Below are 72,089 nucleotides of genomic sequence, written 5' to 3'. Positions count from 1 at the left end.
GGCCCCAGAGGGAGCCCATTTATGGGAGAATGCCCCAGAGGGAGCCCCGACGATCGTATTTCTATTCGATAATGCTTGGCCAGGGCCCAGTTGACCGGTGAGAGTGTTCTGGTGTCCCCCGCCGCCCAGTACTGTGGTTACATGTAGATGGATCCATCGACTTTTGAGGATTGAGGAAAGTCACAATTAACGATCTGAATTCAACAAAGGAAAAAGGAAATGATCATGATTTTGTTTAAGGTTTTATGTCATGTTATGTTTAGGAAAGAGGAAATTCATGTTTGCATGTCATGAAAATGTTTATGTTTAAAGTTTTATGCATCATGAAAATATTTATGAAAATGTTTATGGTTAAAATTATGAATCTCCATGAAAATGATATTTTAAGTACAAGTATTTTTCACCGTTATATGTTGACTGTATTACGTATTACTCGTTATAAAGATTATGGTGTGTTGAGTCTTTAGACTCACTAGGTGTGATGGATGCAGGTGGTATTGTGGGAGGACTTGATGAGTGATGTGACTGGACTGATAGCGCACACAACCCGAGGACCAGCGCTACATTTTCCGCATTAAGCTTTATGTTTTAAGTTAAAGATTTTTAAGATTATTTATTTATGCTTTTGAGAGATTTTTGAGAGGTTTAGTATGGGCTTTACTTTCGAAATTATTGCTTTTTAGGTTTGGTAAAACAGTAGACGATTTTTACTTACGACTATTTCACCCGAATGTTTAAATACTAGTTGAATGAGGTTTTATTTTAAAAAGGGCAAGATATTTTAATGGGTGACTGGAGATGGCCGAATTATTTAGGAAAAAAAATATCTAGTACTTTTAAAGCAATAAAAAGATCAGGACGTTTCAGTTGGTATCAGAGCAGTGGTTCTGTAAAAGGTTGTGCCACCATCAGCGCCGGGAAGATCAGTCGTCAAGCCTCGAGTTGTAAGTTTACATGCTTTATATGATTTTATGATTTAACCTGCATGAAGTTATGGATATTATGTTTATGATGCATGTTTATTTGCTTTTTGAGTATTTATGCTTTGCATGCTTAAATTGCTAATCAAGTTAGGAATTGTCGCATGATTAGAGAACTTAGATTTAATGCATGTTGGTTACGTTAGAATTTGGAAAACATTCAGATATAATGCCTCCTAGACGTGCACCCGTTCATGAGAATCAAGCCGAGAATAGTGTTAACTGACGAGGGAACAGTCAAGGAAATGCACCACCACCACCCCCACCTGGGGATCCTGCTACTCTTGCATTAGAGGGCATGGCTCGTCTTTTCGAGCAACAGTTACAGCAACAGCAGTTACAGCAGATGCAGCAGCAGCCGCCACCTAGGCCACAGCAGGATATATATGAGCAGTTCCGGAAGCTAGGGCCGAAGGAATTTTCTGGCACCACCGATCCATTTGCTGCTGAGAGTTGGATCCGTTCGCTTGAGGTGCATTTTCGCTATCTAGACATGGGAGACGCCGACAGGGTGAGGTGTACTACTTATCTGCTTAGAGACGACGCTTCTTTATGGTGGGAAGGAGCCGAGCATGGTGTTGACCTTGCTACACTCACGTGGGCACAGTTCAAGACGAAATTCTATGAGAAATACTTTACTGCTGACGTCCGAAGCCGGATAAAGAGGGAATTCATGACTCTCCATCAGGAAGACGTATCTGTTGCTGAATTTGTGAAGAAGTTTGATAGGGGTTGCCACTTTGTGCCCCTTATTGCTGGAGATGCGGAGGAAAAGCTTAGGCATTTCATGGATGGCTTACGACCTACCGTTCGGGATAAGGTTATGATGATGCGTCCGGGGAATTATGCTATGGCAGTTACTTATGCATATCAGGCTGAGCAGTCCTTGAGGGACATTGACTTTGAGCTACAACATAAGAGGCAACAACATCAGAATAATAATCAGCCTAACAAGAAGCCATACACGGGACCTCCTAGACCTCAAGGGCCTCAAAAGCTCCAAGGTCAAGTCAAGAAGCCAGTGCCACCAAAGCCACAGAATCCGGGAGCACCAAAGCCTGCTGAGAGGCAACCTTGCAAACAGTGCAACCGTTTTCATCTTGGCAAATGTGAATGGGGATCATATAAATGCTTCTACTGCAAGGAGGATGGACACAAAGCCAATGATTGTCCAAATAGGAAAGCTGCTGTCACGGCCCGAGCTTATATTATGAATGCCGAGGAAGCTGAGCAAGAGGTAGAATTACACTCATCACGGGAAGGATTATCATTCTAGGTGTAGCTACCTATGCTCTGCTAGATTCTGGAGCTACACATTCTTTCATATCAGAAACCTTCATCAAAAGACTGAATATTACTCCTCAAGATATGGGTTTGGGTTTCAAAGTTTCGATTCCATCCGGTGATCAGATGCTCACATCTAAGATTGTTAAGAATCTGGAGCTTCGTTTAATCAGAGATGTTGTTCGGGCAGATCTTATTGTGCTTCCTATGCCCGAATTCGATATTATACTTGGGATGGATTGGCTATCAGCGAATGGAGCTTCGATTGATTTTCTTCAGCGATCAGTATCTATCAGGCCACCCAGTGGTAAATCTTTTGTTTTCGAGGCGGCGAGAAACAAGCAAATGCCGCACATTATCTCTTGTCTATGTGCGAGGAAGCTTACTAAGCATGGATGCCAGGCGTATCTAGCATGTGTCACTACTACACATGAATCCATCAGCCAGAAGTTAGAGGATGTTGATGTTATGAGAGATTTTCCTAGCGTTTTTCTCGAAGACGTTTCTGGCATTCCACCCGATCGTGAAGTGGAATTCTCTATTGATCTCATGCCGGACACTGTTCCTATATCTAAAGCACCTTATCGTCTAGCACCCGCTGAAATGAAAGAATTGAAAGATCAAATTCAAGAACTGCTAGACAAGGGTTTCATTCGCCCTAGTTTCTCTCCATGGGGCGCTCCGGTACTATTTGTGAAAAAGAAAGATGGTAGCATGCGTCTTTGCATCGATTATCGGGAGCTCAATAGGGTCACTATCAAAAATAAGTATCCACTGCCAAGAATTGAGGATTTATTTGACCAGTTGCAAGGAGCTTCGATATTTTCTAAAATTGATCTGCGATCGGGATACCATCAATTGAAACTTAAGGAGTCTGATGTTCACAAGACATCATTTCGCACAAGATATGGGCACTATGAGTTTATGATCATGGCATTCGGGTTGACCAATGCGCCAGCGATCTTCATGGATCTCATGAATCGCGTATTCCAGCCGTATCTGGATCAGTTTATTATTGTCTTCATTGATGACATTTTGATCTATTCCAAGAGCAGAGAGGAGCATAGCCGTCATTTGAATACCGCACTGCAAGTACTGCAAGACAGAAAGCTTTATGCAAAATTCATTAAGTGCGAGTTTTGGCTTGATAGAGTGGCGTTTTTAGGCCACATCATTTCCAGTAGTGGAGTGGAGGTCAACCCAAGTAAAGTGGAAGCAGTGAAAGAGTGGCCAGTACCAAAGAGCGTCACCGAGATTCGCAGTTTCTTGGGACTAGCTGGCTACTATCGCAAGTTTATTCAGGGGTTCTCATCTATAGTGGTACCCATGACCGCCTTGACAAAGAAAAATGCAAAATTTATTTGGGGACCCGAGTGCCAAGACAGTTTTGACAAGTTGAAGCGAGCCTTGCTACCAGCGCCAGTGCTATCTATGCCATCCGGGCAAGGGGATTATGTTCTTTATACCGACGCTTCTAAGCTTGGTTTGGGTGCAGTTCTTATGCAAAACGACCGAGTTATCGCCTATGCGTCAAGGCAGTTGAAAATTCATGAAAAGAACTACCACACTCATGATCTTGAGCTTGCAGCAGTAGTCTTCGCACTGAAAATTTGGAGACACTACCTTTATGGGGAGAAGTGCAAAATATTCACCGATCATAAAAGCTTGAAATACTTCTTCACCCAAAAGGAGTTGAATATGAGACATCACAGATGGCTCGAATTGGTAAAAGACTATGATTGTGATATTAGTTACCATCCGGGGAAAGCTAATGTAGAAAGGCAGCAGTTATCACTCAATTATCACTCCAAAGACCGTTGCAGTCCGAGATACAGCGGTTTAAGCTTTCAGTGTATGCTAGGGGCGAGGCCCCTAATCTTGCCATACTATCAGTCCAGTCGATATTGAGAGATAAAATCCGTGATGGGCAGTCCACCGATGAGCAGTTGCAAAAGTGGAGAGCTAGAGATGAAGCCAAGGGCCGAAATTTGTATTCAGTGGTGGATGGGTTAGTCCGTTATCGAGACCGTCTATGGGTTCCTAGTGATGATTCTTTGAGACATCTCATTATGAAGGAAGCCCATGACACACCCTATTCCATTCATCCAGGTAGTACAAAGATGTATAGGGACTTGCAGTTGTTGTATTGGTGGTCAGGCAGGAAGAAAGACATCTTGAGGTATGTATCCGAGTGTTTGACTTGTCAGCAAGTCAAAGCAGAGCATCAGAGACCGGCGGGAAAATTGAAGCCACTCCCTATTCCCGAATGGAAATGGGAAAATATCACCATGGACTTTGTGGTGGGATTGCATAAGACTGTTAAGGGAATAGATCGTCTTACAAAATCAGCGCATTTTCTACCTATTAAGACGACATTCACCATGGTTCAGTATGCCGACTTTTACATTCGAAAGATAGTTCGGCTGCATGGGATCCCTGTATCCATTGTCTCTGACAGAGATCCGAGATTCACGTCATCTTTTTGGAAAAGTCTGCATGCAGCGATGGGGACCAAGTTATTGTTCAGTACCGCGTTCCACCCTCAGATTGATGGTCAGTCAGAAAGGGTTATACAGACTTTAGAGGATCTACTGCGAGCATGTGTTATTGATTTCCAAGGCAGTTGGGAACCAAAGCTACCTCTAGTGGAGTTCACCTACAATAACAGTTTCCAATCATCAATCGAGATGGCTCCTTTTGAGGCACTCTATGGAAGAAAATGTAGATCTCCTATTCATTGGGACGAGGTTGGGGAAAGAAGATATATTGGTCCAGATGTGATTGAAGAGACGGCTGAGCTTGTAGTCAAAATTGGTGATAGAATGAAGACCGCACAAAGCCGACAAAAGAGTTATGCGGACAAAAGGCGAAGGGACTTAGAGTTTGCAGTGGCGACCACGTATTTGTGAAAATAGCACCCAAGAAGGGTGTTATGCGCTTTGGCAAGAAAGCAAGTTTAGTCCGAGATTTATTGGTCTGTTCGAGATTTTGGCAGAGGATTGGGACACTAGCTTATAGAGTGGCATTGCCACCTGCACTTTCTGGAGTTCACAATGTGTTCCACATTTCAATGCTGCGGAAGTACATGTCGAATCCGTCACATGTGCTTAATTATGAACCTCTTCAACTAACTTCAAATATGACTTATGAGGAAAGACCTGTCCAGATTCTGGCTAGACAAGAAAGACGATTGCGAAACAAAGTCATTCCAATGGTCAAGGTCAAGTGGCTGAATCACTCGGAAGAGGAAGATACTTGGGAAGCCGAGAGGGACTTGAAGAGTCGCTATCCTGATTTGTTCGGTAAGTTCTAATTTCGAGGACGAAATTTTATTTAAGGGGGGGAGGAATTGTAAGGTCCAAAATTAAGACGACGTAATCCAACTGCATGCAAATCTAGGAAATACGAAAAATGAGAAGTTAATTCATTTTAATTACTAATTAATTATGTGACGTACTTGTTTATATGCTAAATGAGGTTTAATTGTCATCATGCATAAAAACGTATTTTTAGGAATATTCAAGCGACGATCGAGGAACGGGGACCGAGGGCTGAAGAAAATGTAAAATATTTTTATTAAATAATTATTTTTAATTATTTAAAAGATGGTCGATGCTTTTTAGTATTTTTGAAAATAAAGGGTTTTGAAGTGATTTTATACGCCGGGACGTAAATTTTATCGGTGTTGGTTTTTCAACTAAAATACGAACTTTTTGGCAACCCGGCTAATAAATTCACACATTTAATTAAAAAAAACTTTGGTATTATTTTATTTAAATCCTAATTTAACTAATGGGCTTAATATTATGGCTTAATAGGCCTAAAGCCTCCTTAAGGATTTAATTAGTATATAAAGTGTAATTGATCACCTTAAACCCTACAATAATCGGCCACCTAGAGTTGTTATTTCTGAAAATTTCCCCACCCCTCTCCCTTACACTCACGGCAGCACACACACAACAACTTTGAAGGAGATTTTCGAAAAAGAGTTCAAGGGAAGCAAGCCTCGATTCGTTCCGTTCTTCGTCGTCAACGTATATTCGAGCGTATATTACGCAAAGGCACGCCATACATCTCATTTTCTCATCTATCACATCGTATTATCGTTTAAATATCGTGTGATTGAAAAGCATGAAGTTTTTGTGATTATTTTCGGATTATTGTGCATACATGTATTGAAATCATGAATTTTGATCCAAAAATCACGTTCTAAGTCGTTCAAGGGGCTGCCATGATGTCTAGGTTTGTTTAAGCAAAGTTTATGCATGTCTTGGAGTCCCACACACCACACACCACACACAACCGGCCGAAACGTAGCAGGAAAACGGAAACAAGAACAAGCAGTAGGCGCGAACTTGCTGTCATGGGTTGGGTGATCGGGATTCCTTGTCCAGGGGTTGGCTGGGCTTTGGCTTGAGCCAGGGTATCGGCCAGGGGCTTGGTTGAGTCTAGGGTTGAGTCCTAGCCAGGCTAGGACTCGAGATTGAGGGCGGGGAGGAGTCCTGAAACTAGAGGACTCCCACCCGAGAAGATCGCACCATGCGGTGCAGACTTCACGTGGCTTCAGAGGGTCAAGGGCTCGATGCGTGGGGCACGGGATGGGTTAAGAGGAGTCCAGAGGGTCCTAAGCAAGTGTTCATGGATTGGGTTCGGGTGGTAGGGTGTTGGCTGGGGTCACACGATCACACGTATGGGTTTCGTGCATGCCTCAACTCTCGACCAGCATGGGGTCTCTTAGGAGGGGCTCGTTTTTGGGTTTTGGGGTGGTTTCTTGGTAAAGTTAGGGTCCAGTAAGTTAATTTAACATGTTGGGCACCTTTTGGCTCGACATGGTTCAAGGGTAACTCGTGAAAATCGAGAGTTGGCTCGGGGGTGAAAATTAGGTGTCAAATAGGGTTTTAAAATAAAGAAAATTTGGAAAACGGCTCACGGGGGTCGAGTCGTGGTCCATAAGGGCTAAAATAATATAAAAAGACTAAATTTTGAATTTAGAAATTTTATATTAAAGTTTGGTATTTTTCGTGATTAAAACACCGTGAAAACAATTAAGAAAAGATAATTGAAAAACTCTAACATTTAAGCCAAATAAAATTATGGAAAAAATTCACGTAAGTTTAAATAATTATTTGGGACATGTTAGAGTCATAAAATCAAGAAAAAAGTTGAAAACGTAAAATGTCGAGTCCAGGGGTAAAACGGTCTTTTTACATCGGGAAATTAGTAAAGGTCCTGGCAGTGACCGAAATGCTATTTTATGATATTATGATTGTGTTTAAAATGTTTATGAAATGTTCACGATTAAATTATGATTTTTAAATGTCTATTTGATATTTATGACTGAGGGAAGACATTTAAAATACATGTTGCATGCTTGGTTTCAAAATGAAAAATGTTATGTTATGCATGATTTTTATAAAGTGATGTGAATGAAATACATTGAAGGAAGTGAAGCGATTGTGACTAGTTCGTTAATAATGGCGATGTCGTGAGGGTGATGGTCCCAGTGGGAGCCCGACGATCGTGTTTCCATTATTACGAACATGAGGTTATGAGGATATGAGGTTTGAGGTAAGAATGGGAATATCGTGAGGGGAGAAGGCCTCAGAGGGAGCCCATTTATGGGAGAAGACCCCAGAGGGAGTCCCGACTGATCGTATTTCTATTCGATAATGCTTGGCCAGGGCCCAGTTGACCGGTGAGAGTGTTGCTGGTGTCTCCCGCCGCCCAGTACTGTGGTTACATGTAGATGGATCCATCAACTTTTGAGGATTGAGGAAAGTCACAATTAACGATCTGAATTCAACAAAGGAAAAAGGAAATGATCATGATTTTGTTTAAGGTTTTATGTCATGTTATGTTTAGGAAAGAGGAAATTCATGTTTGCATGTCATGAAAATGTTTATGTTTAAAGTTTTATGCATCATGAAAATATTTATGAAAATGTTTATGATTAAACTTATGCATCTCCATGAAAACGATATTTTAAGTACAAGTATTTTTCACCGTTATATGTTGACTCTATTACGTATTACTCGTTATAAAGATTATGGTGTGTTGAGTCTTTAGACTCACTAGGGGTGATGGATGCAGGTTGTATTGAGGGAGGACTTGATGAGTGATTTGACTGGACTGATGGCGCACACAACCCGAGGACCAGCGCTACATTTTCCGCATTAAGCTTTATGTTTTAAGTTAAAGATTTTTAAGATTATTTATTATGCTTTTGAGAGATTTTTGAGAGGTTTAGTATGGGCTTTACTTTCGAAATTATTGCTTTTTCGGTTTGGTAAAACAGTAGACGATTTTTACTTACGACTATTTCACCCGAATGTTTAAATACTAGTTGAATGAGGTTTTATTTTAAAAGGGCAAGATATTTTAATGGGTGACTGGAGATGGCCGAATTATTTAGGAAAAAAAAATTTCTAGTACTTTTAAAGCAATAAAAAGATCAGGACGTTTCACGCGACGTGAACGGCGCATATGCGCGAGCAGGGCAGAGAGTTCGGCGCACATGCGTGGCGGAAGGCACGCATATGCGCCAGTAAGTGTGTTGGAAACTAGATTCTGGAGTTTGAAAACATGAATCAATCAACTGATATGCGCAAACTGGAGTTTGACAACTTGAATCAATCAACTGATATGCGCAAGCAAATTCGGCAACTGAACTCATCGACTGAAATCAACTGACACAATGATACAAAGTAAACTGATCAGTTGGAACTGATCAGTTAAAACATTCAGCCGAATGTTTTAAAGACTCTCAACTGAATACTTCTCGGGAAACAACAACCGACAAAAAGACATCAGACAGCAACCGAATATGGAAAGTCGCACCTCAATCATTACAGCATAAAACAACGTATTTCGGCTACTGCAATGAAGACGCCGTATTACAATAAATGAAGCAGACAATATCGAAGGAATAATCAAGTGGAAACCAACAGATACAAAGATTCAAATTTATCTCAAGATTACCGTTGGAAATGAAGAGTATAAATATGGCAGAAGAAAAAGAAGAAAGAAGGGACACGATCAAAAAACTTGCTATTACTCTGTCAAAATCTCAGCTCACTCTCACTTGATTTATTCGTAGCAATCAAGGCTACAAATTGAGCACACTAGCACTCTGCAATATTTTTTAATTCAATAGTGCTAAGATTAGTTACGCAAAGAGATCATTTTGTAATACTAAGAGTTTTAGTTTAGGCAGTGGGTAAGTCCTAACTGAAGTGGGTCTGTACAAGTTTTGTATTGGATCAAAGTCTTTTAGTGAATATCCTATCCTTGGGATAGAAGTGGTGACGTAGGAGTAATTGAATTCTCCGAACATCCAGAAACAACTCTTGCATATTTCTTTCAGTTTCGTATTCTATTTTTCAGTCAGTTAATTTCCGCAACTACTCTAGTTTAACTGATTGTTATTGACCAACAAGATTCCGAGATTCACTTTGTCACCAAACTGAACTCAAATTTTCGAAAAGACCAATTTTAATTGTGAGTGTTTATTCAACCCCCCCTTCTAAACACTCTTGTTACGACAACCGATCCTATCAAGTCGTATCAGAGCGGTTGAATTTTGTTCTTGAATACTTCTGATCTATAAATCTGCTAGCATGACTTCATTCAGTAAAATTCCTATGTTCTCCAGAGAAGATTTCGATGACTGGAAAATCAGAATGCAGGCTCACTTAGCTGCACAGGATGATGACATGTGGTACGTCATAACAGACGGACCCATGAAGATTCTAAAAGCAAACACATCAATTGCCATAACTGAAGGGGCACCATAGAGAATTCAAAAGCCCAGAGAAAAGTGGACAACTGAAGACAAAAGGAAAGCTAATCTTGACAATGTGGCCAAAGATACTCTATACAAAACACTGGACAAAGCAACCTTCAACAAAATAAAGATGTGCAAAACAGCAAAAGAAATTTGGGAGAAGCTGATTCAGTTATATGAATGAAATGACCAAACAAAAGAAAATAAACTCTCAGTTGCTGTCCAAAAATTTGACAATATCAAAATGAAGGTTGGAGAATCAATGAATGAGTATGATGAAAGGGTGAGCAGTATTGTAAATTAATTAAATGCACTCGGAAAGGTGCATACTAACAAAGAAGTTGCTCTGAAAGTGATGAGAGGTCTTCCAAAGGAATGGGATGTCAAAACTATGGCTATGAGAGAATCTAAAGACTTGAACCAGATTGAACTTCATGAACTATTTGCTGACTTAAAGGCTTATGAATTTGAATTGCAGAACAGAGAAGGGGAACCATCTACTCCTACAACTACAACTGCTTTAGCAGCTGTCAGAACTGAGCCAACTAGTTCAGCTGAGAAATCTGCTGATCAGCTAAGCAATGACGCCATGTCGTTATTCATCAAAAAGTTTGGGAGATTCATGAGAAAGAACCAAGGAAACTTTCAGAAGCAATTCCCGAGAAATAATTCCAAAGAAGAAACAAATTATTGCTACAATTGTGGCAAAACAGGTCATTACATTGCTGACTGTCCTAAACCTAAAAAGGACAGTCAAGGATCAACTGACAGAAGAAAGAAATCACATGAGCATAAGAGAAGACCCAGAGATGATAATAAAACCTACAGAAAGAAACATGAGGTTTTATTAGCTGAAGAGAACAAATCCAAATGGGCAGAAACTGATAGTGACGAATCAGAACCAGAAAGCTCATATAGCTCAAGCGATGAAGAGGAAGTCAAATGTCTAATGGCAAATGATACAGTAGCTGAATCTACAAGCCAACAGGTATTTGATTTCAGTTCAATTGATTTTACAAGAGAAGAACACATTCTAACATTGCATGAAATGGTAAATGAATATCAGAAACTTGCATCACTATTTGAAGAAATAAAGTCAAAGCAAAATGATCCCATGGACAATAAAACCAAAACTGATGAATAGTTAATGGGTTGAGTCTAAAAAGGGAAATTGCTGAGTTAAAAGCAGAGAGAAAGAAAGATCAGTCACTGATCCAGAAACTGATCCTTGAAAATTCAAAACAGACTGAACTCATTCAATCTTGGAATAAGTCGTCTACAGCATTGAATGAAATGCAAAATTCACAAAAATCAGTTTCTGATAAAACTGGTTTAGGGTTCAGTAATCAAGGAGAAACGCTTTCAAATGATACTCAACCAAAGCTGACAATGAACAAAGGGAAGTACATTCACTTTATCAAATCAGCAGTGGTACAAGAACAAATTGAGCCAAGTAAACTGATTGAACAACCTACTGAGAAGTTGAACAAAGCTAGAAGATATGGGATTGGCTATAGCCAAAAGCCTTCAACTGATTCACAAAGTGGGCCATCAAAAAGATTTTTCAAAAACTATTCGAATGGCTATGTCAATTACTATAACTGCAAGCCAGTTCAAAAGAGATACATATTGAACAATCAGTTAAATAAGACTAAAACACATACTGTATCATCTGTACATTACTCACCAAATACACAGAAGCCGAGAAAAATCATTTGGAATACAGCTACTGGAAAGTCAGTTAGACTAATCCAAGTATGGGTTCCAAAGGGACTAATAAGCTTTGTACCCAAATAGATATGGGTACCAAATCATATTATGTGTGTGATTTCAGGTAGCAGGTACCGATAAAAATTCAATATGGTATTTGGACAGCGGTTGCTCACGACATATGACAGGAGATGCAAGTATGCTATCTCAACTGATCAAATATAGTGGTTCAAACATTAGTTTCGGAGATAATTCCAAAGATATCAGTTTGGAGGACGATGACAAAGATGAAAGTCATAACAATCAAGATATCCTTCAAACACCAGAACCAGAGATATTAGATCAACTAAATGAGCAGGAAGTCAATGCTGACAATCAGTTATTAAGGCAAACTGATAATATTCAAATACCAACTGACGAGGCATCAACTAAAGCTGAAAATTGAACTCAGATTCCAACTTAAGAAGTTGCTGATGCAACAAATACAGAGTATAGATGAAGAAAATCACATCCACCTCATCTAGTAATAGGAAATCCATATGATTCGGTAAGAACTCACAATCAAATGTTAAATTTATTTATTCATTCAGCCTTTGTCTCACAACTGGAACCAAAGAAAACTGATGAAGCTCTTGCTGATCCTAATTGGGTAAATGCTATGCAAGAAGAGCTAAATCAGTTCACTCACAATAACGTCTGGAACTTAGTTCCAAGACCAACTTCAAAAACCATTATAGGTACAAAATGGGTGTACAGGAATAAACTAAACGAGGATGGTTCAGTTATACGCAACAAAGCAAGACTAGTAGCACAAGGATATAAGCAAGAAGAAGGAATTGACTACGATGAGACATATGCTCCAGTTGCAAGATTGGAAGCAATCAGAATATTTCTTGCTTACGCATCTCACAAAAACTTCAAAGTTTACCAGATGGATGTGAAGAGTGCATTCCTAAACGGTCAGTTACAAGAAGAAGTATATGTTGAACAACCTCCAAGTTTTGTAAATCATAAACTTCCTGATCATGTATACTATTTGAACAAAGCACTATATGGTCTTAAACAAGCTACCAGGGCTTGGTACGAAACTCTTTCAAAATTCCTAACTGATCATGACTTTTCAGTCGGATCAATTGATAAGACCTTGTTCAAATTCACTAAAAATAATCATATTCTATTAGTTCAAATTTATGTATGATGATATAATTTTTGGGTCAACTAACCCCAAATTGTGCGAAAAGTTTGCTAAGTTAATGCAGGATAAGTTTGAAATGAGCATGATGGATGAACTGACATTCTTTCTTGGACTGTAAGTGAAGCAACTGGAAACTGGTATATTCATTAGTCAAACAAAATATACAAAGGAGCTGCTAAAGAAATTTGGTATGGAATCATGTTCAGCCGCAACAACTCCCATGAGCTCATCAGTTAAACAAGACACTGACGAAGGGGGAATATCAGTAGAAGCGACATTATACAGAGGGTTGATAGGTTCATTGTTATACCTAACAGCCAGTCGCCCTGATATTGTTTTTGCTGTCTGTATGTGTGCCAGATTTCAAGCAAACCCTAAGCAATCACATTTCTCAGCTGCTAAAAGAATTCTGAGATATTTTATGGACACACAAAATGTTGGGCTATGGTATTCCAAAGAATCCACCTTCAATTTAGTTGGATACTCAGATGCAGATTATGCAGGATGTAAGCTTGATCACAAAAGTACAAGTGGATCTTGTCAGTTCTTAGGAGATAGACTGATCTCTTGGTTCAGCAAGAAGCAGACATCCATAGCTACCTCAACAACAGAATCAGAATATTTTGCTGCTGGTAGCTGTTGTGCACAACTGATCTGGATTCAGCAACAACTGAAGGATTATGGAGTAACATCAACTGAATCACCCATATTTTGTGATAATACCAGCACAATTGCCATCACCTACAATCCAGTTCTTCACTCAAGGACCAAACATATAGATGTCAGGCATCACTTCATCAGAGATCATGCGTCAAAGAAGAATATTCGACTAGAATATATATCAACTGAACAGCAAGCAGCTGACATCTTCACAAAACCATTACCTGAGGCTAAGTTTTCTTATTTTCGAAATATTCTTGGTTTAATCGATTTATCTTAGAAATTATTAGTAATATTGCTTCACTAACAGAATTATCTGAAGAAAATAAGAACACAACAAATTAAAAACAACATTTCATTAAGAATACAAACGTTCCCAGTTTACAGAAGATATCATGGAACCAACTGAATCTAGCCAAGCCCTAACCCAATCATTTAACTCATAAATTCGAACTCTAGCAAATGCCCTAAATTTTGAAATCTTATCAACAACATGCCACTCCTTCCATAGCATTGCCTCTAAAAGACATTTATCTTCAACCAAATCCCTAACATGCCTAACCTCAAAACGTTCAAGGTATTTCAGTGCTCTTGCCTCCTGATCACGAGTAGGAATAGCACCACTATCACTCACCCTCTTCAATTCATGAATCTTTTCCCATGTTGAAATCACCTTCCGAAAAACATATTTCTCCATCCTTCTCTTGATTTCTTTTAAACGAGGGGTTGACTGCTCAGTAACATGAACATGAGTGCTGCTGCATGCATCGGAATCAGACATGTTGAAATATTTTTGAACTGATATCATATCACATTGTTGTCACTATTTATAGGAAAATGACTGTTGGAGAAACTGAAGAGTCTCAATTCATTTAATGCGTCTTTCACACTTACCAAGGACTTTAAGTTATCAGTTGATCATTGTCAACTGACACCAGTTTGAATTATATTAATAGTTGTCTAAATAAGTTCCAATTCATGATCAACTTATGACAATTAGTTTCTCATCAGTTCATTTGTTTACTTATCACAACTGATGTCTGTTAGCGTTTCATTAGTTCACGTGTTTGAATCTCATACAGATCATTGTGTGCAGAAACAAAGAAAAACGACGCATAATCAAAATAAAGATTTTATTTATCCATAAATGTTGGAGAGAACTACATTTTCATAAGTTTCTTCTACACTAGCTATCTACATCCTCATCCAAACACCTAGAGCTGAGGAAGAAGTCTTGCAGAAGCTGTGCGAAGAAGCGATGCTATTAAGAGTCTCCAGCTCCTTGCGAAGCATCAGCTCATAGAGATGGCCCTCCTTGAAAGCATCCACCTCTGCAGAAATGTTTAAGTGCCTTCGCACGTCTCTCAGCTGGGCCATCCGCCTGAAGGTGGTAACCCTCCCAGAGTTGTATAGGAGCTCCAGCCCCTGTAACTCTTCCCAGTAGGGAAGACTGGCATAGAAGACCTTGTCCTCTATAGCAGCTTTTTGGGCTTCAGGCGAAAGTGGAGAGACGTTTCAACTACTTGCTCCTTCCATTTTTTTTATTGTCTGCTGATACTTGTGACTAACTCCTCCACTCTTATTTATAGGCCAAGTCGAGGAAAATGAAAGGACACTTCCTTAAGTGACGATTACTCTACTAAGCCTCAGGATTTTCTTAATTAATCTGGCTTATTTTATTGTCATTTTTTTTAACGCATCTATTTATGGGGAATGGTGGTTTAAGAGGTTAACCGAGAAGACCATTGTTAGTGTATTCTCAACTGAAAGGACTCAGCTTTACTAATTGATCGTTCAGTTGAATATTCCATTAATCTTCTCATATAAGTTAACTAATTAAACCTATTATATTCCAAATCAAATGACGTGACTGTCTGCCAACTCATGATGAATTTCAGTTTATAACGTGGACACATTTTTAACCGCTAAAAATTGTACACACGCTTATAGCACACGAACCCACTTTTCTTTTTTTCAAAATTTCTACGGACTGACACGTGCCCAGAATTTGAATAGTCACGCACATATGTACCGTTACCCGCTTCATTTCAGTTTTACTTTACGTTTATCCACAATCTTCTGAAAGCAAGAGAAAATTTCATACTCTAATTTCTCCTTCAGGAAATCATCCAGTACGAAATGGCAACTCAAATTCCCGCTTACATGCTTAATGCTATGGCTATCAACTTTGGATCCATCTTATCCTTCGGCGATGATGAAGTCAAAAAGGTATTTCAGAAACTTGAAACTGCAGGACTGAAAACATTTTTGGGACAATCTTCACAGGACAGCTATCCCAAAGAACTTCAGGATTTTTACTCCACCGGCATGGTTGATTCTGAGGGTAACAATAATTCTACTATCAATGGTCAGTTGCTGGCCATCTCTGAAGACTCTCTTGGGACATTATTTTCTTTACCCTCTGATGGTTTGACACAACTTTTGGATGTTAAAAGATCTGATATTGAAGGGATGCAAACCCTTCTCTCTGCTGATGGACGAAAGATTAAGGTTTCCGATCCTAAGAAGGAACTGAAGCATGAAGTTCAGTTGCTTGCTGATGTAGTTGCTAAAGGGCTTTTGGCAAAAGCTGGATCATTTGCTGCCCTCACCTTGGAGAAGTTTCAAGCCATTTCTGCTATTATGGCTGATCGCAAACTCAACTGGAAGCACCTTATATTTAACACTCTGAAGAATATGTTTCTGTCTTCAAAACAGTCCAAGGGTTTTGCTGTACAAATCAGCTATCTGTTGAAAGTGAAAGGATTAGTGGCTGATGATTCTGAAAGGTCATCGAAATTTAAGGTGTTCAATGCAAAAAACACGATACCACCAAAAACCAAACTGGACATCTCTCCTGCTAAATTTATGAAGATTAAACAGGAGATTGGAACTGATCAAGCGGCCACAAAATCAGTAAAGAAGGCCAAAACTCTAGCTCAACGGAAGGTAGCCAAGAGGAAATTAATTCTGAGTACAACTGATTCAGAGAAAACTCCATCACCTCCAATTGCCAAGAGACCAAGAACCCAAAGAGTTAAATCAACTACTGATGTAACCATTCCTACTGATCAGTTAATGTCTACAGAAGCTCAGCAACCAATAGAAGCAGTTCCTTTGAAAATAATTCCACCTGAAGATTCAGTTAGTACCAAGAAGAAATCAGTTAGGACCAAAGCTCCTCTGATTCAGATCAATCGCCCTGTTGGTGTGGCACCTGCCCGACCAAAAGGCATAAAATTTATAGAAGTGGTGGATTCCACTCGAACTGGGTTAGAAATTCCACACCTCATGAGTTCTGATAAAGGAAAGGGCAAGTTGATTGAAACACCCCGACCAACCAATCCAATTCAAACTCATATTGACCTTGTTTGGGCAAAAGTCAATAATTTTGCAGCTTCAAAGATTCAGGCCTATGATGCTTGGACAGCCTACCGCACTGAGATTTTCGCTAAGCAACTAAAGAACAAATCCCAGCTGAACAAATTTATTAAATTGGAAGATTATGTTCTGAGAACAGTAAAAGCAGCCACCATTGCTCAGGCTATGGAAAGGAAGTCTTACTTATTTGATCAAGTAAGAGCCAAGAAGATGGCTCATAATATTGGCAAATTGAAGGCCAACTATATTCCCACAAACCCAACTGCATATGCTGATCAAGCAGTGATCACTCAGCTAGACTCTGATTTGATTGGGTTGCTATCTCAGATCAAAATTTGAGAAATGGATCAGGAATTAGTTATTCATCAAGGAAATTCAGATGCTGATGAGGAAGAAGAAGATGAATAATCGTTATCTGAACAGCAGAAACCATCCTCTGAACAGGCTCTTGTTACAACTGACGAACCAGTTCAAGATATGCTTCAGTCACCTCCTGCAGAACAACAACTGTACACGGAAGCCGAGCTTTCTTTCGCTCACATCGATGAGATCATTCAAGCAGTCGTAAAGGAATCTCACTTGAGCGAATCCACTCCTGACAAAGTTGATCATCCAATTGATCAAATCAATCCAGAGGCTCTTATTTCTGCATAAGAACGAGTTCAGCAAGTTTCATCTGCTGACCAGATCATTTCAACTGACGTTCCTAGTAATTGTCAAGATCCTCCGTTACAGGCACCGGTGTTCTGTTCTTCACCACCAGTTATTCATCAGGCCTATCCTTCTGCTGAACAGAATCCATCTTCACCACCTCCAGTTCAAGGAGAAATAAATGAAACTGAAATCTCAGTTCAAAATGTTATTAACTCAGTCTCAACTGACCAAGCTTTGGTCATCTCTGAGCACATCTCTAAAGAACCAGGATCATCTTATCAGTCTCCTCCTCCATCATCTTCAGCTGTTGATCTTATTTTGGAAGAAGTTCAGCACTTACAGGATAATATGGAGAAAATGATCTCTGCCATCTCCAAAATTCAGAACACGCAACTATCTCACACTCTGAAATTGGACCATTCACATCCGTCCAACTTAGAGAAACTGAACGCAATACAAGCTACAATTACTTCTCTTTCATCTGCAGTTCAAGAGTTACAGAGAGGACTATTCTCAAGTCTCACCACCACTCAAGACTCTATTAACAAGCGAGTTGACAGTGTAGAGTCTCTTGTTTTTACAAAGATAGACTCGCTTCACATCGCAATGACTACTGCTATGAGCAACATTTCCGACTCTGTCCACCTCATGTCTATTGATATTCGTAAGTTATCTACGAAGGTGGAGCAGTTTGACAAAAAGGGGTAAGAGAAAGAGTCTTGAAAATCAGAATTCTTGTATTTGTGAAGAAAATGAGTTGTTATCCAGTTATTTCATGATTCAGTTGCATATTCAATTATCTACAAATCACCTGGTTTTGTCAAACACCATAAAGGGGGAAATTGTTGGAAACTAGATTCTGGAGTTTGACAACATGAATCAATCAACTGATATGCACAAACTGGAGTTTGACAACTTGAATCAATCAACTGATATGCGCAAGCAAATTCGGCAACTGAACTCATCGACTGAAATCAACTGACACAATGATACAAAGTAAACTGATCAGTTGGAACTGATCAGTTAAAACATTCAGCCGAATGTTTTAAAGACTCTCAACTGAATACTTCTCGGGAAACAACAACCGAAAAAAAGACATCAGACAGCAACCGAATATGGAAAGTCGAACCTCAATCATTACAACATAAAACAACATATTTCGGCTACTGCAATGAAGACGCCGTATTACAATAAATGAAGCAGACAATATCGAAGGAATAATCAAGTGGAAACCAACAGATACAAAGATTCAAATTTATCTCAAGATTACCGTTGGAAATGAAGAGTATAAATATGGCAGAAGAAAAAGAAGAAAGAAGGGACACGATCAAAAAACTTGCTATTACTCTGTCAAAATCTCAGCTCACTCTCACTTAATTTATTCGTAGCAATCAAGGCTACAAATTGAGCACACTAGCACTCTGCAATATTTGTTAATTCAATAGTGCTAAGATTAGTTACGCACAAAGATCATTTTGTAATACTAAGAGTTTCAGTTTAGGCAGTGGGTAAGTCCTTACCGAAGTGGGTCTGTACAAGTTTTGTATTGGATCAAAGTCTTTTAGTGAATATCCTATCCTTGGGATAGAAGGGGTGACGTACGAGTAATTTAATTCTCCGAACATCCAGAAACAACTCTTGTATATTTCTTTCAGTTTCGTATTCTATCTTTCAGTCAGTTAATTTCCGCAACTACTCTAGTTTAACTGATTGTTATTGACCAACAAGATTCCGAGATTCAGTTTGTCACCAAACTGAACTCAAATATTCGAAAAGACCAATTTTAATTGTGAGTGTTTATTCAACCCCCTTTTCTAAACACTCTTGTTACGACAACCGATCCTATCAAAGTGGATGCACGAGACAGTAGATCTCGCGCATATGCACGACGATGGGCGCACATATGCGCGAGCGCTTGAGGCACAAGCGCCGAGATAATAAAATCTCGCGCATATGCGCGCCCGCGCATATGCGCGAGTCATGCAGAACAGAAAGATGCCACTTGCCTTTGCATGCGACGTGTGTGTATATATATATATATATATACATATCAATCTTTAAAAACGTAAAAAGAAGAAGAGAAACGAGTTGCTGAAGAAAAACTCAAGCTCTGATTTACGATCCAGTCATCTGATTTGTAATCGGAGCATAGTACCGTGTTTCTAGCGACGACAGCTACAACTGGACGTAAGTTTTGTTACGTTTAGACATGATTTGAAATTATGATATTGTCAGAATTGAATAGGAATCACATATGGTGTTTGTGGTACAGTAGACATCGTATATTTGAAGTCAGAATGAAGAACAGACTGTTTCTGTTATTGTTATGATTTTCGAAATCGATTTGACTGAGATGCGATATCGGATTTGTATTATCGTTCAAATTATGAGTTATATCGATAGTGATTATGAGTTCTGGTATTATATCTGTGATGTTCGGATTGATGGGTTTATCAAGACTATATTGTTATGCCGTCGAACATCCGTAAATTGATATTGATCAGATTATTTTTTGATTTGAATATTGATCAGAACATGTTCTGAATTGAGTTATATATTGATATTGTGTCTGTTCGGTATTGTTATTACCCGATTGAGAATGGACAGAGTTGAATCCAGGACTTCGACTTCGTCAGAGCGAGAAGATAAAGGTATAAATTAATGTTGAGTTGGGATTGCACAACTCGAGTGAGGTTTGACTCGAGTTTCCCTAAATCACATACTTTATTTTATTGCATTGTTATTTTTAATTGAATACGATTGATATTTTTAGTCTATGGATTTATAGACAATGTATGTCTTGAGTCATAGGCGGATATGCTTAGTCGTAGATATTTGATCTTGTGACAGAAAGGTCGGATAGTGAGGACTTGTCACTGGCCCATTGCACTTTGTCACAAGACAGGATATTGGCGATAGGACCACAGTCCATGACGGTTAGGTCAGGACACTGGATGTTTGGTTATATCGACGTGGATAGAACTGGAGTCTTTTCTATTACTGTTGGTCGATATAGGAATACGACATCTGGAAACCGGGATCCCTAGACTAGGATTGAGTCTAGTCTGAGTCGTGGAATCACGAGTACAATTGAGCGTTTATATGGAATCATGTTGATTTATGTTCCTGATGATGGTACATGTTTAGAATAAGATCTATTCTTGATATGGATTTATAATCTGATTTGGATACATGTTATGAATGTCTGTTATATGCGTTTATATTGATAATATTATTGCATGTATACATGATTTATACTGAGAATGTAATTCTAACCGGAGTTATCCGGCTGTTGTCTTGTTTGTATGTGTGCATGGCAACAGGTGGGATAGGATCAGGGTCAATAAGAGAACGAGGCTGGACTAGATAGCGTGGAGATCCGGGCTTCAAAGCAACGTAGGATTCAACACTGATATATAGCTGAACCTAGTGAACTTTTGTAGATAATACAAGATTTGTATGTTTATGTTTAATATGTAATTTGAAGTAAATTACATTACCTTTCCGCTTTGTATTTTTTTTAAAAAAATTATACTCTGTTTTATATTAATTAATTGGTCCCAATGATGATTAAGAACTTGATTAGCGTCCGGGTCCCCACAACAGGTGGTATCAGAGCATTAGGTTCCTGAACAGTAGGTTCTAGAACTGTAGGTTCTTGGACTGAGATAAAAGCTAGTGAGCGGGGTAGAAGGAGTTTCTTTCCTTGTATGTGATTGCTAGCATGTGATTTATTATAATGTTGAATTACATTGTGTATGCTAGCATGATGTTATGTTTTACTGCCAGAAGTTACATGGCATATGCTGGAATATAATGTTGAAATTACATTGTATATGCTACTGTTTAGAAAGTTGCATGTTACCTGAATATCTGAGTTGATTTGGTAATATGTATTATTTGAAACGGGATCAGAACTAATTCTTGATCAGAGGTAAGCTGATCAGGATTGAGATTGAGACGGATTTGTCTCCTATTACTACTAATGCTTGTGATTATCAGATATTCCTCCTAGAAGAATCCCAGAACGAGGTAGTACTTCGACTGATCCGATGGATGTGTCAGAAACTTTGATGGAAACACAGTTGATGAGATTTCATTCATTTAAACCGCCGATTTTGAGGGGTATTGAGGCGCCAGTCGATTGTGAGAATTGGCTGGAGGATATAGAAATGTTATTTGAATTCCTTGGTTTTACAGATGATTGTTGAGTTAAACTGGTTGGAAATCAATTACGGGAGGTCGCTAGGAGTTGGTGGCTGGTAGCCAGGGAAGCCATAGTACAACGTGGTTCAACGATCACGTGGAAAATTTTAAAGTTGAATTTTATCAAAGATTTGTACCTCTATCATACCGACAGGATAAAAGTGCAGAGTTTGCAAATCTAAGACAGGGTCAGTTGAATGTCGATGAGTATTTGGCCCATTTTTCACCTTGCTACATTTCTCCCCTCAAGTGGCTAGAAATGATACAGCTGTATCTGATCAGTTTATCCAAGGATTTAATCCTGAGATACGCACATTGGTGAATGTGAAACAACCGAGTAACTTTGATGATACTCTGAATCGAGCCAGAAGAGCAGAAACCGTTCTGAGGAGGCAAAAGGAATTTTCATATGTTCTTCCAACACCGATACCACAACAACTGCCTTCCAGAATGGAGATTGGCAGCAGCAGTGGTGGAAAGAAAGAGCAGTTGAAAGTTCAAAAGAAGCAGTTCAAGAAGTTTGGGAGCGGTTCATCTAGCTCTAGCGGTTCTAGCCCGAGTTATACGGGAATTTATTGCAGAACTTGCGGAGGGAGACATCTCACAGAGCAATGTCATGGAGTGACTAGTAGATGCAATTTCTGTAAACAGCAAGGACATTTTGCTAGAGTTTGTCCACAGAAAGGCTCCCGAAAATCTCATGGAGCTGAATCATCGGGGTCTAAGGACCAAGAGACAGACCCAGGATGTAATTGATGAAATTGTAACATGTAACTGTTCTTTTATGCTTATTTTGAATATGTATTGTGAAGTACTCATACATCCTATACATGATTTTGTATGAATGGCATTGACATATATTGTACCTCTTGGGTCTGTGTGTACTGTAGTATTGAGTCCTTTATCTTTTGGAGGAAAAGATTGTTATCAGTGAATTTTGTAAATATCATATACTGCAGTAAAATGAGAATAAGATTGAGTTATATTAGGTGGTACTTGTGTTGTCCGATTCTGACCACATTACTGATATTGATGTGTTAGCAAGTACAGAAGTTTTGTAGATTCTTGCCAGGAGATTGTAAGATTCGGACCTGAAATGGCCGAATAATAAATAATATGCGATAAGGATCTTGATTTAAAACTCCTTTGATATCCATATTATTTATGATTTGAGGATTATCGAAAGGAATGGAGTAATTCCTTATGTATTCAGTTAATTACTGAAGTTGAGCCTATCAGGGACTGATTTATCAGTAGCAGGAGAGTTGCTATAGCTTTTCAGATGAGATTTCAGGTTTGTTTTATATCAGGAAGATTGATTTCAGCTTGGATTCGATATCAGGTACTGTTCTTATTTTTAGAACTCTATACAGACTGATACAGATGGAGTTGAAATATCATATAGAAGATGTATTAGTCGATGAATTACATCGGATTGATTGTTCCTCTTTGGGATGTATCAGTGATGGTTATGAATTGATAAATTCTGTGTTCAGGAGTGTGCTGATGATTTTATGCTCGTTTTATCTATGATATTTTGATATATTTGCAGCGTATGATTGAATTGAATCGAACAGTTGAAATTTGTATTGAATATTCTGGGAACTGAGATTATTGTATACAGAATGGTTCGGATATGATTCTTGATTGCAACAGATTGTATTCAGAGTCTGTGATATCTGAAGATAGTATACTGATTTATTATAGGACAGTTGAGATCGTGAACAGTGGCTGAAAACGATATTGAAAATGGCAGAACTTCAGAAATGTCAGAAATTACGTTTTATGAGTTTATTAGATCAGTATAAATGATTGGTATTTTGAATCCGATCCGATATTGCTGTTATTCTGAATCCGTATTTGATACCGATTGTTATGAACCGTTGAGATTATATACAGTTCAAGCCGACTCAGAGCTGATTTTGAAAATTACAGCAGTTCAGAAGTTTGATCAGACTGTTCAGAACTTTATTTCGATAGTCAGAACAGTGTGTCAATCAGAATACCAGGTCTGTAATGTTTTATTTTATATAATTATCATATTTGTTTGTGCCAGATATTTCAAATTTGAAATGACAGGTATTGTCAGATGCACACAGTAGTAGATTTAGTATTATTCTGGTAACAAGAAATGTGTGATAAGTCGAACGAACAGTTTTGATGTAAACAAATGAAATCAGTTACGCTAGAATTTGTATTGAAGTGTCTAAATTGCTGACAGATGAAGACAGGAAGATAGAAACCAAGAGGTTGGTTATATAGATTACCGATTCTTGAATAGAAATGGGAGTAAATTTCTATGGATTGTGTGACGACACTACTGAAATCTGGATAAGATTGTACTTTGATGTAATTATGAATGACAGATTGCTTGAATCTGCTTATATGATGTTGTACAGGATGACACGCAGATATGACTAGACGACTGAGAGGTATGTCAGAAAAGGGGTCAGATTGGATTGAATGCCGGAGTTGATTATATCATATCGTGATTTCTAGTTGATTTTTGTACTTTTGGCATAATATATAGCATGATTTTTATCTATGATTATAGATCGATGGATAGTCGGAGCGCACTATCCGGATACTGGAGGATATCCAGGAATTGTGGTGCTGGATTTTAGCACTAGTTGACACGATTTATTGTCAATTGTAATTAATGTACAATAATAGCTATCAGATGAGTATCGAGATAGCTCTAGTCGAGGTATTTTACAGTGAAAACTGAGGATTTCCTTCATATGGGGATGATATTATGATGATGACTGAGATTTGATTTTATAGGATCAGAGATCTGATAAAGAAAATGAAACTAATTCCTAAGAAAATGAAGATAACTCGGAAATTGAGATGAAAAATGCCAACGTTGGACGATGATTGTTGGTATTGGAAGACGAGATTCAGTTGTTAAGAGCTATTAATTGGTATATACAGATGTGGTATAGCCAATATTTGCGATTGATTTTATCAGGATGATTTTAAATAATATGAGGATATTATACTTCTTGAATTCTTCAGATTGAAATCAAAGATAATACCTGAAAAACAGAAATTGATATGAGTTTATTGTAGTTATGTACATCTCCTTCTTGTATCCGATATGGAATCTGATATGATTATATGTATTCCACGAATGGATTGCTTATGATTTCGGGGACGAAATTATATCTTAGGGGGGGAGAAATGTAATGCCCGAGAATTTGATTACCATAACTTGAATTGATATGGGTATATTTACCGTAATCTGATATTAATCTGGGATGATTTCTTGATTAATTGAAATGATTATAGACAGAAGGGAGTGGACCGGAAAAGACGAGAACAGACGCGAAATATGTGCGAAGGAAATGCCATGTGCGCACATGCGCGAGTTGGTGCGCACACATGCGCGGTTTTGACAGAAGACTCTGCGCATATGCGCGGCGTGAGGGCGCGCATATGCGCGAGGTGTCCAGTATCCTATGGGAGTGCTCGGCGCATATGCGCGACGTGAACGTACACATATACGTGAGCAGGGCAGAGTGTTCGGCGCATATGCGCGGCGCAAGGCGCGCATATGCGTGAGTAAGTGGATGCACGAGACAGTAGGTCTCGCGCATATGCGCGACGATGGGCGCGCATATGCGCGAGCGGTTGAGGAACAAGCGTCGAGATAATAAATCTCGCGCATATGCGCGGGGCTTGGGCGCGCATATCCGCGAGTCATGCAGAACGGAAAGATGCCACTTGCCTTTGCATGCGACGTGTGTGTATATATACATATATATATATATATATATATATATATATATATAATATATAATATACATATCAATATTTAAAAACGTAAAAAAAAGAAGAGAAACGAGTTGCTGAAGAAAAACTCAAGCTCTGATTTACGATCCAGTCATTTGATTTGTAATCGGAGCATAGCACCGTGTTTCTAGCGACGACAGCTACAACTGGACGTAAGTTTTGTTACGTTTAGACATGATTTGAAATTATGATATTGTCAGAATTGAATATGAATCACATATGGTGTTTCTGATACAGTATACATCGTATATTTGAAGTCAGATTGAAGAACAGACTGTTTCTGTTATTGTTATGATTTTTGAAATCGATTTGACTGAGATGCGATATCAGATTTGTATTATCGTTGAAATTATGAGCTATATCGATAGTGATTATGAGTTCTGGTATTATATCTGTGATGTTCGGATTGATGGGGTTATCGAGACTATATTGTTATGCCGTCGAAACATCCGTAAATTGATATTGATCAGATTATGTTTTGATTTGAATATTGATCAGAACAGGTTCTGAATTGAGTTATATATTGATATTGTGTCTGTTCGGTATTGTTATTACCAGATTGAGAATGGACAGAGTTGAATCTAGGACTTCGTCTTCGTCAGAGCGAGAAGATAAAGGTATAAATTAATGTTGAGTTGGGATTGCACAACTCGAGTGAGGTTTGACTCGAGTTTCCCTAAATCACATACTTTATTTTATTGCATTGTTATTTGCAATTGATTACGATTGATATTTTTAGTCTATGGATTTATAGACAATGTATGTCTTGAGTCATAGGCGGATATGCTTAGTCGTAGACATTTGATCTTTTGACAGAAGGGTCGGATAGTGAGGACTGTCACTAGCCCATTGCACTTTGTCACAAGACAGGATATTGGCGATAGGACCACAGTCCATGACGGTTAGGTCAGGACACTGGATGTTTGGTTATATCGACGTGGATAGAACTGTAGTCTTTTCTATTACTGTTGGTCGATATAGGAATACCACATCTGGAAACCGGGATCCCTAGACTAGGATTGAGTCTAGTCTGAGTCGTGGAGTCACAATTACAATTGAGCGTTTATATTGAATCTTGTTGATTTTTGTTCCTGATGATGGTGCATGTTTAGAATAGGATTTATTCTTGATATGGATTTATAATCTGATTTGGATACATGTTATGAATGTCTGTTATATGCGTTTATATTGATAATATTATTGCATGTATACATGATTTATACTTAGAATATAATTCTCACCGGAGTTATCCGGCTGTTGTCTTGTTTGTATGTGTGCATGGAAACAAGTGGGATAGGATCAGGGTCAAGAAGAGAACGAGGCTGGACTAGATAGCGTGGAGATCCGGGCTTCAAAGCAACGTAGGATTCAGCACTGATATATAGCTGAACCTAGTGAACTTTTGTAGATAATACAAGATTTGTATGTTTATGTTTAATATGTAATTTGAAGTAAATTACATTACGTTTCCGCTTTGTATTTTAAAAAAAAAAATTAGACCCTGTTTTATATTAATTAATTGGTCCCAATGATTATTAAGAACTTGATTAGCGTCCGGGTCCCCACAACCACAAATTGCAGAAAGTTACTTGCAGAGATTAAATTTCTTTAAGGCCGTGGTTCCTCCAGTTTCTGATGCATACAAACCTTTAAGTGGTCTATATACAAAGCATACTTTTGCAAAGAACTCCACAAATCTTAAAGAAGTAGGTGGTTTAAGCAGCCATAGATATTAAACATATACATATATATCTAAGAATTCCAAAATTTAAAACAAGATTTCATTACTAACCTTTGGAATCAAATAACTTTACATAAATGGAATTTACAAAACAAAAAGGGTTTCGGATTTCTGGGTAATGGTTAAAGGGATTTGGATCTGGGAATGAGTGGTCAGAGAGAGAGAGAGAGAGAGAGAGAGAGAGAGAGTCGGAGAGAGACAGAGAGATATGGGTAGAGGGTGTTAAAATTTTTGGTGGTTCTATAATGAGGTTTTATCCCCTTTTATATACTTTTTTGGGCGTATTTTCGGATTTTTTTTAACATATGAAAATGTAAATAACAATATAAATACGAATACAATGCCATACAATCTAATACAAACATTTATACACCACTGTTTCCAAATATTGGTCCTTGGTCCTCTAGTTCAAGGAGGTCATCTTCTTTCAGGTTAAGCGAGTCATCCGAGGATTCTGACTTTCTTGAAGGTCCTAGTGAGAATTTCATTAGTATAGCTTGCAATTTTTCAGGAATTTTTGGCAGCTGCAAGCATTGCCGTCATTTGGGATTTTTGTGCCAGGAATTATGTATGTTGTCGTGGTGGAATCCTATAAAGCGGTTTTTGAGTTGGGACTCTTGTATTTTTATTATTGGTCACCCAAGCTTGGACATTGGTGGCTCTAAGGCTTGGAGGAATTGTAAATTTGTCCCACCATTTGACCTTAAATCTTCTCTTAATTTGTAAAATTTCTGAAAATTCAACAGTCAACAGTCCAGGAAAGGACCCAAGGAAGATAAAATTTCATGAAAAAAAGGCAAGAGGATGGAATTGTTTTTCTTCTGCAGTTGAGGCATATTGGGCTCTAAAAAGATTAAAAGAATTTTGGACAGGGTGTTTGAGGATCTCATAGGTGGAGCCAAAATATTCCCACCATGTGAACCACCAGGTTGGGAATTTTTTGGGATTGCAAATCTTGGTATCAAAATAGAATAACCAGGTGTGCTTGTGTTTCTGGTTTTGAATTAAGAAGGAATTGTACTAGGCCTGTTGATAGTCCTCGTAATTAAAAGATATTTCAAAAAATGATGCTTCTTTATATTTTTCTTGAAATAGAATAAGTTTTGAAAAATCATAGCCCCAGTCAATTAGAGCAATGACTTTTAGGATTTTGCAGGTGGAATAAGCAGGATCATCATGGCTTTGGTCCAAGAAGAAGTTTTTAAACAATGTGGAGTCAGTAGTTCCCAGAATTGCTTGGTAGAAATAAGGGGTCTTATTTTCGTTCCAAGGTTTATAATACCGTCCTTTTCCAAAGTATTTTTGAAGTTGTTTCAAAGGGATATTTTTCATGGAATCCTAGTTCAACATGTATTATATTTTGCCAACTATTTTCCTCAAAGTAATCAGAAGGAGGGTTTAATGGTGGTTGTGTGAGAACAAGCTGGGAATTTGTAGTGTGATAAGAGGTTTTTGAGGAATTGTCGGAAAACGGAACAGTTTGGAAGGAATCTTTGGTACAAGTTTCTTTAGAGGGTTTCTTGTTGGAGCTTTCACTTGCCTGGGTTTTTGCAAAGATATTTTTATTTTCAGGTGTTCGGAGAAAGGATTCAAGGAATTTGATTCTTTTCTCTAAATCATCACTTACCTGAGCTTTTGATTGTGCAGTATCTTTAAGTTCCTCTTCTTCTTCCTTTGTAACGATGTCATACCAGGTTTAGGTTTTTGCTGGTTCGGTAGGAGTTTGAACATGCTTTTTATCCTTTTTGTGTGGCATTTCTGTTTTGGAGAACTTCTCTTGTGACGAAATCAAGTAAAGAATTAGTATCTATTTTTATGAATTCGAATTCAAAATCAAATATACTAAGAATAGCTTGCCATCTTGCAAAAATTTGTTTTGAGGCAAGATTTTGGATATCTTTTTGTAAAATATCTTTTGCACTCTTACAATCTATTCTTAATAAAAAAATTGGTCCAGAAGTTCACTCTGGAATTTTTGGACGCATAAAACAATACTCAAAATGTAATGCCCGGTTACTCGTACAATTGATAATAATGCGTTTATGTCGTTTATTATGTAGTTATTTAGCTCATTAGATCTCACATGATGAATGAGGTATTAATATTGAGATTGAACATGATTTTTATATTGTTCATAGTGTATTGAGAATGAATATATGTCTAAATAGTGATAGTAAGATGTGTAGGTAGAAATATGTAATGAAGTTGGTAGGAAATGAGATGAAAATATGGCGGTTTCTACGGGTTTAGCATAATGATTTTCATATGGATCCAAATTTCGTAAGGCCATAACCATTAGAAAGCTAAGATATAATGTTACAACTTTCATGTTTTGGGTTCTGTCCAAATCATCGTGGAAGACAAGCCAAAAGCGCCCCGAAGTGTGTCGTGTATACCGTCATTCCTTCACTGACACATGTTGGGAGAATAAGCATAACTATTTACTTAGACCTCCAAATGACATGAATTTAGTTGGAGATTTAAGCCACGACATAGGGCTACAAATTTCATGTTTACCACTTTTTCAAATTTTGAAGGGAAGAGCTATTTCTGGAGCGCTCTTTGATGAAGCAGTGCGCAGAGGCAGAACAGGTGGCGCCCGAGCGGTACAAAATGACCGCCCGAGCGCCGGTTCACGAAATTTTCATCTTTTGGGCAGAATGTTTGGCGCCCGAGCGGTAATATATTACCACCCGAGTGCCGCTGAGTATAAGAAAGGATAAGCTTCGACTTTCTAAGCCATTTCATCACTTCTTCACCTCCTTTATCAGCAAAGACTCGAAAAGAATACCTAGACCCATCCTTCAAAAGCTCTCTTCTTCATTCCTTTCATCATTTTGAAGTTAGAACTTAGTTCTCCATCTCAAGAACTTCCTAAGTGTGTAAGTTTTCTTCTCTTTTAGTTGTTCTACATGTAAAGGAGTAGCTTTCAACTACTATAGACATAATGACTTAACTATTGGTTTATTGACAGCATAGGACTGATAAACACCGTCTCAAACCAGTGTTCTTACGCTTGGACTGTAAGTTGGCATGTTCTTGAAGTAATACATGAGTAATATTATGATTTCAAATGCCTTCCATTGATTATTGCTATATGTACATTGTTAATATGCTTATTGATGAAAACATAGCACCATATTCCATTGTTACGTATTAAATTATGAAAGGAACTCATGAATATTGAAGATGGGTACTATATCATGAACATGAACATGAAAGGAAAATGACTGATTTTACATGATATAGAGCTTGTTGACATCATGGATGGTTTTAAGTCCACCAAACTTATTGGCCAATATATGTTCATGGGGCGTGGGGTTGCCAAAGGTTGCTCCCTGACGTCCAACACAGTAGTAGCTATATAATAAAGCAAGCACAGTAGTATAGGTCAGCTAATGAGGCTCAATTACAAAAATGAACATGAATATATGCTATGATTTGACATGGTTTAAAGATTCATTGTTGTCACGACTTGATATGTATGTTCTTTCGACGCATATGGATACGTACAAGTGCCAACTTATTGAGTTTTATAAACTCACGTAGCTCATGTATTATAGGATCAGGTAGTGAAGATGCATAGGATGCCGGTTCGCCAATGGATGTTTGTGACGTGCCTCGTCTCGACAAGAACCAGGACTTGTTATTGTATAGCTTCCGCATATGTATTGTACTAAAATATGTCAAGGTTTGAACAATTTTTACGATATTTATGATGATACACAGTATGCTTGTATATGAGAATATGTATTTGCATAACATTATGGTGCATGGTTGTGTATGAAAATATAGTTGATGTTGTTGTATATATGCATTGCTTGATATTTTGGTTTAAACAAAATGTAGGCACATCATGTCAAAAATTTTATAAACCATCAAAGTGATGCCCCTTGTTTGATTTGCTTCATACTATAGTTATATCATTCAAATCATATTTTGATTATGGTAATTATGCTAAGTATAGAGTAAGGGTGTGACATTTTAGAGTGGCATTAGAGCCCACGGTTCTTCGACAGGGAAGACACTGCACTTCATCCATACATGGAGAACTCGGCAAGTAAGTATCTTTGTATCTCATAGTTTATGCTAAGTTATGTGTCTACATGATCTATATGTAGGATCAAACACGATGCCACCTAAACGTAAGGTACAGGAATGAGAGTCATCTAAGGGCAAGGCCCCAACGGTCGAAGGTGAAGGCAGTGCGCCACGCCCTATAGACTATTTTGCTAAGCTGCTCCAACAACAAGCAAAAGTCCATGGGGAGCAGATACAACAATTACTTGAGATGCAACGGACAAATCATGAGTAGGCACACGCACAAGCCATGATACCCAGACAAGGGCATGTTCAAACCAATATATATGATCGTTTTTGTGAGGCCCATTAACTCTAATAACAATTAATGATCAAACAATAATGGTTTGACTTAAAGCTGCAGCGGAAAAAGGTTTGAAATACTTTAAAACGGACCTCAGGGCCTAGAAAAATTTCGGCATGACCTCCCCGTAAGTAGGACATCCCGAAAACTCAAGCAGCAGTTTATATCAAAATATACTCCAACTAGAATCATTAAAACAAAACCAAGGTTAAACAACCTATAGCCGCACTGGCCAGGACTAAACGGAAATTAGAACTTACCAAATAGTCACCAGATCATCAACATCACAGAGTCGACTCAGAACATCACAAAAACAACCAACTACTACTACTACAGATACACAGGGCATCTCCCCGGCAAATAAAGTACAATCCAAGTCTGAAACAAACTCAAGACATACATATAGACTAACTGGGAGACTCCACTGAACAGAACCAAGCAATCCAACCTCAATCCCGAGCTCCACTGGCGGAACCTCGGGCTGATGCTGCAAAACGACTCGGTAGATCTAACATGGTGCCCAAAAAGCAACCACAGTAGCCCCCCAGTAAACAACTGATGTTAGGATTCTGGTATGAAACAGTCCAACAATAACAACAATAACATAAATCATGCATAATCATATAATGAAATGTAATATGCAATGCATGAAAGGCTCAACGAATAACCGGGATAATAGGAGCCAACAAACGGTACGATAACAACTGGAATAATGCTCGAGCAACAGCACAGGGGAGCTACATCGTCATGCAGCTAAACCGCCCTGCTAAGTATGCGAGGTATGCCAAGCTGTGCTGAAAAACACCCCTGACTCGGTCTCCTTACAGCTGATACGCTATAACAGGATGGCACAACAGAACGAACTAGATGACACAATCCCAGCACTCACCTCAAAAGGCTGCACTAACCACGGGATTGTTCAATCACATCTACGGTCTCATGTGTATAGGCCTATCAGCCACACAATGATCCTGAGATAAACAACAGTGTCAGATAACAACGGATATCAACAATGGGCTAACAAGAATGATAGGGCTCAACATGAATGTCATAACAGTATGCCCGATGCTAAATGCCAATAATAGGTCATAATAATAAACATAGATCACAACGAAGGCATTTAACAATTTACAACAACCAACAATTCATAAACACGATCAATGTAACACAGAATGGCAACTAAACATAATTTATGTTTTACCGTCGTATGTTACCGAACTGTAACATACCTAAACCGACTCTGAAATCACAACAAGCTCAAATTTAATCTCCTCGACCTAACAATGATAAAAATAGGTCGAATAATTCACAATTCGCCAAAAAAACTAAATTAATCCAACTTATTGATTTTTAATTATCAAAAACTTAATTCCCCAATCAATTTCAACAATTCTGAAATTTCAACTAAATAACCATAATTCTCTAAAATAATCACACGATTAACTCGATATTAATTCACAAACTCTTCGATTTATATTTCAAAGCTCTCCAACGATCGAACTTACAATATAAACCCCATATATACGACAATATAATGCATTAAAATCGACAAAGCGAAATTAAATCGAAGCGAGTAAAATTACACTTCGGGGCAGCCTACTTGTGCACCGAAAAATCTGGAATTGGATCCAAAAAAATTACCAAGATCGAAGTATAAACTAGTCGCTAGCAGTCCAATGTTGCTACTCGTCGGAAAAGACTATTCATGACCAAAAACCGAACTGAAAACTAGCTGGAAAATGCAAGAATATCAAGGTAAGATTTAAGCTTCAAATCCTTGCTCAATATACTCCAAAGAACCAAGAAAAACCAAGCAATAGTTCACCTAAAATCGAACAAGAAACTTGAACAGGAACAATACCGAAACAGGGTTTGATTGGGGCTGAAACGAGCATCAAAAGTAGCGATTCATGGTTCAAAACGAAGCTACTGATGTAAGGAAGAAAAACCCTCAAACCGTTCGTGATTTCGACGCCAGACGGTAAAGTTATGACCTCTCCAATTTGAAGGTGCTGAAAGTGACGAAAATTTTGAAGAGAAGAAAAGGAAAGCTACGGGAGTTGGGTTTGGGAAAAGTGTTTCTTCCTTCTCTCTCCAATAAAGTAATTTATGTGTGTATGTATATGTAGGTAATGTAATATTCATGCCCTTTTTTTCCCAATTTGCATTAATCTTGTTCCCGTGTGTTATTTAAACTCTATATGTATTTTATATCGTTAAATTTTCCGATATTCTAAAATATATATTTTTAACATACTTCTTGAATTTATTTGGCATAAATAATTATTTTAATTTACAACTCAATAATTATTCCAATTATGCCAAAATTACCTGATAATAAATTATAGGGCCTTACACTTCTCCACCCCTTAAAAAATTTCGTCCTCGAAATTTCTGTTTATACACATACATCTTACACACGATATAAAATCAACAATATATTACTAAGAATCAAACAGATATGGATAAGATGCTCTCATTTTCTGTTCTGTTTCCCATGTTGATTCTTCTACACCATGCCTCGACCACTGAACACGTACAAGTGGTATAACTTTATTGCGTAAAACTTTATCTTTACGATCCAAGATACAAACAGGATACTCAGTATACGATAGAGACAGATCAAGTTCAACCTCATCAGGCTGAATCACATGAGACGGATGGGGCTCATACTTACGCAACATAGAAACGTGGAAAACATCGTGGATGCCAGACAATGACTGGGGCAAATCCAAACGATAAGCGCAAGTCCCAATACGCTCAACAATCTCGTAGGGGCCAACGAAACGAGGTGTCAACTTACCTCTCATACCAAAACGAACAACACCTCTAAACGGAGAGATTCTCAGAAACACAAAATCTCCAACTTGAAACTCTAGAGGTCGACGACGTCTGTTTGCATAACTAGCTTGACGATCTTGGGCAGCTTTCATTCTTTGACGAATCAACTGGACTTTATCGTGCATTTCCTGAACAATCTCAGGTCCAGTCAACTGCTTTTCACCAAATTCATCCCAACAAAGAGGTGATCGACACCGTCTGCTGTACAAAGCTTCAAAAGGAGCCATACCAATAGTCACCTGGAAACTGTTGTTATATGAAAATTCTACTAGTGGTAAAGCTTCCTGCCAACTATCTTTAAAATCCATGACTACAGCTCGAAGCAGATCCTCGAGTGTCTGAATCGTACTCTCTGTCTGACCATCTGCCTGAGGATGGTACGCAGTACTCATCGCAAGTCGTGTACCCATTTCTTTTTGGAAACTAGTCCAAAACTTTGATGTGAATCTAGGGTCACGATCTGAGACTATTGCAACTGGAACTCCATGAAGTCTAACAACATTTTCAATATACAGACGAGCCATTTTCTTGTACGAATACGTCCTCTCATACGGAATAAAATGTGCCGATTTAGATAACCTATCGACAATCACCCAAATGACATCGAAATGACGAGAAGTACGTGGCAAATGCGTGACAAAATCCCTAGCCACGTGCTCCCAGTTCCACTGAGGAACCTCAAGACTATGCAATAATCCTCCCGGTCTCATTCGTTCCGCTTTGACTTGCTGACAGATCATACAACGAGACACAAACTCAGCTACATCCTTTTTCATATTCTTCCACCAAAACTGAGGCCGGAGAATATGATACATTTTCCTGCCTCCTGGGTGGATACTATATCGAGTACAATGAGCATCTTTAAGGATGGTTGTACGCAATTCGGGAATATCTGGGACAACCAATCTACCATTCAACCGAAGAGAATCATCTGAGTGAATTGAGAAACCATATTGGTGTCCTTGAGATACTAACTCATAAGATTTCATAACTCGATCATCAGTTTTCGGAGCTGACTTTACAATCTGAATCAACTCTGGCTCAACAGAAATCTGAGACACACAAACAGTATTACCTTGGATTTGAAAATCCAACCCAAAAGTGCAAATATCCTCTCTTAACTTAGAAACATAAATCGAGGATATATTAACATCAACAACCTTACGACTCAAAGCATCGGCAATGACATTCACTTTTCCCGGATGATACTGGATCTCACAATCATAATCTTTCAAAAGATCCATCCAACGTCTTTGTTTCATATTCAGATCTGACTGAGAGAACAGATACTTCAAGCTTTTGTGATCAGAATAGATTACAAATTTCTCCCCAAACAAATAATGTCTCCAAATCTTGAGAGCAAAAACAATAGCAACCAATTCCAAGTCATGAACAGGATACTTAGACTCATGCGGTTTCAACTGACGAGAACCATAGGCCACAACTCTGCCATGCTGCATCAGAACACAACCTAGACCTCGATTAGATGCATCAGTGCAAACCACAAATCCTCTAGAACCACTTGGAATGGTAAGAACTGGTGCAGAAGTCAATCTCTTCTTCAACGCGACAAAACTTGACTCATATTCATCAGACCAAATGAATCTCTGATTTTTCTGAGTCAGTTGAGTGATAGGTCTAGCAATTTTTGAGAAATTTTCGATAAATCTCCGGTAATAACCAGCTAAACTCATGAAACTACGAATCTCTGGCACATTGGTCGGTCGTGCCCAGTTCAGAACTGCTTCCACTTTACTTGGATCGACAGAAATACCATGTTGAGATATGACATGGCCCAGAAACACAACTCTATCTAACCAAAACTCACACTTGGATAGCTTGGCGTACAACTGCTTCTTTTGAAGAATTCGAAGAACTAACCTCAAGTGTTTGGCATGCTCTTCCTCGGACTTGGAATAAACAAGAATATCATCGATGAATACAATCACAAAACGATCAAGATATTTATGAAATACTTGATTCATCAAGTCCATAAACACAGCAGGAGCATTGGTCAAACCAAAAGGCATAACCAAAAATTCAAAGTGTCTGTATCTCTTGCGAAAAGCTGTTTTCGGCACATCTTCTTGTCTAACTCGCACTTGATGGTATCCAGAACGGAGATCAATCTTAGAATACACCGAAGTACCTTGCAACTGATCAAATAAGTCATCAATCCTAGGGAGTGGATATTTATTCTTGACAGTAAACTTATTCAGTTGCCGATAATCAATACACATCCGCATCGTACCATCTTTCTTCTTGACAAATAGAATCGGTGCACCCCACGGTGAAGAACTCGGACGAATATGACCTTTACTCAATAAATCTTGTAATTGTTCTTTCAGTTCTTTTAGCTCAACAGGAGCTAAACGATATGGTGCTCGAGATATGGGTTCAGTTCCTGGCATTAATTTGATACTGAACTCAACTTCTCGTTCTGGTGTAAAACCAAAATCTCTTATGGAAACACATCAAGAAACTCACAGACTACAGGAATATAAGAAATCCGTCGCCCATCTTGCGATAGATCAACAACATAAACCAGAAAACCTTCATGATCAGAATCTAACAATCGATTCATCTCAATGCAAGAAACTAGAGGAATCTTGGCTTGAGAACCACGGCCATAGAAATTCCATTTAGGAGCAAAGCTAGGCCTAAAATGAACAATTCCTCGATAACAGTCAACAGTGGCACGATTTGCAGTCAAAACATCCATACCAACGATACAATCAAAGTCATGCAGGTAGGACTATGAGATTCAGATATAGAACATTTTCCTCATGAAACAAAACCGCATTGAACATCATATTATCAGTGATAATCATTTTGCCCATCGGAGTAGCAACAGATAAATTGGAATTCATACTAGTAGTGCGAAGATCATACGAAACAACGAATGCATGAGAAACAAAGGAATGAGATGCTCCGGTATCAAATAACACTCGTGCTGTAAAACCAAATATAGTACAGGTACCTGAAATGACAGTACCTGGAGTTGCCTGAGCCTCATCCTTAGTAAAGGCAAATACATGAGCAGATGACTGATTCTGTTGACCACCTTGCCCTCTACTCTAATGCGAAGGGCGACTAGGCTGATGGGAATACTGGGACGCAGCTGGAATTCTATTACCTTGAGCTCCACTACCTGCCTGGGCTGATTTCCCCGTCTTACTAGGACAGACTCTAGCAAAATGGCCCGGCCGACCACAAACATTACAAACCCCTTGAACTCCAACACACTGATTACTGGAATGCTTACCTCCACAGTTATCACAGTAAGGTTCACTATAGCGATATCCCCCACGGTTCCCCGAACTCCCTGAACTCGAAGAACTAGAACTAGAACCAGGCTTCTTAAATTGTTTCCCACGTGGACGAAGAGATGCAGAACCAGATGAACTGAATTGTTGTCTCCCCGACTGATGATGTTGGGTAGGAACTCGATTGCCACTCCTCTTAAGACTAGCTTCAGCCCTTTTTGCTATTTCCACTGCTTCAAGATAATTCAGTGGCTTACCGGTAGAAACAAAAGGGTGCAGATGATCGTTCAACCCTTAAATGAAACTTTCGACGACAGCAACCTGACTCGCAGCCACATGAGGAGCATATCTCAGCATAGCATAAAAAGTATCCGCATAATCCGCAACTGAAATATCGCTTTGTTTCAGGTTATGAAACTCAGAAGCCTTAGCACTGTAGAATAATGAAGGACAATAACTTTCCTTAAACTTCAGCTTGAATATATCCCATGATGGAATGATCCTCTGAGCATCTAAAGTCATTAATGTAGTAGACCACCACATTTTAGCACGATCTTTCAACTGATGCACAGCTAATCTCAATCGACACTCTGGAGGATACTCAATCAAATCAAACAATTCCTCAATCTAAGAAATCAATAACTCAGCTTTCTCTGCTCCCTCTGAACCACTGAATCGAGGAGGATGCATAGAATGGAAACGCGCAACTAACTCATCCATCCTAAGCTGCTCTAGATGATCAGCAGCTTGCTCAACAAAAGTATCATCAACAACACGAACAGGAGGCCTACCACGTCCACGACCTCGACCTCGAGCTAGAGGAATCTCATCAACAGAAATTTCTCCACCTCCTTCAATTCTATACGACAAAACACTAAAACAATTAGAATGGAAGTAAACATATCATATAATCACATAAACATTCTGTCAAGTAGCATACACATGCGCAACAACCATTTTAGTGCCAAGACTCTAGTTCGAGCGTATCCTAGTTTACGCTCTGATACCAAGATGTGAGGCCCATTAACTCTAATAACAATTAATGATCAAACAATAATAGTTTGACTTAAAGCTGCAGCGGAAAAAGTTTTAAAATACTTTAAAACGGACCTTAGGGCCTAGAAAAATTTCGGCATGACCTCCCCATAAGTAGAACATCCCGAAAACTCAAGCAGCAGTTTATATCAAAATATACTCCAACTAGAATCATTAAAACAAAACCAAGGTTAAACAACCTATAGCCGCATTGGCCAGGACTAAACGGAAATTAGAACTTACCAAATAGACACCAGATCATCCACATCACAGAGTCGACTCAGAACATCACAAAAACAACCAACTACTACTACAGATACACGGGGCATCTCCCCGGCAAATAAAGTACAATACAAGTCTGAAACAAACTCAAGACATACAAATAGACTAACTGGGAGACTCCACTGAACAGAACCAAGCGATCCAACCTCAATCCCGAGCTCCACTGGCGGAACCTCGGCCTAATGCTGCAAAACGACTCGGGAGATCTACCATGGTGACCAAAAAGCAACCACAACAGCCCCCCAGTAAACAACTGAGGTTAGGATTCTGGTATGAAACAGTCCAACAATAACAACAATAACATAAATCATGCATAATCATATAATGAAATGTAATATGCAATGCATGAAAGGCTCAATGAATAACCGGGATAATATGAGCCAACAAACGGTATGATAACAACTGGAATAATGCTCGAGCAACAACACAGGGGAGCTACATCGTCATGCAGCTAAACCGCCCTGCCAAGTATGCGAGGTATGCCAAGCTGTGCTGACAAACACCCCTGACTCGGCCTCCATACAGCTGATACGCTATAACAAGATGGCACAACAGAACGAACTAGATGACACAATCCCAGAGCTCACCTCAAAAGGCTGCACTAACCACGGGATTGTTCAATCACATCTACGGTATCATGTGTATAGGCCTATCAGCCACACAATGATCCTGAGATAAACAACAGTGCCAAATAACAACGGATATCAACAATGGGCTAACAAGAACGTTAGGGCTCAACATGAATGTCATAACAGTATGCCCGATGCTAAATGCCAATAATAGGTCATAATAAAATAGATCACAACGAAGGCATTTACCAATTTACAACAACCAACAATTCATAAACACGATCAATGTAACACAGAATTGCAATTAAACATAATTTATGTTTTACCGTCGTATGTTACCGAACTGTAATATACCTAAACCGACTCTTAAATCACAACAAGCTCAACTTTAATCTCCTCGACCTAACAATGATAAAAATAGGTCGAATAATTCACAATTCGCCAAAAAAACTAAATTAATCCAACTTATTGATTTTTAATTATCAAAAACTTAATTCCCCAATCAATTTCAACATTCTGAAATTTCAACTAAATAACCGTAATTCTCCAAAATAATCACACGATTAACTCGATATTAATTCACAAACTCTTCGATTTATACCTCAAAGATCTCCAACGATCGAACCTACAATATAAACCCCATATATACGTCAATATAATGCATTAAAATCGACAAAGCGAAATTAAATCAAAGCGAGTAAAATTACACTTCGGGGCAGCCTACTTGTGCACCGAAAAATCTGGAATTGGATCCAAAAAAATTACCAAGATCGAAGTATAAACTAGTCGCTAGCGGTCCAATGTTGCTACTCGCCGGAAAAGACGCCGGAAAACACTATTCACGACCAAAAACCGAACTGAAAACTAGCTGGAAAATGCAGGAATATCAAGGTAAGATTTAAGCTTCAAATCCTTACTCAATTAACTCCAAAGAACCAAGAAAAGCCAAGCAATAGTTCACCTAAAATCGAACAAGAAACTTGAACAGGAACAGTACCGAAACAGGGTTCGATTGGGGCTGAAACGAGCATCAAAAGTATCGATTCATGGTTCAAAATGAAGCTACTGATGTAAGGAAGAAAACCCCTCAAACCGTTCGTGATTTCGACGCCGGACGGTAAAGTTATGACCTCTCAAATTTGAAGGTGCTGAAAGTGACGAAAATTTTGAAGAGAAGAAAATGAAAGCTACGGGAGTTGGGTTTGGGAAAAGTGTTTCTACCTTCTCTCTCCAGTAAAGTAATTTATGTGTGTATGTATATGTAGGTAATGTAATATTCATGCCCCTTTTTTTTCCCAATTTGCATTAATCTTGTTTCCGTGTGTTATTTAAACTCTATATGTATTTTATATCGTTAAATTTTACGATATTCTAAAATACATATTTTTAACACACTTCTTGAATTTATTTGGCATAAATAATTATTTTAATTTACAACTCAATAATTATTCCAATTATGCCAAAATTACCGGATAATAAATTACAGGGCCTTACAGTTTTCGACGTCTGAATCCTCCGGAATTCATGGGATGCACTGATCCGACAGTAGCAGAAGAATGGATTAAATCACTGGAGTCCATATATTCTCCTACCTTCCTATGGAAGATGCAGCCAAAGTAACTTGTGCTATCTTTTTGTTAACAAAACATGCAAGGATATGGTGGGAAAGTGCCAACGTGGCATTACCTGCGAGGCCATTGACATGGGATACATTTAAATCTATATTTTACAACAAATATTTCAGTAAAGATGTACGAGCCAAGAAAGCAAGTAATTTCCTTAACCTGAAGCAAGGAACTCTGTCAATGACTGAATACATACAACAATTCGAGGACTGGGGTCCAATATGTACCATATATTGCACAGGATGAGACAAGTAAGAGCGAACACTTCATGCGAGGACTTCGCTCTGAAATTAAACGAGATGTACGAATGTCGAAAGTTTCTACATATGGGGAGATAGTGGAAAGAGTACTTATGGCAGAACGGGATTAAAAATAAATTGACAGAGACAGGCAACAGCGAAGGCAGCAGTACTTTCAAAAGAGCCAAGGAACAGGACAAGGCAAAAAGACCGATAGCAAAGGTACTCGACCAGAGGAACCCCGTGGCAAGGGTCCCCCTCCACGTAAAGAACAGGACATACCACCTTGTCCTAAATGTGGCAAACTTCACGTTGGGGAATGTATGCAAGGTTCCAATGTTTGTTATCGTTGCAAAAATCCATGGCATCTCGCCAGGAATTGTCCAGGGAGTTCTGAGAAAGTACATGGACGCCTTTTCTCCATGACTAAAGAGGAAGTGGATGCAGATACATCGTTGATCACTGGTATGTTCTTGATTTTTGGTATCACTGCTATTTTTTTACTAGATTCAGGAGCCACGCATTCCTTTATTTCGGAATCGTTTGTAAAGAGACTAGGCATTACAGTAAGTACAACAGAGACACAACTCTCCATAGCCTTACCTTATGGGCAAGAATTACAGACAGATCAGATTGTGCGAGGGTGTCCAATATATGTCCAAGGCGATCAGATGTATGCTGAATTGATAGTTTTGAAAATGACCGATTTTGATGTGATATTGGGAATGGATTGGCTCTCGAAGTACACTGTAGAGGCCCGTATTTTCGTAGTTGAAAATTTTCGGAATTATTTAAAATTTTTCTTTAAAAGTAAATAACTTGCCTCATTCAAAAAATAAATTGATAAAAAGTTTAAATGTTTGAAGTAGCAGCGGAAGTAAAATGTATTCAAAGCAACAACTTAAAATAATTCAACAAAATAAAAACTGAGTTTGGAATAAAATAATAAGTGCTGAAAATGAGGTCCCTGGGTTCCTACTACTGCCGACCCAAGATGGCTCACTAGTCCTCGCCCTCGGTCCCGACATCATCAGTACCTACAACAATCAAGTCTAGTGAGTCTAAAGACTCAGCATGCATATATCGTGAATAACAAGTCAAATATATCATAAAGTTTCATGCCATGTAAAGATATCATATCGTGAAGTGTAATGTGAAAATCGTGTCATGAATAATTATAAATACGTGCATAACTGAAAATCGTACGTAAAATGTTTGCTCAATAAAGCCCTGTCATGAAATAGCATATTAAAATTTTCTGTTGAGAATATGTTCTACGCAAGTGGCCCATAACATGAACTGAATCGTCTGATCAGACTAAGCCACAGTATACTGGGCGGTAGAGATCATCACAGCCCTTGGACTGGATATCCGTACCCATACAAGAATATGAACCGGACAATAGCCACCAGATGAAGTAATAATCCCATTAGGGATGGCAATGGGTAGGGTATGGGTTGGATTTGATACATCCATCTCCATACCCATTTATTAAATCCATCCCCATACTCATAGGGTATTGAATTTCATCCTCATCTCCATACTCATCGGATTATCGGATACCCATACCCTACCCAAATACCCTATTATCATATACAATTTAATTTTTTCAAATTTAAATTGTTTCAATGAAGTTATGAATATTTAAAAAAATTATTTAAATGAACAATAAGAAAAATTATTATTGATAAAAATTTGCAAAGTAAATTTTATAGAAAAAATAACCAAATATTAAAAATAGTTTATATTAGTTGAACAAAAGTACGCAATTTAACAAAAATATATTATTTTTCAATTTTTAAAGTCAAACATGGAATAAACTTACCAATGAAAAAGATGAGAAATTGAATTAAAATAAAAGAACGGTAAAACCTTGAAATGTAAGAGTGAAAGTGAAAAATTAAAACTCAAATTGAGGTTCTTGAGAATCAGTTAAAAGACCCCGAAATCAATCCTGTTTATAAACAGTGGTTTACATATCCTCATCTGGAAAGATCCAGAATTACCTTAAAGGCTTACGAGAAACAAAGCTCACATTTAGCTGCTTAAAGCCGAAGATTTGAAGATCTTCATTCACCTAAATTAAGGTTGTCTATTATAATAGATTTAAGGTTGTTTGAATTGGTATCAGAGCCATTGTAATTGAAGAAATTCTTCAGAAATTAATAAAAGTTATTCTTCTATTACGATCTTATTCTTTTATTCTGTAAGGAAGAAGGTAGTTATACCCAGGAGAAATCCTTAAGTCGGGTGCCATAAGGCCTGTAAAGCCAAAAGGTAAGGAAGGGTAAAGCCTTGACAGTATCTACCATATTCTTGAATGGATAAATTAATACGATCTTTTACGAAGAATAAATCTTCAAATAGTAATACTAAGAACAAAGAATTAATTATTTCTGAAAATTTCGAGAAAAATATTCAAAACTGGAAAATACCAGCATCTTCTAATATGAAGATCTATAGATCTAATGGATTTAATTTTAAATCCGACTATATTATTAAAACAATTGAAGAAGCGATTCCTTTAAAAGGAGGATACGACTCATTTAGTTTATTATCTCAAAAACTTGTTAATATTCACAAGCAAAATTACAAATTTATGCATTTGGGAATGATTCAAGTAGGTTTAAAACCTCTTACCAGATTAGGCCTAAATACTTCAGCTTTAATTTTGGTAAGAGACCAAAGGCATAATAAATTCGAGGATTCCTTATTAGGAATAGTAGAGTCCTCATTATGTGAAGGACCAATACATTTTAGTTGTTTCCTTAATTTTCCAATTTCTCTTTCTGATCCAAATATCATGAAAGCCCTCACTTTAAATATAAAAACTGAAGGTTTTGATATGATAGATGGAACAGAAAATGTTGTTCTATTATATAGAATTTGTTACAAGGTCATGAATTCAAAGATATCTAATTTTAGAATCAATACTAATCAAATTAGTTCAAAAAGAGGAGAAACTACTCTTTTTATAACTGATATTACTAAAAGTAATATTATGATTCCTAAAACAATTAATTGGAGTCAGGTTACTTTGCCAGAAATCTGGAAAATGGAAAGTATAGCCCCTTCTCTAAAAGAAGAATCTAGAAAACTAGAAAGTATAGTTCAATATATTGATGGAGATGTTGAAATAAAATTCTCATCTCAAAGACATCTACGAATTAAACTTCCTGAAGAAAGTAGAAATTCTACTTCTTCTATATCTGATTTTGAAAAAATTAGTATATCTGGTCTTCAAAAGACTAAAGATAATGTATCTCATCCAGAATATAAAGTGGATATTCCCGAATCTAGTACTTCTCGATTTCAACGAAGTTATTCTGTTAATAATAGAAAATCAAATTCCCCTACTTTTTCTGATATGAGATATAATGTTATGGTTATTAATAATGTAGAACCCGTAAAATCAGTAGACGTATAAGCCATGCATAATTCTAGATTTTTAAATTTAATTAACTTCATTGCATGATTATTTTTTTTATGCATTTATTTGAAGTTAATTATTTATTTATTCAGTTCAGTAGTTGATTTTCAGCATTACAGTTATTTCAGTGAGGCCGGACCGGAGTTGGAGTTTAGAGATAAATTTAAGATTTCAGAAAATATTTCCAGAATTTATTTTAGTTAGCAAGTAAGTTAATTTAAGTTAAAAAGGAGGTTTGAGGATTTATTTTAATTATTTGAGGTGAGTATAAAAATTAGTTCATTTAAGTTCTTAATTAAGGAATTAGTTCACTAAATTAATTAAAAGATTAGTGAGGCTTTTAAAGGTTAGTGATTTACTAAGTATTTAACATTCCCCTTCATTTTTAATTGCAAGAATCGGCCACCCCTTGGAGATGCAACAATTAATTGCCAACACATCACCCTTTGACCCTTTCTTGGTAATTAATTAGTAGGATAATCCCTCCCATTTGTTTAATACCATTTAATTAATTAGAAAGCTTATCCTAGTCTAAGTTTGCTTGGAGAATCGGTCAACATACTCTAGAACCACCCAAGAAGATTTGTTATCAAACAACAAAAATTCAAATTTTGAAAGTTGGAGACCAAGTCTTGCATTGTGTCCACTATATTTGCAACCATTCCCTCACTCCCATAACAACTCATTCACACTCCCTCCCCACCGAAATCCAGTCCATTTTCAGTAGAAAAAAACGTGAGCAACATCTAGGGAATAAGGGAGAAAACCGAGAACTAAAGAGAGCAAGAGAAGCCACTCCGTCTCCGTGCCGCGTCGTCGTCTCTTCATTTCGTTGTTCATTAAAACAAAACCAAGGCATGTCTATGTTCTTTTCCAAACCTCAATCAAGTCCTATAGTATTTTTATAGCATCTCATAGTCACGATTTTACAGCATGAAACCGATTTTTATTTGACAGCAACATCATTAAAAATTCTGTGCAGATTTTGTTCTTGTGCCCTTCACGTTTTCTGTTGGTTTGTGAGTTTCAGGGAATGGTTCGACTCCAGGCTTCCAAGGCTGCATCTAGGCATGTAGTAGGATGTATTAAGACCACTTTGGTCCAGTCTTTCAGCCCCCATGTGTGGCGGCCCGTGCTCCTGATTAACGTTTAATGACCAAACAACCAGGATTTATTAATGTAAACAGCGAAAGCGATTAAATTTTTTTTTTCTTTTTGGGCCTACAGAAATTTCGACATGACCTATTCGTAAATAGGACATCCCAAAAACAACACAACAATATTTATATAATCGAAATAAAGTCACAACATCAATTCACAAACCTATAGCCGCACTGGCCAGGACTAAACACATGCAGAGCCGGCAAGGCTCGATCACACCACTATCAATTCAAAACATCGTAAACATAACAGTACAGCTACACGGGGCATCTCCCCGGTAAATGTATGACTCCATAATATAGTGTATATATATATATCTGGGAAACTCTCAACCACGACTCGACGACTGGGCACCACTACCTGACGCTCCACCAGACGCGTCAAATCCTCCTGGATAACCTGCTATGGCATCAAAAACAACCACAGCATAAAAGAAACGAGGGGTCGGGCCCCAGTACGACGAACCAGTAATATTACGACAAATATAACTGACATGAAATAAAATCAAGTACAATGCGATGCGATGCAATGTAATGCAATGCGTGAAAGGTAACAACAAAATAATGGATACCAAAGCGGAGTCCAAATGAAACGCATCAGCAACAAGAACAGTGGCCACCCGTGCCAGGAATGCAGCAACGTAATAGCATGCCGCCGCTATCCATGCACGTAGCATCGAGGGTACGGGTGCGACCCGCTCAGCCCTCATGCAAGTCATCAGGAGTGCTAGTCCTATCACCCATTCCATCGATGAGATGTCAGGAGTGATCTAATCCTATCACTCACTCCATAGATGACGCAACATCGCAACAGATCAGTAATGCTAGCAATCAACGGAGTCAAGGCTCGAAATGCTATGCATCAACTCAAATAAATCCATGAATGCAATCAAGTATTCACAGAAGCACATAAAGCACGTCACAACTTATTACAAAGTACTTAACGTCATTTCACATCACTATAGACGTCATAATAAAACGGTTCATACGTACCTCAACGGACTTTAATTTACCACAAAATATCTTAAGGATTTCTCGCAGAATCCAATCCTGTGGAAAATAATACATTTCATATCAAGTCCCATTTATTTTTCCAATATTCACTAATTTAGCCTAAAATTCCAAAAATCCATAATTTAGGCTTTACAATTTCTAAAACTCATCGCAAAGTCAAATATAATGATTTATTTAACTTAAATCTCTCAATACCGGACAACTAGAACTTCCGAAAATTCGATCATATCGAATCTGAAATTTTTCGATATTTACTAGGAATTTCCAAAATGTTCATTTTTTTATTTCTAATGCTGTAAACACATCCCAATAACAATTTAACATTTCACAATTCATAAATCCCAAATTAATAGGCTAAATTCGAAATATTATCTAAATAAATTCCGAAAATTAGCTTAATACCTCCAATCGACACCGATATAGCACCTACAATCAATAATCCAATATATATTAGTTATTGGAACTCAATTGAATTAAAATGCCCAAAATTCGAAACCCTAAAATCGTAATTCTACCTCTGAAATTTCGAAAATTGCTTAAAGCTTCGAATTTAAGCTTCAAACAACATAACCCAAGCTTTCTTCCAACTTTTCCGGCGAAAACAGGCGGCGGTCTCCGACGGGTTTCCGAGAACCGTGAGTTTTCTGCGAAATTTAGGTATCAATGGATAGCTCTCGTCGAGAGGATTCCGAATATGTATTTACTTTATTTTTTGGACAAACAACGCGGCCACAATCGATGATCAAAGATTCGAAATTGAAAAATGAGAAAGGAGCTCGGCGGATGCAGATACGGGGAGAGAGAAGGAAACTTTGATAATTATCAATTCTTTTTTTTTAATTTATTTATTTAATCAAAATGGGCCGGGCTTGGGGAAAGTGTTTGGGCTTTGGGAAATAAACGGACTGGGCTCTCACATTCTCCCCTACCAATAAAAGATTTCGTCCTCGAAATCTAGCATACACAATATTTATACAAAAGTGATTTATAAACATTTACCACTGATAGTACATTGGGAAATCAGAATACATGGAATAATTTATTACATTTTCAAACAAATGAGGCCAATCCTGACGCATCTTAGCCTCTAATTCCCACGTAGCTTCTTCTCTCCCATGTCTACTCCATTGCACCATAACCAGTGGAATCGTCTTATTCCCGAGTTGCTTTTCTTTATGATCAAGAATTTTCACTGGATGCTAAACATAGCTAAGGGAGCTATCCAACTCTACCTCATCAGTCCTCAAGACATGAGAAGGATCCGGCTCGTACTTTCGCAGCATAGATACATGAAACACATCATGTATCACAGATAAACTCTGCGGCAAGTCTAAACGATAAGCCAACGTGCCAATCCTCTCAACAATCGCATATGGACCAATATAACGCGGAGCTAGCTTTCCTTTGCGCCCAAATCTCATAGTACCACGAAATGGTGATACTTTCAAGAAAACCTGATCGCCAACCTGAAATTCTAAAGGCCTACGCCTTTTATTAGCATAGCCGGCTTGACGATCTTGAGCTGCTTTCATTCTTTTCCTGATCATTTCAACCTTGTCTTTCATTTCTTGAATAAATTCTGGCATTGATAGCTGTCGTTCCCCTACGTCTTCCCAGCATATCGGAGATCTACATTTTCTACCATACAAGGCCTCAAATGGTGCCATTCCGATGGTTGCTTGGAAGCTATTGTTGTAAGAGAATTCAACAAGTGATAATGATTCCTGCCAACCACCCCTGAAATCCATCACGACTGCTCGCAACATGTCCTCGAGTGTCTGAATGGTCCTCTCAGACTGACCATCTGTCTGTGGGTGATAAGCAGTGCTCATTGCCAATTTTGAACCCAATGCTGATTGCAAACTACCCCAAAACTTCGAAGTAAACCTGGGATCACGATCTGATACTATGGTTACAGGCACACCATGCAATCTCACTACATGATCAATGTACATTTTTGCCATTTTCTTATAAGTACAAGTACGATCATAAGGAATAAAATGAGCTGATTTAGACAATCTATCCACAATCACCCAAATCGCATCACAACCACGATTTGAACGAGGCAGGTGTGTCACGAAATCCATAGCAATGTGCTCCCAATTCCACTGTGGCACTTCAAGACTATGTAACATACCACCAGGTCTCATTCTCTCAGCTTTAACCTGTTGGCACGTCAAACATCTAGCCACAAAGTCAGAAATCTCTTTCTTCATACCTTCCCACCAGTAATGAGATTTCAATATATGGTACATCTTTCTGATTCCAGGATGAACACTGTGCCGACTACAATGAGCTTCACGAAGTATAGATTCTTTCAAATCTATTAAATTCGGAACCACAAGTCTACCATTATAGCGCAGACATCCATCTGAAGCAACACTGAACTTGCCTGATTGACCTGTCTGAGTCAATTCTTTCAATCTGTGAACATGCGGATCAGTTCTCTGTGCTGCTTTGATTTTAGAAACAATTTGTGGTTCAACTTGAATAGATGAAACTATAAAGTAATCGCCCTTAGACTGATAAGTCCATCCTGAAGTTCCCAAATGCTCATGAACCTTTGAAATAGTCAAAGATGCCAACATTTTAGGCTGAACCTTTCTGCTCAGAGCATCTGCAACTTGATTCATTCGCCCTGGCTGGTACTGAATCTCACAATCAAAGTCCTTAAGCAGTTCCAACCATCGACGCTGTCTCATATTCAAGTCAGACTGTGAGAAAAGATACTTCAGACTCTTGTGATCAGAATAAATCACAAATTGTTCTCCGTACAGATAATGGCGCCATATTTTCAATGCAAACACAATGGCAGCTAACTCCAAGTCATGAACTGGATATTGAGTCTCATGTGGCTTCAACTGACGAGAAGCATACGCAATCACTCGTTCATGTTGCATCAAAACACAACCCAGTCCATTTAGAGAAGCATCTGTACAAACAACAAATCCACCTGAGCCTGAAGGCAAGGCTAGCACGGGAGATGTGGTCAACTTTTCTTTCAAAGTCCGGAAACTAGACTCACATTCTGCAGTCCACACAAAACGTCGATCTTTCTGTGTCAACTGGGTCATAGGCCTAGCTATTCTAGAAAATCCTTCAATGAAACGCCTATAATACCCAGCTAATCCCAAAAAGCTTCGAATTTCAGACACATTGGTTGGTTTAGGCCAATTGATAACAGCTTCGACTTTACTAGGATCAACAGATACTCCTTGTGCAGATATAACATGGCCTAAAAATAATACTCTGTCCAACCAGAACTCACACTTGGAAAATTTGGCATACAACTGCAATTCTCTGAGTGTTTGGAGAACTAGTGTCAAATGTTTTTCGTGCTCTTTCTTTGACTTGGAATAAATCAAGATATCATCAATAAAAACGATAACGAATTTATCTATGAATTCCCGGAATACACGATTCATTAAATCCATGAACACCGCTGGAGCATTAGTCAAACCAAACGGCACAACTAGGAATTCATAATGTCCATAACGTGTCCGAAACGCTGTCTTAGGAACATCTTCCTCTCGGACTCTGAGCTGATGATAGCCGGAACGAAGATCAATCTTGGAATACACAGAAGTACCCTGCAACTAATCAAACAAGTCGTCAATACGCGGCAGAGGATACTTATTCTTCACAGTAGCCCGGTTCAACTGCCGATAATCGACGCACATTCTCATCGTTCCGTCTTTCTTCTTTACAAACAATACTGGAGCTCCCCAAGGCGACGTACTTGGTCTGATATAGCCTTTCTCCAGTAAATCCTGAAGCTGTTCTTTGAGTTCTTTCAACTCTGTCGGAGCTAAACGATATGGTGCTCTAGATATAGGATTTGTCCCTAGCATCAATTCAATACTGAGATCTATTTCCCTTTGAGGCGGAAAACCTGGAATTTCATCAGGAAATACATCTGGAAAATCCTTGACAACGGGAATGTCTGAAACTTTCAATTGTTCTTCCCGTGTTGCATCAAGAGCATAGATCAAAAATCCTTCATTGCCGAGTGACAACAACCTGAACATTTCCATTGCAGATACTAATGGAATTCGAGACTGTGAATCATACCCGTAAAAGTTCCATTTGCTGCCATAATACGGTCTAAATCTGACAACTCCATGGAAACAATCCACAGTAGCTCGATAATTCGTCAATATATCCATACCGAGGATACAGTCGAAATCAGACATGGCTAACTTGATTATATTAGTTATCATAATATTATTCTCAAACCTAATCACACAATTTATAACTATCTCGCCAGACATCAAGTATACACCGGCAGGAGTAGCCACAGACACAGTATCCAACAACGGAATAATAGCAATCTCATGCTCATCAACAAATGTAGCAGATAAAAATGAATGAGATGCTCCAGTGTCTATCAATATACGCGCAGGATAATCGAAAACATAGCAAATACCTGCAATCACTCCGCCTGGTGCATCCTGAGCCTGGTCCTGAGTCAATGCATGTACTCGAGCCTGCTGCGGCACCGGAAATTGCTGCTGAGGAGGACCTCTAGGTGGTGGATAACCGGATTGCTGAAATGACTGGGTAGGAGCATATGGTCTAAAGACTGGTCCACGGGGAACTTGTCCAGACTGTTGTGGCTGAAATTGCTGTCTTTGTGCATTAGGGCATACTCTGGCAAAATGCCCAACTTGACCACAAACGTAACAAGATCCCTGTACTCCTACACATTGGGAACTAAAATGTCGACCACCACATCGGTCACAATGCACAGTGCTAGACGACCCAACCGAACCTCCTCCTCGTGCACTTCCTGAACTGGAAGAGCTGGATTGAGACTTCTTCTTGAATTGCTTTCCTTTTACCTTGTACCTCTGCTGTTTGGGTTGTTGGTATGACTGTACAGGCTGATATGGAGGTAAATCCACTGGCATTGACATACTACTACCAGATCCCTGAGAAACAGATGATGGACCTGGCTGTGGGTCTCCTCTGAGCAAACTTGCTTCAATTTTCCTCGCCTTTTCCACTGCTTGAATATACGTATTAGGCGATCCAGTCATTACCAAAGTATGAACAGTCCGGCAACCCATGCAGAAAACGTGATAGTTTAGCCTGATCATTCCTAGCAACATGTGGAACATAGGGCAAAAGAGCAGAAAACTGTGAAGCATATTCCACAACTGATTTGTTTCCCTGCACCAACTGATTGAACTCTTCTTCTTTAGCAGCATAATATGACGGTGGTGCATATTCTTGGGTAAAGTGAGCACGAAATGCATCCCAAGTAATAATTTCACCAGAGTCCTTCATTGCTTCCTCTGTGGCTTCCCACCAGAGTTGTGCTCGGTCTTTCAGTTGGTAGATGGCAAGCTTCAATTTAATATCTTGGGAATACTCCATCAAATTAAATAGATGATTTATGCTTTCAGCCAGCCTGCTGCTTTTTCTCCGTTCTCGTTGCCAAAGAATTTTGGAGGACGTAATTCTTGGAACTGCGAAATTATTAACTGCATTCCTCCAACTTTCTGTATCAGCTGTTCCACTTCTTGCTCAATCACTGCCTGTCTAGCTCCAGGTCTTTCAGGTCGAGGAGGTTCTTGATACACTTCTTCTTCAATGTTTTGAGCGACTTGTCCTCGAGGTCGACCACGTCTACCTCTAATGAGGTCAGCAAGTCCTCGAACATTTTGTGCCTCAGATTCTTGCGCTATTTCCTTCCCTTTTCTACCTCTACCTCCAGGTGCCATTCTACAAGACACGAGGATTAAATACACAGGCAGATAACAGGTAAAAGAAATTAATAGGCAATTTCTAAACTACATATCATGCCTAATCAGCTAATCGTCAGGCAAATTCAAAGAAATCACACCAAATAATTCAAATAAGAGCAAATAGTCAAACACATGCACAATCATGTTATTTGTGTCTAGACTCAAGTGCCCTAGACTCTAATTCGAGCATATCCCAGTTACGCTCTGATACCAACTGTGGCGGCCCGTGCTCCTGATTAACGTTTAATGACCAAACAACCAGGATTTATTAATGTAAACAGCGAAAGAGATTAAATTTTTTTTTTCTTTTTGGGCCTACAGAAATTTCGACATGACCTATTCGTAAATAGGACATCCCAAAAACAACACAACAATATTTATATACTCGAAATAAAGTCACAACATCAATTCACAAACCTATAGCCGCACTGGCCAGGACTAAACACATGCAGAGCCGGCAAGGCTCGATCACACCACTATCAATTCAAAACATCGTAAACATAACAGTACAGCTACACGGGGCATCTCCCCGGTAAATGTATGACTCCATAATATAGTGTATATATATATATCTGGGAAACTCTCAACCACGACTCGACGACTGGGCACCACTACCTGACGCTCCACCAGACGCGTCAAATCCTCCTGGATAACCTGCTATGGCATCAAAAACAACCACAGCATAAAAGAAACGAGGGGTCGGGCCCCAGTACGACGAACCAGTAATATTACGACAAATATAACTGACATGAAATAAAATCAAGTACAATGCGATGCGATGCAATGTAATGCAATGCGTGAAAGGTAACAACAAAATAATGGATACCAAAGCGGAGTCCAAATGAAACGCATCAGCAACAAGAACAGTGGCCACCCGTGCCAGGAATGCAGCAACGTAATAGCATGCCGCCGCTATCCATGCACGTAGCATCGAGGGTACGGGTGCGACCCGCTCAGCCCTCATGCAAGTCATCAGGAGTGCTAGTCCTATCACCCATTCCATCGATGAGATGTCAGGAGTGATCTAATCCTATCACTCACTCCATAGATGACGCAACATCGCAACAGATCAGTAATGCTAGCAATCAACGGAGTCAAGGCTCGAAATGCTATGCATCAACTCAAATAAATCCATGAATGCAATCAAGTATTCACAGAAGCACATAAAGCACGTCACAACTTATTACAAAGTACTTAACGTCATTTCACATCACTATAGACGTCATAATAAAACGGTTCATACGTACCTCAACGGACTTTAATTTACCACAAAACATCTTAAGGATTTCTCGCAGAATCCAATCCTGTGGCAAATAATACATTTCATATCAAGTCCCATTTATTTTTCCAATATTCACTAATTTAGCCTAAAATTCCAAAAATCCATAATTTAGGCTTTACAATTTCTAAAACTCATCGCAAAGTCAAATATAATGATTTATTTAACTTAAATCTCTCAATACCGGACAACTAGAACTTCCGAAAATTCGATCATATCGAATCTGAAATTTTTCGATATTTACTAGGAATTTCCAAAATGTTCATTTTTTTATTTCTAATGCTGTAAACACATCCCAATAACAATTTAACATTTCACAATTCATAAATCCCAAATTAATAGGCTAAATTCGAAATATTATCTAAATAAATTCCGAAAATTAGCTTAATACCTCCAATCGACACCGATATAGCACCTACAATCAATAATCCAATATATATTAGTTATTGGAACTCAATTGAATTAAAATGCCTAAAATTCGAAACCCTAAAATCGTAATTCTACCTCTGAAATTTCGAAAATTGCTTAAAGCTTCGAATTTAAGCTTCAAACAACATAACCCAAGCTTTCTTCCAACTTTTCCGGCGAAAACAGGCGGCGGTCTCCGACGGGTTTCCGAGAACCGTGAGTTTTCTGCGAAATTTAGGTATCAATGGATAGCTCTCGTCGAGAGGATTCCGAATATGTATTTACTTTATTTTTTGGACAAACAACGCGGCCACAATCGATGATCAAAGATTCGAAATTGAAAAATGAGAAAGGAGCTCGGCGGATGCAGATACGGGGAGAGAGAAGGAAACTTTGATAATTATCAATTCTTTTTTTTTAATTTATTTATTTAATCAAAATGGGCCGGGCTTGGGGAAAGTGTTTGGGCTTTGGGAAATAAACGGACTGGGCTCTCACACCATGATGCCTAGAAATCGAGATAACAGCAGCTCCCTCTTGCTGCCATTTTTGCTCTTCGAAAATTTCAGTTTTGCTGTCATGGGAAGAGATCTGATCTTGGCTGCCCCAGGGGCCTATAGCCATAGTTAGATCACTTCCCTAGCATGTCTAAGACGTGATTAAGTCACCCTTTTGGTGGCTTGGTCCATGGCTCCTCGGTTTTAAATAAAAACATGACAGCAGCCCCTCCCCTTTCTTGGCCCCTTCATTTTGACAGCACTTGTGTTTCGGTTTTGGGTTGGCTTGGTGTGGATCTGGCTTGGCCTTGTGCCCTTAGCTACGGTTCATACCACACCCCAAGATGTCTAGGTCGTGCCATGGTCCATTAATGGCCACTGGAACGACGCAAGATAACCCACGAAACAAGAACAGCCCACACTCCCCTTCTCGGCCCTTCATTGTACAGCACATGCATTTCGGTTTTGGGTTGCTTGGTGTGAATCTTGGTTGGCCTATGGCCCATAGCCACGGTTCATACCATGCCCCTACATGTCTAGATCGTGCCATGGTCAACCAAATGGCCACTGGAACAACGCAAGACATCGATCAAAGCAAGACACTACACTTGCACAGCTGCTGGAAATTACAGCAACTTGCTGTGTCGATTAGGAGGCTTGTTTGAGTTCTTGGTTGGCTTTTAGCCTATGGCCTTGGACTGGACAGTGCCCCATTGAGTTAGGAAGGTCATGTTTTCGACCGTTCGTGATTCGGATCATTTTTGAGGTCGTTCGAGAATTTACGGTGCGATGTGCCAAATTGACTCTCGAAAGAGCGTTTCATGTTTTGGCCTCCATTTCACCTAGATTTCGACCCTCAAAATTTTAGGAGCATAAATTCATAATTTTAAACGTATTTTAATCATGACGTCACGTTGGTTCAGTGTTGGTTCGGGTTGGTTTAAAGTCATGATTAAATACGAAGTCGTTAGACGTAGTTGTCGCATTTTAGAAATTTAATTGCATAAATTTGCCTAAGAAAAATCCATTGCATATTTTCATGGCATTTTTAGGTTGCAACGAGCCTGGGGATGATCCATTCCAGTTGGTAAAATTTCAGGATATTTTCATTATCGTCAGTTAATTATTTTACGTGCATGAAAACAGAAAAATGATTATTTTTGAGATTTATGCGATATGGCTTGTGGTTCATTCACTATGTGGGAGCATTATTATTATTTATACGGTCGCCAGTGACCGCTCAGTTCAGGTTGGTACCATCGGGTCTTCAGTGACCGCTCAGTTCAGGTTGGTACCATCGGGTCTTCAGTGACCGCCAGCTCAGTTCCAGGCTCCCCGGTAGTCAGTTACCGATCAGTTCAGCTTAGTGCAGTGGCCACAGGCGTAAAACATAATCTCAACAGAAAAGTTTTATCAATTATTTCAGTGCAGGCTCCAAGGAGCAATTATTTTCACTGTGATTATCAGTTCAGCATGCACGTATTATAATTGCTCAGTACAGATTATTTTCAGCATGTCACATGGCATGATATTTTATCCCATGCATATTTTACTCCAGATTTTTACTCGTTACCTGCGATATATGCATGCTGAGTCTTTAGACTCACTAGACTTGATTGTTGTAGGTACTGATGAGGTCAGGGCCGAGGGCGGGGACCAGTGAGCCAGCTTGGGTCGGCAGTAGTGGCACCCGAGGACCTCAGTGAAGCGGTGTTTATTTTATTCCGCAAACAAATTTTTTATCAGTCATTGGATATTTTTTTTTTAAATTGTTATTGTTGGCAAACAATTATTTTCTTCCGCTGCAACCTTTTTGAAACATTGAACTTGATTCACCAGTTGATTTTATGAATGAGGACCATTTAAGTTCTTTTAAAAAGAAAATTTTTAATTTTCCGCAAATTTTAAAGCAAGAAGTTTTAGGGCCTTTACAATTGGTATCAGAGCGGTGGTTCTGTATAGGGTTTCACTACTACTGACTGCGAGAAGCTCACGATGTCACGTCTTCGGTCTGTAAGTTTTCAGTTCAGCATTTTGTTCAGCAATTATTTAAAGCATGAATTTATTTTGTCAGCATGCTTCCAGACATTCAGTATTTCAGTATTCATTTATAATAAAATATGGAATTATGCATGTTAGTTACGTACGGGTTATGTATGGAACAGTATGCCCCCTAGACGCCAAGTTGGACGCCCGAGAGGTGGTGGCGAGCACCGTCGCGAGGGCGATGATCAGAGACAAGAGAGGCAGACACCTCCTCCTCCTCCTCCACCTCCTCCACCGCCTCCACCGGACATGAATGCCCAGATGTTAGCTGGGATGACTCAGTTCTTCGCACAGTTTGCGGGGAACAATGCTGTGGTGACTAGGCCGACAGGGCCCGAGGCCGTCTATGAGCAAAGGAATTCTCCGGGACATCTGACCCCATGGTTGCCGAGGGATGGATCAAGTCCCTCGAGGTTATCTTTGATTTCATGGAGCTGGGAGACGCCGACCGAGTTCGATGTGCGACCTATTTATTTACTGGAGACGCCCGCTTATGGTGGGAAGGAGCGTCAGTAGCCTTGACTTTGGCTACACTTTCTTGGACCCGATTCACGGAGGTTTTCTACTCCAAGTATTTTGGTGAGGAGGTTCGCACCAGACTGACCACAGAGTTCATGAGTCTGAGGCAAGGGGATATGTCAGTTACGGAGTTTATCCGTAAGTTCGAGAGGGGCTGTCACTTTGTGCCCCTGATAGCAAATGATGCCAGAGCAAAGTTGATGCATTTTCTGGTGGGACTACGGCCGATCTTGCGCCGGGATGTTAGGGTATCTGACCCTGCCACTTATGAGATTGCCGTCTCCAAGGCCTTAGCCGCAGAACAGGATCAGCGGGATATTGAGAGGGACCGACAGGGCAAGCGCCCAGTCCAGGCACCACACCGCCCTCCTCCTCATCAGCATCAGCAGCAACATAAGAGGCCATTCCATGGGCCGCCTAGAAACAGAGGTCACCACCTGCAGCAGCAGCAACAGCAGCGGGGACGCCCAGCCCTGAGGACTCAGGAGTACCCAGTCTGTCCGAGGTGCTCTCGCCGCCACCCTGGAGCATGTATGGCTGGCTCAGGAAAGTGTTTTAAGTGTGGCAGTCCAGACCACATGTTGCCACATTGCCCGCAGAGGAATCTGCCTACTCAGGGCCGAGTTTTCGCTCTCCATGCCGTGGAAACCAACCCTGAGACCATGTTATTGACAGGTACCTTTAAGCTTTAAGTTATCATTGAAATTCCATGTTTTGACTATCGGGAGTAAGATTTGAACATAGAACCACGATAGGATTGCATGCTCTACTTAGTGATATTTTCGGGACTTAGTTAGAAGAACTTTGACCTTTGCATGTCTATAAGCTTAGCTCTTGTGATCGTTGGATTCTGCTTAGTATTCCGAACTTTCAGGGAGAATTTTCATAGCCGGCAAAGCTACCAAGGCCTTGATAGATTCAGGGGCCACTCACTCGTTTATATCGGAGGTCTTTGCAAACTTTCTGAAGATCAAGACCATTGGGCTAGACATAGCCTTTTTAGTAGTGTTGCCGTCAGGCGAGGAGATGGCAGCCACCAATGTTATCCGAGATATAGACCTTGAGCTGCACGGTAAGCTTGTATATGATCTGATTTTGCTACCGATGCCGGAATTCGACATTATCCTAGGGATGGATTGGCTACTGAAGAACAGAGTGTTGATAGACTTCCAGCGGAGATCTGTTCTTGTCCGACTGCCTGGAATGGAGCAGTTCTTATTTGAGCCGGACAGGTACTTTTCGTTACCGCGCATTATTCCATATGTTCAGGCTAGGAAACTCATGCATAGAGGGTGTCGAGCATTTCTAGCGACCTTTTTAGCTGTCCCCGAGGAACCCAGCCAGTCAGCCTCTGATGTTCCGATTGTCAGAGATTTCTTAGACGTTTTTCCCGAAGACGTCTCTGGTTTGCCACTCGAGAGAGAGGTGGAGTTTTCCATCGAGCTTATGCCAGGTACGGCTCCGATCTCCAAAGCGCCGTACCGTTTAGCACCGACAGAGATGGCAGAGCTTAAGAAGCAGATTCAGGAACTTCTCGACAAGGAGTTCATTCGCCCGAGCTTTTCACCATGGGGCGCGCCGGTCTTGTTTGTTAAGAAGAAGGATGGCTCGATGAGGCTTTGCATTGACTATCGGGAGTTGAACAGGGTTACAGTTAAGAACAAGTACCCACTACCGAGGATTGAGGATCTGTTTGACCAGTTGCAGGGAGCTTCGATTTTCTCCAAGATTGATCTGCGTTCTGGTTATCATCAGTTGAGAGTGAGAGATGCTGATGTCTCGAAGACAGCTTTCAGGACTCGTTATGGTCACTACGAGTTCCTTGTGATGTCGTTCGGTCTGACGAATGCGCCAGCGATCTTCATGGATCTCATGAATCGCGTATTTCAGCCATACCTCGACCAGTTTGTGATAGTGTTCATAGATGACATACTCGTCTACTCCAAGAGTCGGGAGGAGCACAGCAAGCATCTGACCACAGTGTTGCAGACATTGCAGAAGCACAAACTATTCGCGAAGTTCAGTAAATGCGAATTCTGGTTAGAAAAGGTGGCGTTCCTAGGCCACATCGTCTCCAGCAGTGGCATCGAGGTAGACCCCGCAAAAGTTGCAGCAGTCAGAGATTGGGTTGTGCCTCAGAATGCATCCGAGATCCGCAGTTTTCTTGGGCTGGCAGGATATTACAGGAAGTTCATTCAGGGATTCTCATCCATTGCCGTTCCACTCACAGCACTGACAAAGAAGAATGTGAAGTTTGTGTGGAGCGATGAGTGCCAGAAGAGCTTCGATACTTTGAAGCAAGCTCTTATTTCAGCACCAGTTTTGGCCACACCGTCAGGACCCGGCGAGTTCGTTCTTTATACCGATGCTTCGAAGCTCGGTCTTGGCGCAGTATTGATGCAGCATGGGAGAGTGATAGCATATGCTTCTCGACAGCTGAAAATCCACGAGAAGAACTACCCCACCCATGATCTGGAGTTAGCGGCCGTAGTCTTTGCTTTGAAGATTTGGAGGCACTATCTGTATGGAGAGAAATGCCAGATCTTTACCGACCACAAGAGCCTCAAGTATTTCTTTACGCAGAAGGAGCTGAACATGCGTCAGAGGCGTTGGTTGGAGCTTGTGAAAGACTACGATTGTGACATTAGCTACCACCCGGGTAAAGCTAATGTAGTTGCGGATGCTTTGAGCAGAAAAGTCGCAGTGATGGCTCATTTGACTATGCAGAAACATCTTCAGATTGAGATGCAGAGGTTCGGTCTTGAGACTTATCCTCGAGGTAGAGTTCCTCGTCTATCTACCTTGACCATTCAGTCTTCTCTTTTGGACCGTATTCGCAGTGGTCAGGCCGCAGATGAGCAGTTGGCACAGTGGAAGAAGAGAGATGAATCCAATGGCAGTGTCTTGTATACAGTCAGCGACGGTATTGTGAGATACCGAGATAGGATATGGGTTCCTAACAGTGATTCTATCCGAGCAGACATCTTATCAGAGGCCCATATGTCCCCGTACTCCATTCACCCTGGGAGTACGAAGATGTACAAAGATCTGCAGCTATTGTATTGGTGGCCAGGGATGAAGAAGGACATCAGGCGTTTTGTATCCGAGTGCCTGACTTGCCAGTTAGTGAAGGCCGAGCATCAGAGACCAGCAGGTTTGCTAAAGCCTCTTCCTATTCCCGAGTGGAAGTGGGAGAACATTACCATGGACTTTGTGACCGGATTGCCGAGGTCAGCCAGAGGATCGAATGCCATTTGGTTTGGGTGATTGTAGATCGTCTTACCAAATCAGCGCACTTCTTGCCTATTAAGACGACTTTCACCATGGTTCAGTATGCAGAGTTGTATAACCGGGAGATAGTCCGACTCCATGGCATTCCAGTTTCTATCGTATCCGACAGAGATCCCAGATTCACTTCCTCATTTTGGAAGAGTTTGCATTCGACTTTGGGTACGAAGTTGCTGTTTAGCACAGCTTTCCATCCACAGACAGATGGGCAGTCGGAGCGAGTTATTCAGATTTTGGAGGATCTTCTTCGCGCTTGCGTCATTGATTTCTCTGGGAGTTGGGAGTCGAACTTACCATTGGTAGAGTTCACCTATAACAACAGCTTCCAGTCTTCTATTGGTATGGCACCGTATGAAGCTTTGTATGGCCGTAAGTGTCGATCTCCTGTTCATTGGGATGAAGTAGGAGAGAGAGCAGAGTTAGGTCCAGAGATTGTTCAGCAGGCAGCAGAGGTAGTAGCCAAGATCCGTGATAGGATGAGGACTGCTCAGAGCCGGCAGAAGAGTTATGCCGATCAGCGGAGGAGAGACTTACAGTTTGCAGTGGGCGACCATGTCTTCGTGAAAGTGGCACCTATGAAGGGTGTCATGAGGTTCGGAAAAAAAGGGAAGCTCAATCCGAGATTTATTGGACCGTTTGAGATCCTCGACAGAGTTGGGACGCTAGCGTATCGTGTGGCTCTTCCGCCGAATCTGGCCGGAGTACACAATGTCTTTCACGTCTCCATGCTGAGAAAGTACATGGCGAACCCTTCGCATGTGCTGAATTTTGAACCGTTGCAGCTTGCTCCGAACTTATCTTATGAGGAGAGACCCGTGCAGATTCTAGACAGACAGGAGAAGAAGCTTCGGAACAAGCTGGTTAAGCGAGTCAAAGTCAAATGGCTCAACCATTCAGAGGAGGAAGCTACATGGGAATCTGAGTCAGAGATGAGGGAGCGTTACCCCGAGTTGTTCGGTGAGTTCTAATTTCGAGGACGAAATTTCTTTTAAGGGGGGAAGGATTGTAGAACCCGTAAAATCAGTAGACGTATAAGCCATGCATAATTCTAGATTTTTAAATTTAATTAACTTCATTGCATGATTATTTTTTTTATGCATTTATTTGAAGTTAATTATTTATTTATTCAGTTCAGTAGTTGATTTTCAGCATTTCAGTTATTTCAGTGAGGCCGGACCGGAGTTGGAGTTTAGAGATAAATTTAAGATTTCAGAAAATATTTCCAGAATTTATTTTAGCTAGCAAGTAAGTTAATTTAAGTTAAAAAGGAGGTTTGAGGATTTATTTTAATTATTTGAGGTGAGTAGAAAAATTAGTTCATTTAAGTTCTTAATTAAGGAATTAGTTCACTAAATTAATTAAAATATTAGTGAGGCTTTTAAAGGTTAGTGATTTTGTAGTATCCCGATGCCTAATTTGAGTTAATTATTGGATTAATTATATTTCGGTGGGATCGGAAGGACCGAACCGGGTTCGGATCGTCTGAATAGGGTTCGGATCGTCCGAAGAGGGTTCGGATCGTCCGAAGACAGGTGGCTGGACACGTGGAAGACATGCAGAGTTCGGATCGTCCGATCAGGGTTCGGATCGTCCGAAGACAGGTGTCTGGACACGTGGAAGACATGCAGGGTTCGGATCGTCCGATAAGGGTTCGGAAGGTCCGAAGGGCACAGGGTTCGGATCGTCCGATCGTTGTCTATAAATAGAGGCGCGAGGCTTCACTTTTTACTCGCCAATTCCGAGTGTTCCAGAGCGTTTTAGTCGTTTCTGATGGGTTTCTAGCCTTTTCCCGAGGTTTAGGCACTAGCAGGGAGCTACTGGTTTTGTAGCGGAGCTGTGCTCTAGTTGGGAGCTAGCGGCATCAGTGGGCTGACTACGGACGCAGGCTTGATTCTAGGGCTGATTTCTAGGATCTACTGGTTTGAGGTACGAAAGTACTATCCGAGATAGCAGGATTGAGTATGCTTTACTATGTGTTGCATGTTTATATGTTGCATTATTATCTGTCATATGATTCATGGTTTATTATGCGGCATTTGCATAATCATGTTGAGCCTGACTATTTTTGAGATAGCCTGTTGAGAGGGTGCTCAGCCCTCGTTTGTTGTGGATGGTTGGACCCCGTTGGCCGACGGTGGTCAGGTCACCGGTATATCCACAGGTTTATTTTGGTATGGGAGCCACCTCCTGGTGCGACGGCGCAGAGTGCTACATACCTTGACGTCATTTACCTGAGCAGTATTTCGATATACCCAGATCCTGGTATCCAGTACATTTTGCATACATGCATGTCATAGTCTTGTATACTCATGCTTTCGGTGCTGAGCGTTTTATGCTCACGTCCTCGGTTTATCTTTGTTTTGGACACCCTATTCGATGGGGCAGGTCTCAGGTTGGACGGTCCAGGAGGGAGTGGACAGGGAGCTGGCAGAGGTTGACTTGTAGTTATTGGTATTTGTTATTGGAATTTAGTTCGATCTGGTTGTTTAAGTATTTTGTACTTACAGATTCGATTGGGTTGTACTACTGTTTTTCCGCTGTTTTACCTGATTCAGTTTTAATGTTAATTTTGCATGCTTAAGTTCTGATTAGTAGGTGATTCTGGAACGGGTCACTACATTTATGGTATCAGAGCATGCATTAAGATTTTGGGATTTAGAACTGTTCTTTTGGGTTTAATCTCTGGTAACTTTTGTAGCTAAGAGATGTCTGGTTTTGACGACGATGCTAGTAGTCATGGCAGCGTTGGACGCTGGGGAGACCGCGACGATCGGGAGCGTCGTCGAGAGCATCGAGAACGTCGTCAACACCGTCGTGATGAGCCTCGGAGTTTTAGTATGCATCGGTTCTTGCAGATGGGGCCGAAACCTCTTTCGGGCGGTGAGACTCCGGATGTTGCGGAGAACTGGCTTGAGAGGATGGAGAGCTGCTTCAAGACTTTTCAGTGCTCGGCGGAGCAGCAGATTGATACCCTTGATTTCTTGCTGGAGGGTGGTGCGCGTAAGTGGTGGAGGTCTACCTCTGCACCGATAGTTCAGCGACAGGGTCGAGTTCTTTGGGCCGATTTCCGAGCCGCTTTCATGTTGCTTTACTTTCCGCCAGCTCTTCTGCAGACCAAGGCGATTGAGTTGATCAATCTGAAGCAGGGAAGTTTGTCTGTTGATGAGTATCAGCAGAAGTTATTTGAGTTGCTTCCGTATGTTCCACATGTCAGTGACAATGCTAGTGCCAAGTATAACCATTTTCTTCAGGGCCTCAATCAGGAGATTTATGATCGGGTTGTTGTCTGCGATGATCCGACATCGTATGAGGGCCTTGTGAATCGTTGTCGCCAGGCTGAGGGCAGTTTGCTGAGAGGTCGAGCCATGCAGTCTGCTCGTCCTACTAGTTCTTTGGGTCCCCGCGCCCAAGCATTCAAGAAAGCTGGATCTACTTCTTCTTCCTCTGGATCTGGAGGAGTTCACCATTTTGGGAAGAAGAAGGGCCCGTGTCAACATTGCGGGAAGAATCATCCGACGGAACGTTGTCGCAAGGTTGCGGGTGCTTGTTACAAGTGCGGTGAGTTGGGCCACATGAAGAGAGATTGTCCACAGACGGGCGGAGGATCAGGATCTGGTTCTCAGGCTTCAGTTCATCAGAGGCCACAGCAGGGACAGTCTACTCAGGGTTCTAACCTCCGACCGCGTACTCAAGGGCAGGTCTTTGCTCTTAACCAGGATCAGGCTGCTGAGGAGAACGAGAGAGTTATCGCAGGTGTGTTTTTATTATGTGGATTACCTGCTTACGTTCTCATTGATACTGGTGCATCGCATTCATTCATATCTGCGAGATTTGCTAAGCGTCATAAGTTACCTTTCACTTCTTTGGACGTTGTGGTATCTGTTTCCACGCCGATGGGTCATTCGGTGTTAGCTAAACGTCTAGTTTTGGGTTGTCCTCTAGAGTTTGAGGGTAATGTTTTAACTGCTAATTTGATGATTCTTGCGATGGAGGATTTTGATTGCATTCTGGGAATAGATGTGCTGACTGTGTTTAGAGCTACTGTGGACTGTTATCAGAAGTTTGTGCAGTTTCGTCCAGTTGAGGGCGACAGTTGGTTTTTCTATGGAGAGGGAGCGCGACCCCCGATGCCCGTGGTTTCTGCTCTGAAAGCCTGTCGTGCTTTAGAGTCGGGCGGGGAAGGCTACCTTATCTATGCTATTGATTCGTCCGCAGTTAGTGTCGGTATCAGTGACATTCCAGTGGTTTGCGATTTTCCGGATGTTTTTCCCGAGGAGATTCCTGGTTTTCCTCCCGTTCGGGATGTGGATTTCGGCATAGATTTAGTGCCAGGCACGGCACCAATCTCTAGAGCTCCTTATCGTTTAGCTCCATCGGAAATGCAAGAATTGAAACAGCAGTTGCAGGATCTTCTTGACAAGGGGTATATTCGACCCAGTGTGTCCCCGTGGGGAGCACCAGTTCTTTTTGTCAAAAAGAAGGATGGTTCTATGCGGCTCTGCATAGATTATCGGCAGTTGAATCGTGCTACGATAAAGAATAAGTATCCGTTGCCACGGATTGATGATTTATTTGATCAACTGCAAGGTACCTCTGTGTATTCCAAAATTGATTTAAGGTCTGGTTATCATCAGCTTCGAGTTCATCAGGGAGATATATCGAAGACTGCATTCAGGACCCGGTATGGGCATTATGAGTTTCTAGTTATGCCTTTTGGGGTGACGAATGCACCAGCAGTTTTTATGGATCTGATGAATCGGGTTTTTCGGGAATTCTTGGATAAGTTTGTTGTGGTGTTTATAGATGATATCTTAATCTATTCGCATGATCAGCAAGAACACGTACAACACTTAAGGATTATTTTACAGACACTTCGCGAGAATCAGCTTTATGCGAAGTTGAGCAAATGTGAGTTTTGGATTGACAGGGTTGTATTCCTTGGTCATGTCATTTCTAGCGAGGGAGTTTCAGTTGACCCAAGCAAGGTGGAAGCAGTATTGAACTGGTCGCGTCCGACGACAGTAGCCGAGATCCGCAGTTTTCTGGGATTGGCTGGGTATTATCGCCGTTTCATTGTCAACTTCTCTCAGATTGCTAAGCCACTCACTCAGCTCACTCGGAAAGATGTTTCATTTGAATGGACATCAGAGTGCGAAGAGAGTTTCTTGGAACTTCGCAGACGTTTGACATCTGCGCCTGTTTTGGCTTTACCGTCTGGATCTGGTGGTTTCAGTGTTTACACCGATGCCTCTTTACAGGGACTAGGGTGTGTTCTGATGCAGAATGAGCATGTGATTGCTTATGCGTCGAGACAGTTAAAGCCTCATGAAGAAAACTATCCTGTTCATGATCTGGAATTAGCAGCGATCGTTTTTGCTTTGAAAATCTGGCGCCATTATCTGTATGGTGAGCGATTTGAGATCTTCACTGATCATAAGAGTTTGAAGTATCTGTTCACTCAGGCTGAGTTGAACATGCGTCAGCGTCGTTGGATGGATCTACTCAAGGATTACGATTGTGAGATCAAGTATCATCCAGGATCTGCGAATCTCACGGCCGATGCTCTTAGTCGCAAGGTGAGATTGTCTGCTCTTCAGACTTGTGCTGTATCTGGAATTATTCAGGATTTCTGTTCGATGGGATTCAATTGTAAGCATCGGAAGGGAACAGAGAGTATCCGTATAGCTACTATTTTGTCCGAGCCAGTTTTGTATTCTCGGATTAGAGATGCTCAGATGTCTGATTCTAAGGTTCAGAAATTAGCTCGGTTGACTGATGGAGATAATACTTCTGGTTTCCACTATCAGTCTGAGGGTCTTTTGTGCTTATCTGGTCGTGTTGTTGTACCGGAAGATGACACTTTGAGAGAGGAGATTTTGTCCCAGGCTCATCGTAGCAAGTTGAGTGTTCATCCGGGGAGCAACAAGATGTATAAGGATTTGAGGACTCGATTTTGGTGGAAAGGTATGAAACGTAATGTTTATCAGTATTTCTCCAAGTGCCTAGTCTGTCAGCAGGTGAAGGCTGAGTATCGACGACCTGGAGGTTTGTTGCAGAATCTTCCTATTCCGGAGTGGAAGTGGGAGCATATCACGATGGACTTCGTGACTCACTTGCCTATGTCTGTGGGGAATAGAGATGCTATCTGGGTGGTAGTGGATCGACTTACTAAGTCTGCCCATTTTCTTCCGTATAACAGAGATTTCACTTTCGATCGGATGGCACGGTTGTACATTCAGGAGATTGTACGGTTTCATGGTGTGCCCGTGAGTATCGTTAGTGACAGAGATCCTCGATTTACATCTAGATTTTGGGGCAGCTTTCAGCAAGCTTTGGGCACTCCCTTGAGTTTGAGTACTGCATATCACCCAGAGACTGACGGTCAGTCAGAGAGGACTATTCGTACTCTTGAGGATATGTTGAGATCTTGTGTGATGGATTTCGGGCCAGCTTGGCAGGATCATCTGCCACTGATAGAGTTTGCATACAACAACAGTTTTCATAGGAGTATTGGTATGTCTCCGTTTGAAGCATTGTATGGTCGACGTTGTCGTACTCCTCTGTTCTGGGAAGAAGTCGGAGAACGACAGGTCGAGGGTCCAGAATTGATTCAGCAGGCCATGGACAAAGTTCTTGTGATCAAACAGCGGATTAAGACTGCTCAGGATCGACAAGCAAGTTATGCGAACTCCAAGCGCAGACCTCTTCATTTTGATGCAGGCGAGAAAGTGTTTCTCAAGGTATCACCTTTTCGGAGGATTCTGAGATTTGGACTCAAGGGTAAGCTATCTCCGAGATTCATTGGTCCTTTTGAGATCTTAGAATGTGTGGGAGATTTGGCCTACAGATTAGCTTTGCCACCGTATCTGTCTAGTGTTCACAATGTGTTTCATGTGTCCTTGTTGAGACGATACGTAGCGGATGAGTCTCATGTTTTGCATCCGACAGAAGTTCAGCTGAATCCGGATTTGTCTTTTGTGGAAAGACCGGTTTCGATCTTAGACCGGAAGGATAAGGTACTGCGGAATAAGACTATTCCTCTTGTCTTAGTGCAGTGGCAGCGCCGAGGTACTGAAGAAGCTACTTGGGAACTAGAGAGTCGCATGCGGTCAGAGCATCCAGAGTTGTTCTAGTTGTAGTATTTTCAGTTATGATTGTAATTTCAGTTGTGCTTTCAGTTGTAATTCATTCTTAAGTTGAATGTATTGTTGTTCAGAATTGTCATTCTTCAGACTCGATTTCGCGGACGAAATCCTTTTTAGAGGGGGAGAATGTAGTATCCCGATGCCTAATTTGAGTTAATTATTGGATTAATTATATTTTGGTGGGATCGGAAGGACCGAACCGGGTTCGGATCGTCCGAATAGGGTTCGGATCGTCCGAAGAGGGTTCGGATCGTCCGAAGACAGGTGGCTGGACACGTGGAAGACATGCAGAGTTCGGATCGTCCGATCAGGGTTCGGATCGTCCGAAGACAGGTGTCTGGACACGTGGAAGACATGCAGGGTTCGGATCGTCCGATAAGGGTTCGGAAGGTCCGAAGGGCACAGGGTTCGGATCGTCCGAAGTGGATCGGATCGTCCGAAGAGGATCGGATCGTCCGATCGTTGTCTATAAATAGAGGCGCGAGGCTTCACTTTTTACTCGCCAATTCCGAGTGTTCCAGAGCGTTTTAGTCGTTTCTGATGGGTTTCTAGCCTTTTCCCGAGGTTTAGGCACTAGCAGGGAGCTACTGGTTTTGTAGCGGAGCTGTGCTCTAGTTGGGAGCTAGCGGCATCAGTGGGCTGACTACGGACGCAGGCTTGATTCTAGGGCTGATTTCTAGGATCTACTGGTTTGAGGTACGAAAGTACTATCCGAGATAGCAGTTTTGAGTATGCTTTACTATGTGTTGCATGTTTATATGTTGCATTATTATCTGTCATATGATGCATGGTTTATTATGCGGCATTTGCATAATCATGTTGAGCCTGACTATTTTTGAGATAGCCTGTTGAGAGGGTGCTCAGCCCTCGTTTGTTGTGGATGGTTGGACCCCGTTGGCCGACGGTGGTCAGGTCACCGGTATATCCACAGGTTTATTTTGGTATGGGAGCCACCTCCTGGTGCGACGGCGCAGAGTGCTACATACCTTGACGTCATTTACCTGAGCAGTATTTCGATATACCCAGATCCTGGTATCCAGTACATTTTGCATACATGCATGTCATAGTCTTGTATACTCATGCTTTCGGTGCTGAGCGTTTTATGCTCACGTCCTCGGTTTATCTTTGTTTTGGACACCCTATTCGATGGGGCAGGTCTCAGGTTGGACGGTCCAGGAGGGAGTGGACAGGGAGCTGGCAGAGGTTGACTTGTAGTTATTGGTATTTGTTATTGGAATTTAGTTCGATCTGGTTGTTTAAGTATTTTGTACTTACAGATTCGATTGGGTTGTACTACTGTTTTTCCGCTGTTTTACCTGATTCAGTTTTAATGTTAATTTTGCATGCTTAAGTTCTGATTAGTAGGTGATTCTGGAACGGGTCACTACAGATTTACTAAGTATTTAACATTCCCCTTCATTTTTAATTGCAAGAATCGGCCACCCCTTGGAGATGCAACAATTAATTGCCAACACATCACCCTTTGACCCTTTCTTGGTAATTAATTAGTAGGATAATCCCTCCCATTTGTTTAATACCATTTAATTAATTAGAAAGCTTATCCTAGTCTAAGTTTGCATGGAGAATCGGTCAACATACTCTAGAACCACCCAAGAAGATTTGTTATCAAACAACAAAAATTCAAATTTTGAAAGTTGGAGACCAAGTCTTGCATTGTGTCCACTATATTTGCAACCATTCCCTCACTCCCATAACAACTCATTCACACTCCCTCCCCACCGAAATCCAGTCCATTTTCAGTAGAAAAAAACGTGAGTAACATCTAGGGAATAAGGGAGAAAACCGAGAACTAAAGAGAGCAAGAGAAGCCACTCCGTCTCCGTGCCGCGTCGTCGTCTCTTCATTTCGTTGTTCATTAAAACGAAACCAAGGCATGTCTATGTTCTTTTCCAAACCTCAATCAAGTCCTATAGTATTTTTATAGCATCTCATAGTCACGATTTTACAGCATGAAACCGATTTTTATTTGACAGCAACATCATTAAAAATTCTGTGCAGATTTTGTTCTTGTGCCCTTCACGTTTTCTGTTGGTTTGTGAGTTTCAGGGAATGGTTCGACTCCAGGCTTCCAAGGCTGCATCTAGGCATGTAGTAGGATGTATTAAGACCACTTTGGTCCAGTCTTTCAGCCCCCATGATGCTTAGAAATCGAGATAACAGCAGCTCCCCCTTGCTGCCATTTTTGCTCTTCGAAAATTTCAGTTTTGCTGTCATGGGAAGAGATCTGATCTTGGTTGCCCCAGGGGCCTATAGCCATGGTGAGATCACTTCCCTAGCATGTCTAAGACGTGATTAAGTCACCCTTTTGGTGGCTTGGTCCATGGCTCCTCGGTTTTAAATAAAAACATGACAGCAGCCCCTCCCCTTTCTTGGCCCCTTCATTTTGACAGCACTTGTGTTTCGGTTTTGGGTTGGCTTGGTGTGGATCTGGCTTGGCCTTGTGCCCTTAGCTACGGTTCATACCACACCCCAAGATGTCTAGGTCGTGCCATGGTCCATTAATGGCCACTGGAACGACGCAAGATAACCCACGAAACAAGAACAGCCCACACTCCCCTTCTCGGCCCTTCATTGTACAGCACATGCATTTCGGTTTTGGGTTGCTTGGTGTGAATCTTGGTTGGCCTATGGCCCATAGCCACGGTTCATACCATGCCCCTACATGTCTAGATCGTGCCATGGTCAACCAAATGGCCACTGGAACGACGCAAGACATCGATCAAAGCAAGACACTACACTTGCACAGCTGCTGGAAATTACAGCAACTTGCTGTGTCGATTAGGAGGCTTTTTTGAGTTCTTGGTTGGCTTTTAGCCTATGGCCTTGGACTGGACAGTGCCCCATTGAGTTAGGAAGGTCATGTTTTTGACCGTTCGTGATTCGGATCATTTTTGAGGTCGTTCGAGAATTTACGGTGCGATGTGCCAAATTGACTCTCGAAAGAGCGTTTCATGTTTTGGCCTCCATTTCACCTAGATTTCGACCCTCAAAATTTTAGGAGCATAAATTCATAATTTTAAACGTATTTTAATCATGATGTCACGTTGGTTCAGTGTTGGTTCGGGTTGGTTTAAAGTCATGATTAAATACGAGGTCGTTAGACGTAGTTGTCGCATTTTAGAAATTTAATTGCATAAATTTGCCTAAGAAAAATCCATTGCATATTTTCATGGCATTTTTAGGTTGCAGCGAGCCTGGGGACGATCCATTCCAGTTGGTAAAATTTCAGGATATTTTCATTATCGTCAGTTAATTATTTTACGTGCATGAAAACAGAAAAATGATTATTTTTGAGATTTATGCGATATGGCTTGTGGTTCATTCACTATGTGGGAGCATTATTATTATTTATACGGTCGCCAGTGACCGCTCAGTTCAGGTTGGTACCATCGGGTCTTCAGTGACCGCTCAGTTCAGGTTGGTACCATCGGGTCTTCAGTGACCGCCAGCTCAGTTCCAGGCTCCCCGGTAGTCAGTTACCGATCAGTTCAGCTTAGTGCAGTGGCCACAGGCGTAAAACATAATCTCAACAGAAAAGTTTTATCAATTATTTCAGTGCAGGCTCCAAGGAGCAATTATTTTCACTGTGATTATCAGTTCAGCATGCACGTATTATAATTGCTCAGTACAGATTATTTTCAGCATGTCACATGGCATGATATTTTATCCCATGCATATTTTACTCCAGATTTTTACTCGTTACCTGCGATATATGCATGCTGAGTCTTTAGACTCACTAGACTTGATTGTTGTAGGTACTTATGAGGTCAGGGCCGAGGGCGGGGACCAGTGAGCCAGCTTGGGTCGGCAGTAGTGACACCCGAGGACCTCAGTGCAGCAGTGTTTATTTTATTCCGCAAACAAATTTTTTATCAGTCATTGGATATTTTTTTTTTAAATTG

The 72,089-nt window shown here is 40.2% G+C and overlaps 2 protein-coding genes and 1 long non-coding RNA gene across 7 annotated transcripts; 1 reads left to right on the top strand and 2 right to left on the bottom strand.

The window, feature by feature from the left end:
• The first annotated feature begins 1,278 nt into the window (after nucleotides 1–1,278).
• LOC140806175 (uncharacterized) lies at nucleotides 1,279–2,256 on the top strand. Its single transcript, XM_073162683.1, has one exon. It carries the CDS (start codon nucleotides 1,279–1,281, stop codon nucleotides 2,254–2,256), a length of 978 nt encoding a protein of 325 aa, XP_073018784.1.
• Nucleotides 2,257–31,813: 29,557 nt separating this feature from the next.
• LOC140829516 (uncharacterized) lies at nucleotides 31,814–41,000 on the bottom strand. 3 transcript variants are annotated; one of them, XR_012117482.1, is made up of 6 exons: nucleotides 40,728–41,000; nucleotides 40,532–40,634; nucleotides 40,368–40,391; nucleotides 40,121–40,168; nucleotides 32,174–32,281; nucleotides 31,823–31,955 (listed from the first exon to the last, which is right to left on the bottom strand). It is a non-coding gene; the product is annotated as an uncharacterized lncRNA (long non-coding RNA). The 3 variants fall into 3 exon arrangements; XR_012117480.1 differs by having other exon boundaries at nucleotides 31,814–32,281; nucleotides 40,728–40,997; XR_012117481.1 differs by lacking the exons at nucleotides 31,823–31,955; nucleotides 32,174–32,281 and adding an exon at nucleotides 39,041–39,403 and having other exon boundaries at nucleotides 40,728–40,997.
• A 5,224-nt stretch (nucleotides 41,001–46,224) lies between these two features.
• Nucleotides 46,225–52,288, bottom strand: LOC140811902 (uncharacterized). 3 transcript variants are annotated; one of them, XR_012113568.1, is made up of 3 exons: nucleotides 47,750–48,334; nucleotides 47,214–47,660; nucleotides 46,225–46,623 (listed from the first exon to the last, which is right to left on the bottom strand). XR_012113568.1 is itself a non-coding variant. In XM_073170028.1 (2 exons), the coding sequence occupies exons 1-2, from the start codon at nucleotides 52,271–52,273 to the stop codon at nucleotides 46,550–46,552; spliced, it is 684 nt and encodes a 227-aa protein (XP_073026129.1). In that variant the 5' UTR covers nucleotides 52,274–52,288; the 3' UTR covers nucleotides 46,247–46,549. The 3 variants fall into 3 exon arrangements, 1 of the variants encoding a protein (XP_073026129.1); XR_012113567.1 differs by having other exon boundaries at nucleotides 46,225–46,620; nucleotides 47,750–48,333; XM_073170028.1 differs by lacking the exons at nucleotides 47,214–47,660; nucleotides 47,750–48,334 and adding an exon at nucleotides 51,661–52,288 and having other exon boundaries at nucleotides 46,247–46,620.
• Nucleotides 52,289–72,089: the final 19,801 nt, after the last annotated feature.

Source organism: Primulina eburnea, chromosome 1, assembly GCF_022965805.1.
Source record: "Primulina eburnea isolate SZY01 chromosome 1, ASM2296580v1, whole genome shotgun sequence".
Lineage (NCBI taxonomy): Eukaryota > Viridiplantae > Streptophyta > Magnoliopsida > Lamiales > Gesneriaceae > Primulina > Primulina eburnea.
The sequence above is the reverse complement of the archived record's forward strand: the minus strand, read 5'-3'. Positions and strand labels throughout refer to the sequence as shown.

What these genes read in the sequence shown, in the direction of transcription:
- LOC140806175 (XM_073162683.1), top strand. Translation starts at nt 1,279, where the DNA reads ATGGCTCGTCTTTTCGAGCAACAGTTACAGCAACAGCAGTTACAGCAG.
- LOC140811902 (XM_073170028.1), bottom strand. Translation starts at nt 52,273, where the DNA reads ATGACTGGATCGCCTAATACGTATATTCAAGCAGTGGAAAAGGCGAGG. An exon ending in ACCAGGCGGAGTGATTGCAG is followed by an intron (nt 46,621 to 51,660) that starts GTATTTGCTATG and finishes ATGCCATAGCAG; the next exon opens with GTTATCCAGGAGGATTTGAC.